The 71,428-nt window shown below is 42.9% G+C and overlaps 2 protein-coding genes across 11 annotated transcripts; one reads left to right on the forward strand and one right to left on the reverse strand.

Moving 5' to 3' along the window:
• Window positions 1-3,207: 3,207 nt before the first annotated feature.
• LOC100470436 (zinc finger protein 709) lies at window positions 3,208-15,590 on the reverse strand. Of its 4 annotated transcripts, none has more exons than XM_034657830.1 (4): window positions 15,427-15,590; window positions 5,847-5,973; window positions 5,579-5,651; window positions 3,208-5,186 (listed from the first exon to the last, which is right to left on the reverse strand). In XM_034657830.1, exons 1-4 carry the CDS (start codon window positions 15,427-15,429, stop codon window positions 3,626-3,628), a joined length of 1,764 nt encoding a protein of 587 aa, XP_034513721.1. In that variant the 5' UTR covers window positions 15,430-15,590; the 3' UTR covers window positions 3,208-3,625. The 4 variants fall into 4 exon arrangements, with proteins under 4 accessions (XP_034513721.1, XP_019657100.2, XP_034513722.1 ...); XM_019801541.2 differs by having other exon boundaries at window positions 3,208-5,189; XM_034657831.1 differs by lacking the exon at window positions 5,847-5,973.
• A 5,355-nt stretch (window positions 15,591-20,945) lies between these two features.
• Window positions 20,946-57,949, forward strand: LOC100470690 (zinc finger protein 791). Of its 7 annotated transcripts, none has more exons than XM_034657834.1 (5): window positions 20,946-21,430; window positions 23,792-23,836; window positions 53,600-53,726; window positions 53,909-53,969; window positions 54,571-57,949. In XM_034657834.1, exons 2-5 carry the CDS (start codon window positions 23,819-23,821, stop codon window positions 56,222-56,224), a joined length of 1,860 nt encoding a protein of 619 aa, XP_034513725.1. In that variant the 5' UTR covers window positions 20,946-21,430; window positions 23,792-23,818; the 3' UTR covers window positions 56,225-57,949. The 7 variants fall into 7 exon arrangements, with proteins under 7 accessions (XP_034513725.1, XP_034513728.1, XP_034513726.1 ...); XM_034657837.1 differs by having other exon boundaries at window positions 20,947-21,430; window positions 53,547-53,726; XM_034657835.1 differs by lacking the exons at window positions 20,946-21,430; window positions 23,792-23,836 and adding exons at window positions 35,188-35,361; window positions 36,909-36,989.
• The last annotated feature ends 13,479 nt before the right edge of the window (window positions 57,950-71,428 follow it).

The raw sequence follows: 71,428 nt of genomic DNA on the forward strand, positions 1-71,428 counted from the left end.
CTAAACAATCTGGAAGAGATGGAGGCCTTCCTGGAAACCTATAAACTACCAAGACTGAAACAGGAAGAAATAGATTTCTTAAATAGGCCAATTAACTATGAAGAAATTGAGTCAGTGATAAACAACCTTCCAAATAATAAAACTCCAGGCCCAGACGGTTTTCCTGGGGAATTCTACCAAACATTCAAAGAAGAAATAATACCTATTCTCCTAAAGCTATTTCAAAAAATAGAAACAGAAGGAAAGCTACCAAACTCATTCTATGAGGCTAATATTACCTTGATCCCCAAACCAGGCAAAGACCCCCTCAAAAAGGAGAATTACAGACCGATTTCTCTAATGAATATGGATGCCAAAATCCTCAACAAGATCCTTGCTAATAGAATCCAACAGTACATTAAAAGGATTATCCATCATGACCAAGTGGGATTCATACCTGGGATGCAAGCATGGTTCAACACTCGCAAATCAATCAATGTGATACATCATATCAACAAGAAAAGACTCAAGAACCATATGATCCTCTCAATTGATGCAGAAAAAGCATTTGACAAAATACAGCATCCTTTCCTGATTAAAACCCTTCAGAGTGTAGGAATAGAGGGTACATTTCTCAATCTCATAAAAGCCATCTATGAAAAGCCTACTGCAAGCATTATTCTCAATGGGGAAAAGCTGGAAGCCTTTCCCTTAAGATCAGGAACACGACAAGGATGCCCACTCTCGCCACTATTATTCAACATAGTACTAGAAGTCCTTGCAACAGCAATCAGAAGACAAAAAGGGATCAAAGGTATCCAAATCGGCAAAGAAGAAGTCAAACTGTCTCTCTTTGCAGATGACATGATACTCTATATGGAAAACCCAAAGGAATCCACTCCCAAACTATTAGAAGTTATAGAACAATTCAGTAAGGTGGCAGGATACAAAATCAATGCCCAGAAATCAGTTGCATTTCTATACACGAATAACGAGACTGAAGAAAGAGAAATTAGGGAATCCATCCCATTTACAATAACACCAAAAACCATGCGTTACCTTGGAATTAACTTAACCAGAGACGTAAAGGACCTATATCCTAGAAACTATAGATCACTTTTGAAAGATATTGAGGAAGACATAAAAAGATGGAAAAATATTCCATGCTCATGGATTGGAAGAATTAACATAGTTAAAATGTCCATACTACCCAGAGCAATCTACACTTTCAATGCTATCCCGATCAAAATACCGAGGACATTTTTCAAAGAACTGGAACAAATAGTCCTTAAATTTGTATGGAACCAGAAAAGGCCCCGAATCTCCAAGGAACTGTTGAAAAGGAAAAACAAAGCTGGGGGCATCACAATGCCGGATTTCGAGCTGTACTACAAAGCTGTGATCACAAAGACAGCATGGTACTGGCACAAAAACAGACACATCGACCAATGGAACAGAATAGAGAACCCAGAAATGGACCCTCGGCTCTTTGGGCAACTAATCTTTGATAAAGCAGGAAAAAACATCCGGTGGAAAAAAGACAGTCTCTTCAATAAATGGTGCTGGGAAAATTGGACAGCTACATGCAAAAGAATGAAACTTGACCACTCTCTCACACCATACACAAAAATAAACTCCAAATGGATGAAAGACCTCAATGTGAGACAGGAATCCATCAAAATTCTAGAGGAGAACATAGGCAACAACTTCTATGACATCGGCCAGAGCAACCTTTTTCACGACACATCGCCAAAGGCAAGAGAAATAAAAGATAAAATGAACTTATGGGACTTTATCAGGATAAAGAGCTTCTGCACAGCCAAGGAAACAGTCAAAAAAACTAAGAGACAGCCCACGGAATGGGAGAATATATTTGCAAAGGACACCACAGATAAAGGACTGGTATCCAAGATCTACAAAGAACTTCTCAAACTCAATACACGAGAAACAAATAAACAAATCATAAAATGGGCAGAAGATATGAACAGACACTTTTCCAATGAAGACATACAAATGGCTAACAGACACATGAAAAAATGTTCAAAATCATTAGCCATCAGGGAAATTCAAATCAAAACCACACTGAGATACCACCTTACGCCAGTTAGAATGGCAAAGATAGACAAGGCAAGAAACAACAATTGTTGGAGAGGATGTGGAGAAAGGGGATCCCTCCTACATTGTTGGTGGGAATGCAAGTTGGTACAGCCACTCTGGAAAACAGTGTGGAGGTCCCTTAAAAAGTTAAAAATTGAACTACCCTATGACCCAGCCATTGCACTACTGGGTGTTTACCCCAAAGATACAGACGTAGTAAAGAGAAGGGCCATATGCACCCCAATGTTCATAGCTGCATTGTCCACAATAGCCAAATCATGGAAGGAGCCGAGATGCCCTTCAACAGATGACTGGATTAAGAAGCTGTGGTCCATATATACAATGGAATATTACTCAGCTATCAGAAAGAACGAATTCTCAACATTTGCTGCAACATGGACGGCACTGGAGGAGATAATGCTAAGTGAAATAAGTCAAGCAGAGAAAGACAATTATCATATGATTTCTCTCATCTATGGAACATAAGAACTAGGATGATCGGTAGGGGAAGAAAGGGATAAAGAAAGGGGGGGTAATCAGAAGGGGGAATGAAACATGAGAGACTATGGACTATGAGAAACAAACTGAGGGTCAGAGGGGAGGGGGGTGGGGGATTGGGATAGACTGGTGATGGGTAGTAAGGAGGGCACGTATTCCATGATGCACTGGGTGTTATACGCAACTAATGAAGCATCGAACTTTACATCGGAATCCGGGGATGTACTGTATGGTGACTAACATAATATAATAAAAAAAAATCATTAAAAAAATAAAAAAATAGGGGCGCCTGGGTGGCACAGCGGTTAAGCCTCTGCCTTCAGCTCAGGGCGTGATCCCGGCGTTATGGGATCGAGCCCCACATCAGGCTCTTCTGCTATGAGCCTGCTTCTTCCTCTCCCACTCCCTCTGCTTGTGTTCCCTCTCTCGCTGGCTGTCTCTCTCTCTGTCGAATAAATAAAAATAAAATCTTTAAAAAAATAAATTAAAAAATTAAAAAATAAAAAAATAAAAATAAACCAAAATGAAAAAAAAAGTACCTACAGAATTATCTCACTTCAGTATCTGCTTGCAAAAGTAGAATTCCATAGTACAGAGAATCACTTTAAGAATGAATACCTGATAAAGACCATATAGCACTTCTAACATTTCTTTAATGTTGTGAATTTTCAGAAGTATTCTACATGAATTCATGTTCACAAAGCTTACCCATATTACTTGAGTATGATTTCTTTCCCATATAATTTTCACACTACCTTGAAAGTATCTGTAAAAATTATAAAGTTTTTATTTTTTAGCTCTATAGTATGAATCCAGTGAATAATCTAACATGGTTTTTCAGTGATGTGGGGCAAGTGAAGATTTCCTATATTGTTTACCAGCAATGGAATTCTTTCCACTGACTTTTTTTGGTAAGTTCTGAAGGAAACAGGAAAACTGAAGGCTTTCCTACATTCTGTACATTTCTACAATTTCTCTCCAGCATGCATTCTTACATTCCCATGTAACAAATGACAGCCTTCTTACATTCCTTATTTTCACAGACTTTCTCTCACATGTGAGTTCTTTCATGATTTCGTAAAGAATTAATAAGACTGAAGGCTTTACAACAAGTTTTACATTGATAAGGTTTCTCTCCAGTGTGAGTTCTTTCATGTGCTTGTAATGAACTGGGAGAAATAAATGCTTTCTTACATTTCTTACATTTATAAGGTCCATCTCCAGTGTGGATTACCATGTGTGATCGAACACCTGAGCGAAAAATGAAGCCTTTCCCGCATTCCTTACATTCATAAGGTTTTTCTCCAGTGTGAGTTCTTTCATGTTTTTGAACATAATAGTGACTGCTGAAGGCCTTACCACATAGTTTACATTCATAGCGTTTATCATCAGTATGAGATCTTTCATGTTTGCGTAAGTTACTTGAATATCTGAAGACCTTACCACATTTTATACATTCATAGGGTTTTTCCGCACTATGTGTCTTTTCATGTATTCGAAAGGACTGGGGACAACTGAAAGCTTTTCCACATTGCTTACATTCATATGGTTTGACTCCTGTGTGAGCTCTTTCATGAATTCGAAAGTAATTGGGACAACTGAAAGCTTTCCCACATTCCTTACACTTATAAGGTTTCTCCCCAGTATGAGTTCTTTCATGATTTCGAAGGGAACTGGGATAACGGAAAGCTTTACCACATTCCTTACATTCATGAGGCTTCCTTGCAGTATGAATTCTTCTATGTTTTCCAAGGGACCTGGGAGAACTGAAAGCTTTACCACATTCCTTACATTCATAGGGCTTTACTCCACTGTGTGTCATTTCATGACTACGACAGTTTTTGGGACACCTGAAGGCCTTCCCACACTCCTTACATTTATAAATTCCATCTCCATTTTGCTTGATCACGTATCTTTGAAATTTGGTAAGAGAATGCAAGGCTTTCCCACCTTCCTTACATTCATAGGGTTTCTCCCCATTATGACTTCTCTCATGTTTATGTAAATTACTTGAATAACTGAAGGTTTTCCCACATTTTGTACATTCCTTAGGCTTTTTTGCACTGTGTATCCTTTCATGTATTCGAAAGGACCTGAGACAACTGAAAGCTTTACCACATTGCTTACATTCACTAGGTTTCTCTCCAATATGAGTCCGTTCATGTTTACGTAAGTTACTTGAATAACTGAAGGTTTTACCACATTTTGTACACTTGTAGGGCTTTTCCCCACTGTGTGCCCTTTCATGAATTTGAAAGTAATTGCGACAAATGAAAGCTTTCCCACAGTGTTTACATTCATAGGGCCTTTGTCCAGTGTGTGTCCTTTCATGCATTCGAATGGATTGGCGATGCTTGAAGGATTTCCCACATTCCATACATTTATAAGGCTTCTCTTCATATTCCTGATACTCATATGGTTTGTGTCCAGTGTGAGATCTCATGTGCTTATTAAAGGATGAATGATACATGAACACTTGTCCACACAAAGTGCATTTACGTAGTTTTATTCCAGTAGGACTTTTCTTCTTCTGATTATGATATGGAATCTGGCTGAAGATTTCTTCATACTGACTATATTCTTTACTTTTACAGAGTCTTTCTACCATTTGACTGCTGTAAAAAATGAGAACCACATCATTAATAGCTGTTATTAATGATTTTATATTAATTATGACAGTGACTTTTTTACCATCTTCAAGGAAAATGTAGGTTTTCTGCATATTTTGATTGTTTGAAAGTGAACATACTGAGAGCTTTGCAACAGGGGTCCATCTTAGCTATTAACAAAACAGTAATATTCATAATTTCTACGTGCAGTTTCTAGGTGTACCATTTTTCAGAAAGTGTACATCTCAGTCACATGTGAGAAAAAACTTTTGATGAAAATATCCTAAGGATCAATGAATTTAAAGCTGACCTGATTTATTTGCTTGTTTTTGAAATTTCATGACATCTCTAGATTCTCTAATGAAACCTTGTTTTCTCATGCAAATGCTACTCACCTTAGATTGGCCCCATGATTTTCATCCTGATCTTCCCTGTCATGGATTTCCCATTTTTCTTCTGAAATACACTCTAGGAAAAAGCAGTATAAATTATAAAAATTTATAGAAAAATTGTTAGGATTCTAGATCCATGATGAGTTGTGACCATGGCAGGTTTATTAATGAAAATATTCTCTTTCCATTTTTTTCCCTTAAAATAGCACTGATAAGCAAGTGACACTGGATCTCTAATTGATTTAGCAAGTAAGAATGTCATCATCCCTACCTATCGAGGCCAGGTTCCTGAAGGTTTCCTGCATCACGTCTCTGTAGAGTTTCTTCTGGGATGGATCCAGGAGAGCCCACTCCTCCATGGTGAACTTCACAGTCACATCCTCAAAGGCCACTGAGTCCTAAATAATCCCATATATGTATATAGGATGGGTGAGATGGACCACTGAAGACCTATAGTCAATTTATAAGTGTTCACATATGACTTCCAGAGCCTAAGTGACCTGGGGGGACAAAGGTATTTCTTTCCTTCCTGTTCCAAAGGTGGGGCATTGTGAGGATGATAGGGTTTTCTCACTCCTGACACCAAATACATGGTATTTGTTCCAAAACTACTTCTCCAATTCTGTATCACCAAATAGGTGTCCAACAGTTCAGTTCTATCATAAACTACCCAAAATTTAAGTCAGATTCATAGTTTAAGAAGTCAGTCCCACACACTGCCGCTATTTGTGATACCAGCTACAAATGGGGAGACAAGTTTACTATTTCAACTACAAATTCACAGATTCCCTCCACACTGTCTTGTTTATTAATTTACTGAAATGATTTTGAGAAACTTCGCAAAATGCTTTATTTACCATTACCAGTTTACTGTAAAGCATACAACTCAGGAACAGAGAAAAGTTGCAATGCATAGGACAAGTTAAAGCGGTGGTATGGGTGAGAATGGAGAAGGGGGTGTGCAGAGCTCCCACCTCCTTATGAACACACCAACGTCCCAACACCTGTATAGATTCACCAATGCACCGTCAGAATCCTGTCTTTAAGAATTTTGATGGAGGTTTCATTACGTGGACGTAATTTATTAAATCACTGGCCACTGATGATCAATCTCCAGCCCCTGTCCTATACCCAGAAGCTGGGCGCTGCAGCTCAACATTCTAAATTTTAATCAAAGCTTGCTATTTCAGGGGTGCCTGGGTGGCTCAGTCAGTTAATCGTCTGCCTTCGGCTCAGGTCATGATCCCAGGGTCCTGGGATCAAGCCCCACTTGGGTTCCCTGCTCAGTGGGGAGTCTGCTTCTCCTTCTCCCTCTGCCTCTGCCCCTCCTCCTGCTCCTTCTCTCTTTCTCTCTCTCTCAAATAAATAAATTAATAAATCTTTAAAAAAAAAAAAGGGCTGCTATTTCAGCTATCCAAAATCCCATCATAAAAGCTACCTAGTAAGTGGCCAAGAGTTGCCTCATTAGGCAATACATACTCTTTCACCATTAACACTCAAGTAATCTCAAGGGATTCAAGAGGATTTTGCTAGGAACTGAGGACACTTACCATATATCTTTCTCATTATATCACAGTAGGTCAAGCCCAGGGATAAGGGGTCACTAAAAGACTGAGAGCAAATCACTGAGGTAAGAGAATACTTCCCCACTGATCATATGTACCTCTACATCAACTGCGATCTTGTTTAATATAAGTGCACTATTCTGAAAAAACTATGTGCTTTTTGGTAACCTCAGAACAAAGGCAAGAATGTCCCCTCTCACTACACTTAGATGACACTGTACTAGAATTCTTAGCTAATACATTCAGACAAGGGGAATAAAAGGTAAATAACAAAAAATGAAAGGTATACATTTGGGGAAGCAAGAAATAAAACTGTATCATGACAAGATTGTCAATTGAAAAAATGTCAAAAAATCCCAAATAACAGAAAAATCCCATGAACCAAGAGCTCACGATCTCTGGGTCCTGGGATCAAGCACTGCATGAGGACCCCTGCTCAGCAGAAGTCCGCTTCTCCCTTTCCCTCTGCCCCTCCCCCCACTTGCGCTCTCTCACATGTGCATGCTCTCAAATAAATAAAATCTTTAAAAAAAAGTTAATATTGGGGTGCCTGGCTGGGTCAGTAGAGTGTGCAACACTTGATTTTTAGGGTCGTGAGTTTAAGCCCCATATGGGGCATGGGGCCTACTTTAAAAAATTAAAAATAAGTATGTAAAAAGCTGGGGCACCTGGGTGGCTCAGTTGGTTAAATGTCTGCCTTTGGCTCAGGTCATGATCCCAGCGTCCTGGGATCAAGCCCCGTATCAGGGAGCCTGCTCAGGGAGCCTGCTTCTCCCTCTCCCTCTGTCTGCCGTTCCCCCTGCTGGTATATGCGTGCTCTCTCTCTGTCAAATGGATGAATAAAATCTTTAAAAATATATGTAAAGTTAATATAGAAGAGGCAATTGCTTTGACAAAGAACCAAAGGTAACTCAATGGAACAGTCTTTTCAACAAATAATGTCAAAAAAACTGGATATCCACATGCAAAAAAATTTTTTTAAATATACAGACTTTACACCTCTCACAAAAATTAACTCAAATTTGATCATAGATCTTAGTGTAGATTGTATAATTTTAACACTCCTAAAAGATAAAATAGGAGAAAATACTGGTGATGTGGTGTTTGGTGATTAATTTTTTTTTTTAAACAACAGAAGTTTTCATTAAAACGAAAAACTACTCAGTGAAACAGAAGTTAACAGAATGAAAACAAGCCTTAGTCTGGCAGAAAATCTTTCAAAATCACTCATCTGATAAAGGACTGGTATCAAACACAAGCAAAATATTCTTGAAATGCAACAAAAAGAAACAATCCAAACCAAGATGGGAAAATATCTGAACACATACCTCATCAGTGATATACAGACAGTAAATAAGCACATGAAAACAATTTCAAAATTGTATCTCATCAGGAAATTGCACATAAAAAAAAATGAGATATCACCAGTTGCTTATTATAATGGATAAACATCATGAGAACATCAAACCTTCACTGCTGATGGAAACAGAAAATGGTATACCTATTTTGGAAGAAAGGCAGTTTCTTAACACTAAGGCTACATTTACCATACCATGCAGCAATTATGTGTTTCAAATGTACATAAGTGAGTTTAAAACTTCTGTTCATAAAAATCCTACATCTGAATGTTTATAGGAGCTTTATGCACACTTGTCATGACTTACATGGAACTAAGATAATTTCAATAGGTGAACTGATAAAAAAATCACTGGATGAAATATTCTACAGTTATGAAAGAAATGAGGTTATCAAGCAAAAAGATATTAGGACATTTTCAAATCACATTTTAAGTGAAAGAAGACAGTATGACAAGGCTACACACTAAGACTCCAAGCGTACGGCATTTCAGAAAAGAGAAAATTAAAAAGTACCAAAAGATCTTTGGTTACCAGGGCTTTGGGGCGGGAGGGAGGGGTGAATGACTAGGTAGAGAACAGGAGACTTTCAGGAGAGTGAAAGTATTCTATAGGATACAAAAATGATGGCAACACATCATTTCATGTTAGCTGAAGACCTGAGATTCTATAACACAGTCAACCTTACAGACTTTCATGCATCAAAGTTGGTTCAACAAATGTAACAAATGTATTACAACAATACGAGATATAAAATATAGGACAAACTGTGTCCAGGCAGAGGGGTTATGTGGGAAGTCTCCGTACTTTCTAAGTTTCCAGGAAACCTAACTGCTCTTAAAAATAAAAATAAAAATAAAAAATAAAAGTCTACTAGGAGGGGCGCCTGGGTGGCTCAGTCGTTAAGCGTCTGCCTTCGGCTCAGGGCGTGATCCTGGCGTTATGGGATCAAGCCCCGCATTGGGTCCTCTGCTGGGAGCCTGCTTCTCCCTCTTACACTCCCCCTGCTTGTGTTCCCTCTCTCGCTGGCTGTCTCTCTCTCTGTGTCAAATAAATAAATAAAATCTTAAAAAAAAAAGTCTACTAGGAAAAAAAGACAGACACATTAATATTCATACCTGATAACTGATCCATGGCATAGACCATTGATGATTCAAGGTATTTTAACTTATTTCAAGTAGCCCATTACGGTGCTTCATGTAGTCTGCACCGAGACTCGGAAGAGAAGAGAAACTTCCATTGAATCCTGTGTTAGAGTGCCCAGCACAGTATATTTTGAGAAGTGAAATGAGTGTCTTTGTTACTATCAGTGACATCTGGACTCAGTCATCGATTATATGTGTCCTGGCAAGGCCTTGTATTCTGGCCTTAGTATATATACAGAGAAGTGTTACTTTGATTTATATTGGGGGTAATAGAGGCATAGGATTCCTAGAGTTCTTTCACCCCAGTAGGGCAACTCAGAGAATCACTCAAGACTAGTAAACAGGTGAAGATGGTGTCAATTGTCACCTAATGCTAAGATGACTGATTGATGTACGGTAAATTGTGATGACTCTGTGGTCTGATCCCAATTCAGACATAAGAAGCAGCACTTCTGCCTAAACTCCATTATGTACGAATGTGGTGATGTCATACCTAAAGTCTATGAACTCCCATTGCTTTTCACTCAGGTACTCCTATGGAGCTCCCCAGGGAGCCCAGGGGTCGGGAAAGGGGGGACTTCCTCCAGTACCATGACATCTTGCAAGAGCCTGAGGAGAGGGTGGGCCATGCCTTCCTGTATGTGGCTATCCCAAAGGTCCAAGGTTTGCCCCATGTCTCAAGCTGGCCAAAGAGCAGCCTTTTTCACGGTCATCATGAGTAACTCCAAGGGGCATGAAAGGAGGTCAATGAAGCATCCAAGTGAAGAAGTCTGTGGGCACTACTAGTCCCAGTTCAATGGCAGTTTCAAGAATCTCCAGCCTTTTGAGGTATGGGTACCCATTTGTAACTAACAGCATAAATGGGCTCAAGTAAAATTTGTAAACAAGAAATATGTTACCTCTGGAATATAGTAGATGTTGTGGGTGCTGATAGGGAGAACAGCTATTTCCTCGTGATGTTAGAGAGGGAGTGGGTGTCAGATTATCAAACAATTTCCAGTAAAATAACAAGGTTGACCAGGCCTCACATCTTATGCATGACAATGCCCCATCCACATTTTGCTAGCTCCTTTTCTCAATGTTTGCTTCTCTAGCATGTCCTCAGAGATTATTAATGTAATGTGACACCTGTGTTCTTGGAGAAACCAGCATGCAGTTCAGATCTTTGCCTTCAGTGACCGTGTGGGAGGGCAAAACTATAGAAGATCTATGAGGATAACCCAGGAAAGGTGTGTCGTGTCCCTTCAAGATGAAGGCCACTGCAGCTGTGAGGCTGTTGAGATAAGCAGTGAACGGAACAGACCCCACCCAATCTATGACAGCAGGGTATTTACCCAGTTGTTGATTGGCTGAATCAATAATTTCCATAAAGTTGGGGACTGGGTATAGAGGTCCACTAGGTGTGACCACAATTATAGTTACACAGTTGCGGCAATCCACTGTGAGGTATCATTCATTCGTTCCAGGTAAGAATAAGTCAAATTTGGCGGTTCGAAGGAGAAGCACTGGGAATAATCAATCCTTCACTAAACAGATTTTGTATATGGTTTCAACACTTCAAGGGCCTATGCAATTTACATTGGGCCTTATGAACTACTCTACTTAAAGAGTACAGTCCAAGAGGTCTCATTTTGTGAAGACAATTTGTAAGTGGCAAGGGCCTTATTTAATTTTAATTTATGAAACATTGGTTCAGAGCTTCCTAGATCACTCTGGGTTAACTTAGGACAACCAGTGCTGTGACCATGGAGAATTTCAGCAGGACCATAGTTCTGAGAGTCAAGAAGAAACAGCTGTGCTGTTTGTCTCCTATGTCCTATTCAGTGACCTCCATGAGACCAACAAGGGTACGCTGGTTAAATGTAGTGGGATCCCAGGTATAACTATAATTTGAGACCTAGTACTGATTGTTTAATGTTTTCCGAGTTAGTGAATTACATCAGATAGCAAAGTTAATCCAGAACATATGTTGTAGAGGCTAAAAAGCCGAGCAGTGCATTCTTAACCTGTTTTGTTGTATAAATTCTTTTTGTACATTTTGGACTTCCAATTCAGTTAAATTGTGGTCCTTTGTTTCAGTATTTTATCCATCAGTCCCATCCTTGAGTATCCCTCTTTTCTTTGTCCCTGGACATACTTTGGTAGGGGGTGCCTCTCTATCCTGGTATTTATAAATGGTTTCCTCCTGAGAGTCTCTAATAAATGCCATTGGGGTTAGGAGCCTTCCCCATGGTAACTGGTTGCTTTAATGGATTTAAGGACGAGGAGCTTAAGTCAGCTTTGAACTAATCCCTTTGCTGTGCCACAGAGAGCCATGGATGTTGTCCCCGCAAATCCACAGAGTCAGGATACTTCTTTTTTTTTTTTTAAGATTTTATTTATTTATGAGACAGAGACACAGCCAGCGAGAGAGGGAACACAGCAGGGGAGTGGGAGAGGAAGAAGCAGGCTCCCAGCGGAGGAGCCCAATGTGGGACTCGATCCCGGAACGCCGGGATCACGCCCTGAGCTGAAGGCAGATGCTTAACGACTGCGCTACCCAGGCGCCCCCAGGATACTTCTTGCAGAAGAGGCAGGGGAAGGAGAAGCAGAGGTACTCAAAGGTGCCATTCAACTATCTGGTGCTCTGAGTGTGGACTCAGCCCACCACTTATTGGCTGCCTTTCACTCTTTCACTCTTTCTTCTTTCTCTTTTCAAATGTCTGCTCTCCCAGGAGTGACCTTTGAATGAGGCCACCTGTTTCCACAGGGTGAACAGGGGCCAACCCAGCCTCTGTCACAGCTTCACTCTAACACAGGGAGAGAAACCAGCAAAGACATCGAAGCAGGACCACCTTAAGGAGGGCCCCGATCCAACAGTCCTTCTCTCAAAAGCCTAGAAATTCTCACAACTGCCAACTTTGGTTTGCTCAATCTAAAATTGAGGTTTGCTGCGTCACCAATGCAACACAGGGCAGCACAGGGCACAGCACGAGCTCCCTAGCATCCAGTAGTCCATGCCACCATCAGGCAGCAGAGCAGGTGAGCAACTTAAAGCAAGAGAAAACAGATCCATGGAATGGTGATCATATGTGTACATGCTGCTCATGGCGTCAACTCTTATGGCCAGCTGCTGAGAAGTGGTTGAGAAGTTAAGGGGAATGGTTATGTAGCCCCTAACAACACACACAGACACCCAGACAGTAGCAAAAGGCTTAAGAGTCACATAACAGAGGTCTCAGGGCAAGGCTGCCTCTCAAGCAGCTCTGAAATGGCTTCAAAAGAATGAAGACGAGCCTGGCTGGGTAAGGAGTTCACTGGGGTTGGGGAGTGGGGCAGGGGCAAGAGTTCTGCACACAGGCAGGGGATTTTCTGTTTGGAATCTCCTGCCTGCTCTAGAGGGGAGACCACCCTGGCTTTCTCATTGGCTTACCTAGCTGGGAGCACAAGAGGTGGGGGGGGGGCAGAAGGGGGAGGTGAGGCTTAAGCTGTGCATTCAAACATCCAAAAATACAAAGTCTGACTGCCCATTACGAGGACAAACATCAGTAAGAATATGTAATTGCAATTGCTTTTTGGATATAGGAGGCTCAAGAAATTATCAAAACTGTGTATTTGGGGGTGGCTGGGCTTAACAGTGTTGGAAAGAATTAGGTTATGTTCATGGTGATTTTCTTAAGTTACACTCCCTATCTTACAAATATATTTAAAAATATATATAAATTTGGGGTGCCTGGGTGGCTCAGTCAGTTAAGCGTCTGACTCTTGGTTTTGGCTCAGGTGGTGACCTCAGGGTCCTGGGATCCAGCCCCACATCAGGCTCTGTACTCAGCGTGGAGTTGGCTTGTCCCTCTCCCTCTGCTCCTTCCCTCTCTGGAATAAATAAAATCTTTAAATATATATATAAATTTATGTATATTATAGTATTTAACACTCCTGATTTCATTTTAACTTTGTACACAGGAAACCATTTTAAGATACAATTCCTTTAAACACTAAAGGTTACAAAAGTGTAAACCATTTGTATGGTTTATGAAATTTTTCAAATGTCTAACTAGCAGGACATGGGGCATCACAGTTTGTCCTTCCCTCATATCACATACAGGGTATTTTCCAGGAATAAGTAGTGTATTACTTACATTAGGGGTTTGAGTTTAGCTCCTTACATCCACTCGATTTTCAAATATTTATATAGGCTTTGGGCAATTTTCCTCACATCAATTAAAATAGGAATTCAATTGCTTTAGCCTGTTGAATGTCAGCATTCTCTAGGAACATGGACATATGCTAACTGATCCAAAAATGAAAAATGACCTTAAGAAAACTTAAATTGAGTGGCTCGCATGTCTTGAGGTTCTCCTGCCTAAGGGAACACAAATTTTACTTAATTCCACAATTTTCTTGCTTTCCTCCCATTGTATCTCTCAGTCAACTCACAATTTCAGAGCCCAAGTGCTGAAAGAAACTAGAGCCAAAGGGCTGGACTATTCAATCCGTAAATGAACCCAAAGTAAAGAAATACTAAAATCATCACATATGAGCAGCCTGCCACCCATAGGACAGAAGGAAAGCCACATTCAGGAAGTTCCACATTCTAGGGGCACCTGGCTGGCTCAGTGGGGAGAGCATGTAACTCCTGATCTCGGGAGTCATAAGCTCAAGCCCCACCTTGGGCGTAGAGCTTACTTTAAAAAAAAAAAAATTCAAATTCTAGACTCTCCTGATGGAGACAGAAGCCCTGGAGTGGGTCAATACGTGGAAAGAACGATAGGGACACCTGAGCAGCCACAGGAATGAATTCTGGGAGCTCCATACACGTGCAGGGGAAGCTATTAGGGAAGAAAAACTGGGCATTACTTACTTCCCTTTGAAGGCTCAAGGGGGCCAGAACTTAGAGACACCGTCCTGAGGCCTCTGCCTGCCACCGACATTGCTTTGCACCACCAGTGATATTTTAAATGACATAAACCCAATGTTTGAACAATCCAGCCAAAGGACTTCCCATAGGATGTCCGTGCCCAGGAAAGATCCTGGGAGAAGGGGCACAAAGATTTCATACAACGTTGTTCCAGGTAGTTATTCGCTACTTTTCTCTTCCATAAAATATCCAGGAACAAAAACAACCCTTTTAAAAGCGCCATCCCCATTTAAAAGTGCCGTCCACTGACAGCGGGAAAAAAATGATGAATAATTGAAATATTGGGGCTGTTTGAAATGCATCATAAAGGACGAATAGTTCCTAGTGACGCTGTGAACTGGAGATGGGAAGTGGGCCAGGAGGGATCTAGAAATTTACGCGACTGCCAGTCCTGGGGAGAGCTGGGCACGGGGTGGAGGGTGGCGAGGGTGCCGCGACCGGACCGTGGATTTCACTCTACTTCCCACAATTTTGGAAAACTCAGGAGAAAACGGGTCCCCTCCGAAGAGAAAGGAGGGGCTAGAGACCCCACAGACCACAGTACCTCCCGCGCACGAACTCCAGAGAGCCAGTCACGATCGTCCCCTGTCACCGGGGGTCACGGCACAATCTGGGGAGACGCGCAGCTGCGGGCGCAGAGCTGTCCACAGACTCGCGGGCCGGAAGTTGCCGTGCGCAGGGACGGGACAGAACACCGGGGTCCCGGCTGCCGGCCCAGCCCCCACGCCGCGCGCCGGAGGGGACTGAGGTCCGAGCGGCGCAACCGATGGACTCGAGTCACAGACTTCAGAGTTGTCGGCGGGGAGGCCAGCTCGCGCCACCGCCGTCTCCGGCCGGTTCCAACCAGCACTCCGACCCCCTCTCCGGAAGCCCGGGCCTGCACACTCACCATTTCTAGCTTTCCTAGGTCTCCCGGCGTTCTACCTACGATTTCGGGGAAGGTACAGGTCTAAGCAAGACAGAATCCCGGCACAGCGACGTGGAAGTTTCAAGCCCAAGGAACCCGCGATCCCAACAATGGCGTGAGCCAGAAGCCTCCTGCGGAGTGCCTGCTGAGCGTCGCCCCACCCACCTGCCCTGACGTCTCCCCTGATTGGACAGGTTGCGAGGCCCGCCCCCTCCTCCTCGGGAGTGACAGCTGGCCGGAGGTGCGGTGTCTGTGGAACACCGGCTGAAGCTCGTTCTCTCCAGGGATTTTTACATTGGAGGGTAATGCTGAGGGGCCACTAGTGGAACTGTGACCCTTCTTTACAAAATACAGACCCTTAAGAGTCACCTGGCTCCATTTTGATCTTTGACTATTAACAGCGTTGGGTCTTGCACCCAACGCTTCCCCATCCTTACTTCACAGGTTAAAAATCTGTTGCCTTCCAAGCACTTGGCTGTAGTGGAAAGCTGGAACCCCAGTGCTAGCCGGGTGCCCGGACTATTTTCTAAGACCAATCCCAAGTTGTAAAATGTATTGACTAAATTCTCAAGTATACGTTTTACACTGAAAGGAAATTTATTTTAGATTATTGTTTGAACGTATCCTTAGAGAACCCTGCTAGATAAAAGATTATAAAGTCTGTAAGGTAATTTGATTACTCTGTGGACTGACTTAACAAGAAACAAGAAAAGGTTATGTAAATATGGGATGTTCTTGGAAAGTATTAATATGCCTAAGAGATTGGAGTGCAAAACTCTTAATACATTTATCCACTTATTTGAACAACTTTGGGGGACAGCATTCTTTTTTTTAAATCATGTTACTTTATGTTATTTTTCATCATGATAAATGTACTCTTTTATCCCCATCCCCTATTTCCCCCATGCCCCCACCCATCTCCCCTCTGGTAACCATCAATTTGTTCTTAATACTGAAGAGTCTGTTTCTTGGTTTGTCTTTCTCTCTGTTTTTCCTTTGCTTGCTTGTTTTTTTCCTTAAATTCCACATATACATAAAATCATATGATATTTGTCTTTCTCTGACTGACTTATTGCACTTAGCATTATACTCTCTAGCTCCATCTGTGTTGTTGCAAATGGTAAGATTTCATTCTTTTTTATGGCTGAGTAATATTCCATTATAGATACCACTTCTTTTTTATCAATTCATTTATTGATGGACACTTGACTGCTTCCATAGTTTCACTATTTTAAATAATGCTGCATAAACATAGAGGTGCATGTACTCCTTTGAATTAGTGTTTTTGTATTTTGGGGTAAAAACCCAGTAGTGTGATTTCTGGATTGTAGGGTAATTCTCTTTTTAATTTCTAAGGAACCTCCATACTGTTTTCCAGAGTGTGTGTGAGTGGGGCTGGAGGGGGCAGAGGGAGAAAGAAAGAGAGAATCCCAAGCAATCTCTGTGCCAAGTGTGGAGCCTGACACTGGGCTGGATCTCATGACCCTGAGATTATGACCTGAGCTGTAATCAAGAGGTAAATGCTCAACTAACTGAGTCACCCATGTGCCCCTTTATATTCTTGATGCAAGAACTTTTCAGTTATATTTGAGAGAGAGAGAGAGCATGAGCAGGGGGAGAGAGGGAGAAGCAGTCTCCCTGCTGAGGAGGGAGCCCAGTGTGGAGCTCGATCCCAGGACCCTGGGATCACAACTAGAGCTGAAGGCAGATGCTTAACTGACTGAGCCACCCAGGCGCCCCTGGAATTTCACTTCATTTTAAAACTGAATAATATTTTGCTGTATGTGTATGCCATATTTTGTTGATCCATTTATCTGTTGATGGACACGTGGTGACCTTCCACCTAATGGCTACTATAAATAATGCTCTTGCAAACACAGGTGGACAGATACCTATTTGGGTCCATGTTTTGATTTCTTCTGGATATACACTCAGAAGTAGAATTGCTGGATCATATGATAACACTGTAAATTAAAAAAACAAAACAAAACCTGCCATACCATTTTCCACAATGGCAGCATGAGGTTACATTCCTACCAGAAGTGTATAAGTAGAAACAAATGAGAATGGGGAGAACACTTCACACACATGTTTTGAACCCACAAACCTGATCCAGCAATACATAAAATTCTACACCATGACTAAGTAGGATATATTCCAGGGATGAATGCTTGGGTTAATATCTCAAAATCCATTAACGTAATAGTGAAGGATATCGATAGAGTAAAAAACAAAATGGCAAGATCTCAGTAGCCTCAGAGAAAATAAGTGACAAAATTCAATATGCTTTTGTGATTAAAGCATTCAGCATACCAGGAATAGAAGGAAATTAACTAACCTCATTAAGAACATCTATGGAGGGGCTGCTGGGTGGCTCAGCCATTAAGCGTCTGCCTTCGGCTCAGGTCATGATCCCAGGGTCCTGGGATCAAGGCCTGCATCGAGCCCCGCATCGGGCTCCCTGCTCGTTGGGAAGCCTGCTTCTCCCTCTCACACTCTCCTTGCTTGTGTTCCCTCTCTCGCTGTCTCTCTCTGTCAAATAAATAAATAAAATCTTAAAAAAAAACATCTATAGAAAGCCCAAACTAATATTATTTTTAGTGGTGAAAGACTGGATGCATTCCCCCGAAGTAAGGAACAAGCAAGGATATCTGCTCTTGCCATTTATATTCCAGATGTACTGGCTATTTTAGCCAAAACTATTATGCAGGAAAAGGAAACATAATGCATTAAGATTGGTTAGGATGTAAAAGTATACCTACTCCCCACTGAGGGATCTTGTTTCTAGAAAACTCTAAAAAATCCACTTTAAAAACCCTCTTAAAACTGATAATTGAGGGATGCTTGGCTGGCTCAGTTGGTAGAGAGTGGGACTCTTGATCTTGGAGTTGTAAGTTCAAACCCCATATTGGGTGTAGAGATTACTTAAAAATAAAGTCTTTTTAAAAACCCTGATAATTAAGTTCAGCAAATTGGTTGGATCTGAGATCAATATATAAAAATCAATTGTATTTTTTTTGAGAGAGAGAAAGAGAGGGAGAAGAGGGGAGGGGCAGAGGGAGAGGGAGAGAGAGAATCCCACGCAGGCTCCATGCCCAGTGCAGCCCAACTCCGGGCTTGATCCCAGGACCCTGAGATCATGACCTGAGTGGAAATCAAGAGTCAGACTCCTAACTGACTGAGCCACCCAGGCACTCTCAATTGTATTTTTAAACACTTGTTAAGGAATAGTCTGGGGACGCATGGTGGCTCAGTCGGTTAAGCATCTGCTTTCAGCTCAGGTCATGATCCTGGGTCCTGGGATTGAGTCCCGAATCGTGCTACCTGCTCACCAGGGAGTCTGCTTCTCCCTCTGACTCTGCCCCTGCTCGTGCTCTCTCGCTCACTCTCTTTTTTTTTTTTTAAAGATTTTATTTATTTATTTGACAGAGATAGAGACAGCTAGCGAGAGAGGGAACACAAGCAGGGGGAGTGGGAGAGGAAGAAGCAGGCTCATAGCAGAGGAGCCTGATGTGGGGCTCGATCCCATAACGCCGGGATCACGCACGCCCTGAGCCGAAGGCAGACGCTTAACCGCTGTGCCACCCAGGCGCCCCTCTCGCTCACTCTCTTAAATAAATAAATAAATAAATAAATAAATAAATAAATAAAAATAAATAAATAAAATATTAAAAAAAGATTTGAGAAATAAACCCATACATCTATAATCAAACCGATTTTTGAGAGAAAAAAAAAAGCCAAGAATAGGATAAGAATATTCTTTTTTTTTTTTTTAAGATTTTATTTATTTATTTGACAGAGATAGAGACAGCCAGCGAGAGAGGGAACACAAGCAGAGGGACTGGGAGAGGAAGAAGCAGGCTCATAGTGGAGGAGCCTGATGTGGGGCTCGATCCCATAACGCCGAGATCACGCCCTGAGCCAAAGGCAGATGCTTAACTGCTGTGCCACCCAGGCGCCCCTGGATAAGAATATTCTTTTCAGGGGTGCCTGATGTCTCAGTCAATTTAGCATCTGACTTTTGATTTCAGATCACGTCATGATCTCAGGGTTCTGAGATTCGCCCTGTGTTGGGCTTTGTGTTGGGCATGGAGCCTGATTATGATTCTCTCTCTCCTTCCACCTCTGCACCTCCTCCCTGCCTCTCCCTCTCTAAAACAGGAAAAAAAAATTATTCTTTTCATAAATTTGTGCTAGGTCAACTGGATAGCTATATGCAAAGGAAAGAGTTTTAATCCTTACAGGACACCAATACAATGATTTAACAGAAAGGATAAAGACCTAAACATAAGAGTAAATTATAACACACTTACATAAAACATAGGAAACAATTCTTGACTTGTATTAGTAAAGAATTGGTAGCTAAGACACCAAGAGCAAGAATGGGAAAGAAATAGCCTTCATCATCATCAAATTAATGACTTTTGTTCTTAAAGGACATGATCAGGAAAGTGAAAATACTCTTTGGAACCCTTGTTGCACTATTGCTGAGAATATAAAATCATGTTGATGGTATGAAAAACAACATGACCATTCCCCAAAAACTACAAACTGAGTTATCCTCTAAGCTAGCAATTCTCTCTTGGGAATTGAAAGCAGTGATTCAAACAACATTATTCGGATCATTGACCACAGGAGTCTATGCCCCACTGGAGTTGCTTGGGACCACCACTATATTTTAAACAATACAAACCAAGTGTTTGAACAAAATCACTCAAACTCAGTGTTTATTTGGAAAGGAGGAAAGAAACTGCAATGCACATTTACCAGATCAACCAGAAAACCCTAAAGATCTACTCCTTTGGGGGAAAGAAAGATATCAATTAATTATTTTTTATGGCAAGACATTGTTTTGCAAATAATTAGCCCTGCTTGAGTACTTCCACTCTGCAAGTCTAAGTAGATTTGAAATCACCCCGAATTAAAGAACAGGCCTCAGAAACTTACAACACACTCTCAGGAGAAGAAAAAGTGAAATCAAAATCCTTAACAAATGGAATGTAATATTAGAATATCTTTTTTTTTCTGAAATTCTCCACTTTCTTACCTCTTTGGAAATATCTCATACTTTCTTTTTAAGCTCTGTTAATTAAATAAATTTTATCCTTATTGGAAAAAGAGAAATAAATTAGTACATCTTTTCAAGGTGATGAAGCCGGGCTGGGGCAGTACTAACAGGACAGATCACCCAGAAAAGTTTCAAAGAGGAAACTCTACCAAAAGACTTCGCATAGGATGTTTGTGCCCAGGAAATACAGTTAGGGAAGAGTCAGATAGATTTCATTCATATAGGATATTAAATGTTGTCCTGTGCAATTAAAACATTGAGTCTGTTTGAAATACACCATAGAGGACAAATAGTTGATAATATTGTGAATCACAGAAGAAAGTGACATTTGTAACAGAGAAGGGAACTCAAAATTTAGGCATTTATTCCAGTTCTGACATTGATTTCTCAGCCTCATGACAACCCCAGAACACCCTCTAGTTCCCGTCTGGCATGGCCCGGCCTGGTCTGGTCAGGCGCCCCTCTTTCTGTTGAACAAGGGCGTCGCTCCACTGGAACGGACTCTGGAACTCCCTGCGCACACCTGTGTCCCCACGTTTAGAAGGAGCTGCAGGAAGACGCCACTGTCCCTCCAGGGCCTGGACCCAGTTTTGTCTAAAAGCAAACGTCGGAGGAGGGGACGGGTTCCCCACCACCTGCAGAGACTGGTGCGCCTAAGCCATCGGACCTCCTGCCCTGCTGTCACTCAGGACCGGAGGGGCGGGTCCTTGAGAGCTGTCCAATCAGGGGCGCATCAGGGGCAGGTGGGTGTGGCGACGCTCCGCAGACGCGTGGACGCTGATGGTCTTCCTCGCGGTCAAGTCTCACCTGCGCTTAACCGTTGCAGGTGGCTCTGCTGCCGCGTCAATCGCGCGGTGACTTTCGCGGGCTGCGGGAACCGTAGGGGCAATGCCGGCGGACCGAGAAGCACTGGAAATGGTGAGTGTGCGGGGCCGGGTGTGCCAGGACGGGGCGGAAGGGTTGGCAACCGGCCGCGGCGAGACCCGACCTCCCGCGGGAGCCCCCGAGTCTGCGGAGCCGAGTCCCAGTGGCGCCGCTCGGACCTCAGTCCCCTCCGGCGCGCGGCGTGCGGGCTGGGCGGGCAGCCGGGACCCGGGCGTCCTGTCCCGTCCCTGCGCGCGTGTCTCCCCTGATGGTGCGGTGACCACGGGAAAGGTCGTCAGGGAACCGTGGTGACTCGGTCTCCGGAGCTTGTGCGCGGGAGGTGCTGTGGTCTGTGGGGTCCTCAGTCTCTCCTTTCTCGCGAAGGGCACCCGTTTTCTTCTGAGTGTTCCCGATATTTGGAAAGCAGAGGGTCAAATCCACGTTCCTCTCAGCCTATCCTTTCCTTGGACTGGCAATAAATAGTTTCCAAATCCCGCCCCGCCTCCCCTGAAGCCAACTTCCCCTCTTCAGTTCACAGCATCAACTATTTGTCCTGCGTGGTGCAATTCAAACAGACGCAGTATTTTAATTTTTTATCGTTTTCACACAATGGGTGGCTCATTTTAAACGTTTATAATTTTTGTCTGGATATTTTACATGAGAGGCAAGTAGAGAATAACCACCTGGAATTACGTTTTTATGAAATCCTGTGCCTCTCCTCCCAGGATCTTTTCCTGGGCACAGACATCCAGTGGGAAGTCTTAAGAGGAGATTCCTTTTTTGAAAATTTCCTGGGTGATCTGTCCTACCAGCACTGCCTATGCCTAGGTTTGTCACCCTGATAAAATTTATTCACTTTTAGTTTCCAGCTTTCAGTTAAATGTAAAATGTATTTCATCGATAGATTGAGATAGACAGTATTAAGTATTTCTAAAGAAGGAAGAGAAAGGTGAATTTCAGAAAAAAATAAAATATTCTAATATCACATTGCACGTGTTAAAATTTGTCATTTTTCTTCCCCTGAGAAGGTGTAGTAATATTCTGAGGTCTGTTCTTTTTGTGAGTGTGAGTGTGTGTGTGTGTGTGAGGGGGAAAGGGAGCAATTTCCAATATAATTCCAGCAATTAGAGTATTCAGGTATGATTGATTATAGGACAGTTTCTTTCCATGGAAATAATTATTTACTATCATTGTTTCTGAAAGTAATAATACTTGTGGACTTTCTTGTTGAACTAGAAAAAGGCCCTACAATTTTCTTCCATCTTTTCTAGATAAACATTGGGTTTGTGTGATTTTACTAGATTCTTCATATACTGGGTTTGTGTCATTAAAAATATCAATATAGTCCAAAGCTATGTGAGTAGGATCAGAAGGCTATGACTAATGACCCAAGCTAGGCTCCCCACCCTCTTCCTCACTGAGCCTGCAACTAGGAAATACCTTCAAGATCCCAGGCATTCTTCCTGAGGAGCCTCTGCAGGTGTCCTACCTGCTCATACCCACCACAGAAGGAGCCTTTATATGAAGACAAACTACAGAGCCTGGAAAGCTGGGGATGCATGTGAACAAGGTGGGAGGGAGGTGATGCCCTTCCGAGGTAACTGTGGTACCCTTGTGCCTGTGTCCAGACATAGTTGGAGTTTTGCATCCCCGTGCAGGTGCGCTCAGTGTAATTTGTTTGTATTGAGAAAGTCTGTGAAAGTCAGGAGTTCTGTGTCTGGTTAGGGTTCATGAATTTGGGAGTTCATTTAGGTAACAACCTAAAACTGAATCCAGCTGAGGGTTTCCTCACCTGTGAGAATGGAAGGATTAGGGAGAGAGGGGTTCCATTATGCCCCAGGGCTCCCAGGGTTCATTCCTGTGGCTGCTCCGGTGTCCCTTTCTCCCCCCAACCTCCCACTTTCCCAGGGATCTACCAACTCCAGGGCTTTTGTCTCCACTGGGAGAGTGCAGAGTGTTTAACTTTCTGTGGCTTTCCTAATGTCCTATGAGAAGCAGGCTGCTCATCTGTGCTGAATCCAATATTTATGTTTCTTTTCTTTGGATTCCTTGTGGATTGAGTATTGCAGCCTTTGGTTCTAGTTTCCCTTAGTACTTTGTAATTTCTTTTTTTTTTTTTTCAAGGTGGGGGGAGGAGGGGGAAGGTGCAGAGGGAGAGAGAGAATCCCAAGCAGGCTCCATGCCCAATGCGGAGCCTGACACAGGGCTCCATCTCACAACCCTGAGATCATGACCTGAGCTGAAATCAAGAGTCAGATGCTTAACAAACTGAGCCCTAGTTCTTTGAAATTCTATTCCCTGTGGGAGAAATAACATTTTTTGTTTCTTGGGCTTGAAAATGTAAGTTGATTGAGAGAGATGATGGCAGTAAGGCAAGAAAACTATGGAACTAAATAGAATTTTTTTTCCTTTTAGGCAAAAGAACTTCAAGATTTGAGATGAATGTGCTTAAGTTTTCAGGTACATGTTTTCATTTTTACATCAGTGCTGTAAGCGCATGTCTCTAGAGGACTCTGACATTTTAAAGGGTAAAGAAAGTGAATTCTTATTTTAATTGATGCGAGGAAAGCTACTCGTAGCTTATTAATTAAGTCCTTGAAAATCCAGTACATTTAAGGAGCTAAACTCAAACTCCTATTGCATTAGAAGATGCTACTTATTTCTGAAAATACCCCCAGTGTTGAACTGAGGAAGGACAAACTATGATGCCACACGTCCTTCTAGTTAGAAAATGATTTGAAAATATTCGTTTTCTATGGTTCTCACTTTTGTAACTGTTAGTGTTTAAAGAAATTAAATCTGAGACACTTGGCTGGCTTGATCCGTGGAACGTGTGACTCCTAATCTCAAGGTTGTGGGTCTGAGCCCCACACTGGGTGTAGAAATTACTTAAAAATAAAATCTTTTTTAAAAAAAAGGAATTAAATCTGCGAATGGTTTCCTATGTACAAAAGTTAAAATTAAATAAAGATTGCTATATAGTAAAACGTGGGATATACAAACTTCTGTTGATTTGAAGTAAATCCGTGAGATATAAAGTCTAATTTAAGAAAACTCACTGCCGTCACATCCCGTTCCCCACCAGTGCCGTAACTCCAGCCATCTTCAGATACACAGTGTTGATTGTTGCATGAGCTTCCTGCCAGCGTTCATGGTTCTTTATATAGAAACCAAGCCATTCAAATGCATATTTTTCTTACCCATGTGTGTCCTTGTAATGAGCAGCCAGACTCCACATCTTTTGATGTTTGCTGACAGTTTACTCCTCACCCCTCCCTCTTTCCCTTATCTCCACACTTGGACAAACAGACAAGAAAGTGTGGAGACTCCCTTATATGGCACTGGCTTCAGATTCCAAGCACACAAGCCCCTGTGTGCGGAATTCTTGCTTTGGCCCCACCCCTGACAAAGATTCTTTACTTGACCAAACTTGAGTCAGGCTTCTGAACCTTCTCATAAGTCTGTCAGAGTAGCTCCTTGTTAAATCCAGTTTTAGTGCGAACTCTGCTAAGTCAGTTGAACCGGAATCATCCCCATCCCCTCTATATCTGATCACCCTTGATAGTTGATCAAGTTCCTCCCCCCCCATCATCCCCCAGATGAATGTGATCACCCTAGCCTGTCTTCAGTAAGAATCCTGTTAGATCATTTTAGCTAGAACCCGCATACCCCTGATTTTTCTCTTAGTAATTTTCCATCCACTGACCTCCACCCTGTTCTCTGGCCGTAAACTCCCACTTGCCTATGCTGTATCCAGAGTTGAGTCCCAACTCATTTCTCACCCATTGTGAAATCCCATTGCCATTGTCTCTATACCTGGCACAGTGGCTCTGAGTAAAATCTGCTCTACTACCTACAAGTGTCATTGAATATTTTTTTCTTTAACCCTCAGCCACAGTAAAGACCCATGCTGGGCTCCTTTCCTTGCTTTCTGAAGCCATTTTCAGACATGCTTGAGAAGCTGGCTTCCCCTCCTCTGGATCTCACTTATGTGAGTCCTAAGCCTTCTCCGACCCTCTTGGTGTGTGTGTGTGGGGGGGGGCATCAGTCTTAATATGGAAACCACACATCTGCAGGTGACTGTAACACTTGGCCATGAACAGCATGTCCAGACAAAGCCATCACCCATGGGTCTGTCTTCTCTTACTCCGACTTGCTCACCTGCTCTACCTGATGGTGGCATGCCCTGTGTGCTGCTAAGCCCTGGGAGCTCATGTTGTGTGCTGTGCTGCCCTGTTTTGGTGACCCTACTGAGCCTAAATTCTAGAATCAACTGGCCACAGGTGGTAGTTCTCGGATTCCTAGGCCTTTCGGAGCAGGAGTATGGGATTAGGGCCCTCTTAGAGTGGTCCTGGGTTGATGTGTTTGAGGGGATGCATCTGTATGTTAGAATGAAGCTATGATAAAGGCTGGGTTGGCCCTGAGATATCCCAGGGGTGGGGCTGGGAGAGAGGACTATACAAGAGGAGGGCATATCCAGGGGTCACCCCTGAAACAGCTGTCATTTAAAAAGAGGAAGAGAAGAGAGGAGAAAGGCTGTCATTAGAATGCAGGGTGAGTCTCGACCCCAAATACCAAAGGACTCATCTGGATGCTTCAGTACCTCTGCGGCTGCTGCCCTGCCTTTCCTGAAGCAATGACCCTGACCCTCAGGGTTATAGAGGCCAACACACATGGCCTTCCTGGGGCACCGCAAAGGTACTAGTTTAAACTGACTTAAGTCCGGGATCTGCAAATCCTATAAAGCAACCAGTTGTCACAGGGGGGTCTCCTGGCCCTGATGGCACTGCTTTGAGGCTCTCTAGAGGAAAAAATACATAAATATCAAGGTAGAGAGGACACTCCCTTCCATGAAGTTCATCCAATGACAAAAATAAATAAATCAATCAAATAAGGAAGGACAGGTGGGAGAGAAGAGAAAAACACTGGAGGAAAGGTTCACGATTTCACCCAATTGGAAATCCAAACTATATTAAATATAAATGTAAATATAATATATTAATATTTATATTTAATATGTTAATATAATTGTATAATTAATATATTAATATAATGTATCACTATAATTGTATAATTAATATATTAATATAATTATATAATTGATATATTAATATGATTATATAATTAATATATTAATTTAATATATTATAAATATAATATATTAAAGGAATCTACACAACAAAAAAAGATTACAGGGCAGTGTGTAAACCCTTGAAAAAACAGGGGCACCTGGGTTGGTCAGTCAGTTAAGTCTCTGCCTTTGGCTCAGTTCATGATCCCAGGGTCCTGAGATCTGGCTCCTTGCTTAGCGGGGAGCCTGCTTCTCCCTCTCCCTCTGCCTACCGCTCCCCCTGATTGTGCACCCTCTCTCTGTCTCAAATGAATAAATAACATCTTTGAAGGACAAAGGGTTTGGGGGCCTCTACCACAGAGATTCTGAACTAATTTTGCCATCTGCTTCAATGCACTGATTCAGAAACCTTCATGCAATAATACTAGGGTTCAAATTATAGTTATATTGGGATTCCAGAAAATTTCAGCAAGTTACCCCTGATAATGTAGGGAGCTACCGAATATAAAATAGGGTACAAATAGGTATGTCTCACCTTAATGCTCTCCTCAGTTTCTTGCCGGGTGCCGTCGTTCTGGAAGAATGATGCACTTTTCTGCATTCAGTATGATGTTAGCTGTTCATTTGTTATATATGGCTTTTATTGTATTGAGGTACATTCTTTCTATACCCAATTTGTTTCATTTCATCATTAAAGGATGTTGGATTTTGTGAAATGCCTCTTCTGCACCTGTCGAAATGATCATATGACTTTTACCTTTCATTTTGTTAATTTGGTGTAGCACATTTATTGGTTTGCATATGTTGAACCATCCTTGCATCCCAGGGGTGAAGCTAACTTGATTGTGTTGTATAAGCCTTCTAATGTGCTATTAAATTTGATGTCCTAGCATTTTGTAAAGGATTTTTGCAGCTATGTTTCCCAGGGATATTGGCATGTAATTTTCTTTTCTTGGCGTGTCCTTGTCCGACTTTGTTATCTGTGTAATGCTGGCTTTGTAAAATGATTTTGCAAGTGTTTCTCCCTAATTTGTTGCATGAGTTTGAGAAGGATCGGTATGAATTTTTTTTTAAGTGTTTGGTGGAATTCACCAATAAAGCCACCTGATCCTGGACTTTTCTTTGTTGGGAGTTTTTTGATTACTGATTCAATTTCCTTACTCATTACTGAGCTTTTGATTTCCTATTTCATGATTCAGTCTTGGCATGTTATGTGTTTATAAGAAGTTACCCAATACTTGTAGGCTATCAAATTTGTTGACATATACTTATTCATAGTAATCTCTTATGAGCCTTTGTATTTCTGTGCAATTAGTTATAATTTTTCCTTTTTAATTTCTGGTTTTATTAATTTAATCTTTTCTCTTTTTTAAAAAAGATTTTATGGGGCGCCTGGGTGGCACAGCGGTTAAGCGTCTGCCTTCGGCTCAGGGCGTGATCCTGGCGTTATGGGATCGAGCCCCCGCATCAGGCTCCTCTGCTGTAAGCCTGCTTCTTCCTCTCCCACTCCCCCTGCTTGTGTTCCCTCTCTCGCTGGCTGTCTCTATCTCTGTCGAATAAATAAATAAAATCTTAAAAAAAAAAAAAGATTTTATTTATTTATTTGCCAGAGAGAGAGCAAGAGTACAAGCAGGGAGAGTGGCAGGTAGAGGGAGAAGAAGGCTCCCTGCTGAGCAAGGAGCCCAATGCAGGACTTGATCCCAGGACCCAGGGATCATGACCTGAGCTGAAGACAGATACTTAACCAACCTGAGCCACCAAGGCATCCCTAATCTTTTCTCTTTTTTCTTAGTCTAGCTAAAGGTTTGCCAGTTTTGTTTATCTTTTCAAACAACCAACTCTGGTTTCTTTGACCAGATAGTTTATGCTTTCATATGTTTTCATGTTACTTATTAGTATCCTTTCATTTCAGCTTAATGAAATTCCTATTGCATTTCTTTCTCTTTTTTTAAGATTTTATTTATTTGAGAGAGAGAGTGCATGATGTGGGAGGGGCAGAGAGAGAGGGAGAAGCAGACTCCCCACCGAGAGGATAGCAGACATGGGGCTCCACCCCAGTATCCTGGGATCATGACCTGAGCCGAAGGCAGACGCTTAACTGACTGAGCCACCCAGGTACCCCCCATAGCATTTCTTGTAAGGCAGATCTAGTGGTGATAAAATTCCCTCGGTTTTGTTTATCAGGGAAAGTCTTTCTCTTTCCCTTCTTTCTGAAGGAAAGCTTTGTCAAGTAAAGCATTCTCGGTTCGCAGTTTCCTTCTTTCATCACCTAGCATAAATCATTTCACTCTCTCATGTACTCAAGGTTTCTGTCGAGAAATTGGCTAATAGTCTACTTGGGATTTCCTTGTATGTGACGTTTTGCTTTCCTCTTGTTACTTTCAAAATTCTCTCTTTGATTTTTGATAAATTGATTTTTTAAAAAGATTTTATTTATTTATTCGACAGAGATAGAGACAGCCAGCGAGAAAGGGAACACAAGCAGGGGGAGTGGGAGAGGAAGAAGCAGGCTCATAGCGGAGGAGCCTGATGTGGGGCTCCATCCCAGAACGCCAGGACCACGCCCTGAGCTGAAGGCAGATGCTTAACTGCTGTGCCACCCAGGCGCCCCTGATAAATTGATTTTAATGCATCTTCGTGAGGTCTTTAGGTTCAACCTATTTAGGGATCTTTGAGTTTCATGTATCTGGGTGTCTGTATCTCTCCCAAGATTTGGGAAGTTTCCAGCCATTCTTTGTTATTTTTTTTAAAGATTTAATTTATTTATTCGTCAGAGAGAGAGAGAGAGTGAGAGCAAGAGAAAGAGCATTAGCAGGGGGAGTGGCAGGCAGAGGGAGAAGCAGGCTCTCCGCTGAGCAAAGAGCCCAATATGGGACTCGATCCCAGGACCTTGGGATCATGACCTGAGCAGAAGGCAGATGCTTAACTGACTGAGCCACCCAGATGTCTCTGTTTATTTTTTTTAAGATTTATTAATTTATTTTAGAGAGAGAGGGGCAGAGGGAGAGGAAGAGAGAATCTCAAGCAGACACCATGCTGAGCATGGAGCACGATGGGGGGCTCAATCCCACAACTCCAAGATTGGAGAAGAAATCAAGAGTCAGATGCTTTACCAACTGCACACTCAGGCACCCCTAGCCATTATTTCTTTAAGCTTTCTACCTTTCTCTCTTCTTTTGGAATTTCTGTACTGTGCATATTATTTATTTTACTGGTGTCCTCCAAATCTCACAAGGTTTCTTCATTCCTTTTTCTTTTTTCCTCCTTCATCTGTATAATTTCATCTGTATAATTTCAGATGATTGGTCTTCAGGTTCACAGATTCTTTCATTGTGAGGAATTTCACAAGTCCTTCCTCTCTGTCCCTTGTAACATTGCGGTCATTCATTTTGTTTATCTGTAAGCTATAATTACTAAAAACATTGCTATTATGACTCTGAACAAAGTGTTGTCTGATTAAATAACAATAGCAACAACAGATCATTGTATTTTACCTTCATTGATTCCTCCTCTGACATTCTCCCTTTCTTTATTATTACCTTCTTCCTGATGAGTTTCTTTTAACATTTCTTGGGAAGCAGGTTTTACTGGTGACAAATTCCCTCAAGTTTTGTTTGTTTCAGAAAGTCTTTTTTTTCTCTCTTACTTTTGAAGGATTGCTTTGTTTGACACAAAATTGTAGTTGGCTTTTTTTCTTTCAACACTTTAACATTTAACAAAACTCTCTTCCTGTTCGCATGGTTTCTGAAAAGAAGTCTGACTTAATTCTCTTCTTTCTTTCTATATAATTAAGTTTTCTCCCCCTAGTTTCTTTCAAGATTTTCTCTTTGTCTTTTTTCCTCAACTTTGAATATGACATTTCTAGGTGTGCATTTGTAGGCTTTTATCTTCTTTGGTGATCTCTGAGCTTCCTGGATCTGTAATTTGGTGTCTAACATTAATTTGAGAATATCTCAGTCATTATTGTTTCACTTACACCTCCTGTTCCTTTCTGTTTTTCTTCTCCTTCATGTAGTCCAATTGTGTTATGTTATATTTTGTGTAATTGTCCCAAATTTCTTAGATTTGTTTTGTGTTTTTTGTTTATTCTCTTTGCATTTCAGTTTTGGAAGTTTCTATTGACATTTCCTCAAGCTCACTGAATCATTTGCCACATATTTTCACTGTATTGATGAGGCCCCCAAAGGAATTCTTCATTTTTCTTCTATTGTTTTGGTTTTTTTTTTTAAATTTCTTGCATATTTCTTGTGGTTCTTTCTTAATTTCCATCTCTGAGTAAATTACCTACCTGTTTTTGCACATTATCCACTATTTCCATTAAAGTGTTTAGCATGTTAATCATGGTTGCTTTACATCTCTTGTCTAATAATTGCAGCATATCTGCTACATCTAAATCAAGTGCTTTACTTGTATTATTTCTTCAAACTGTGTATTTTAACATTTTTGTTGTTGGTGTTGAATGCCAGTAATGATGTACTATTAAAAAAGAACTGCCGTAAATAGGGCCTTAGCTTGAGGGTTCTTGCTTATCTGACTAGAGTTTAGTCTATGTTTACTATCTGTAGCTGTCAAAGGCTAAAATACCCTCAGGTGTCCTTGGCTTTTGTCATCCATGTCATTTTTGGGGGTACTGTAGAGACTTCTTAAAATAAGTTCTAAAATGTATATTTCTTTCAGTTTAGTCCACTGTTATTAAATGGGGGTCATCCTGATGTAATGGAATGTTGTGGATGGAGAGGAAGTGTTGTATAGTCTTGATTTGGTCTCAGTATTTTAATGAGCATGTGTCTCTGGGCTATGACCTTTGGTATAATAAGAAAAATATCTTTTTTTAAAGATTTTATTTATTTATTTGAGAGAGAGACAGCCAGCGAGAGAAGGAACACAAGCAGGGGGAGTGGGAGAGGAAGAAGCAGGCTCCCAGCATATGAGCCTGATGTGGGGCTCAATCCCAGGACCCCGGGATCACGCCCTGAGCCGAAGGCAGACGCTTAACGACTGAGCCACCCAGGCACCCCAAAAAAGTCTGGTTTTTTAAAAAAAATTTTAAGTAGTCTCCATATCCAACATGGGGCTTGAACTCATGACCCCGAGATCAAGAGTCATGTGCTCCACGAACTGAGCCAGCCAGGCATTCCCCAAAAATGTCTGGTTTTTGTCCATAGTTCCTAGTAAAGGCCATCTAAGCCCTTGGACTTTTTGAATGAGAAAGGTGATAGGAGCATCTTCTGTTCAAAGAGGTGACTTTTTGTAAGTCCCTAGATAGCTTCAGGATTGGGGTTGGTCACCAGGAAGACCAAGATTTGATTAGAGGCTTAGAGCTTTCAGCCCAGTCCCCAACCTTTGGGGAGTGGGAAGGAGCTAGAGATGAGTTATTCACCAACTACCAATGATTTCATCAGTCATGCCTATCTCTGTAAGGAAACACGATCAAAACTCCTGAACCTCAGGATTCAAAGAGATTCTAAGTTGGGGAAGATCTCAGGGTGGCAGGAGGGTGTTGTATCTGGTGAAGGCATGGAAGTTCCCTACCTCCCCCACCTACTTTATTTTATACACCCCTTCCATTTGGCTGTTCCTGACTTGTGCCTTTTATAATACATCAGTAATAATAATTAAAGAGCTTTTATTAGTTCTAATAGTGTTTCTACTGAATTAACAAACATGGAAGTGTGTCTAGGGAACTTCCAAGGCCTGGGCTTCCCATTTGCAGCTGGCATCTGATGGGGCCATTTTGTGAAATTGTGCCCTTAAATTGTAGAGTCTGATGTTAACTCTGGTTAGTGTTGGAATTGAATTGAATTGTAGGCCACCCAGTTGGTGTTGGAGAGTAGGAAAAATGGTTTTGGAAAACACAACACATTGACTGTGAGCAGTGAAAAATGACCTGTGAATCTCACAAGCGTATCTAAGTTCCCCCACTCCCTCAACTTAGGTCAGGCAGAAAGGCTGGAGGGGGACTCAAATTGGCTGTTTCCCTCCCTGCCCCCATGCAATTCTTGAGAAACAATCTTTTGAGGACAGGTCTTCTCAAGAAGGGCAGGATATTGTAGGAATATTTCAAAATGGCTATTATTCTATGTCTCCAATTTTGGAGACAGGAGTTTGTACTGTAACCTCAATTCTTTGATAGATCTAAGAAGAATCATTGATTTTAAGTTTGCTTACTTTTTTTGGTAAGGATAGAAATGTCACCTTCTAAACTCCTTCCATGACAGAGAAGAAATCAGAAGTCTCCGACTCCATTTTTAAATATTTGACTGTTGATATGTTGAGAAAATCCAATATTATTCCCGAGTAGAGAAAACCTAGTTCTTTTCTCCTATATATCTCCTTTATATTCACCCAGAACACTTTACTTCTGACAGTTCTGGTCACCAAATGTATGAGGGTTTTTCCCCCACAGCTGTGACACGAGCAGGGTGTCCTACAATTTAACTCAGTCCTAACACTATCGCACAGGTTAAGGGCTCAGTCCCACAAGACCTCTCCTGCTGCACTTCAGATGCCAATCACGTGTAGTAGGTGCCAACAAGACACTCACAACTTCTGTCTGACTTGCTACAAATCAAGTTTCCCACAATCCCTTCCTTAGGTTCGGTTAATTTGTTAGAAAAGTTTCCAGAACTCAGGGAAACACTTACTTACAGTTACCAGTTTATTGAAGGATATGATAAGGGACACAGATGAACAGCCAGATGAAAACATATGTAGAGTGAGTTCTTGGAGGGCCCCTATGGAGTTGGGTATGCCACCCTCCTAGTACATGGATGTGCTTCCCAGCCTGCAAAGTCTCCAAACCCCATACTATCGGGATTTTATGGAGGCTTACTAATGTAGACATGATTATTTTTTTTAACAGATTGACTTATTTATTTTAGAGAGAAGTGGGGAAGGGGCAGAGGGAGAGAGAATCCTCAAGCAGACTCCCTGCTGAGCATAGAGCCCAATGCAGGGCTTGATCCCAGGACCCTGAGATTATGACCTGAGCTGAAATCAAGAGTCAGGTGTTTAACAGACTGAGCCACCCAGGCACCCTTCCCTAGACATGATCAATTATTAACTCCATTTCTAGCTCCTCCCCGGTCTCTGGAGGATGGGCAGCTGAGCTAAAAATTCCAAGCTTCTAAGCATGGCTTAGACTTTCTGATGACCAGCCCCCACCCAGGATCCCACCCAGAGTCACCTCATTAGAACAAAAGATGCTTCTAATGCTTTCATCACTTAGGAATTTACATGATTTCAGGAGCCATGTGTCAGGGACAGAGTCAAAGACCAAATATTAGAACAAGACGAGTTCCTAGTGCTCTTATCTCTAGGAATTTACAAGTGCCAGGAATTTGGGATAGAGAGCAATACATATATATTTTCTATTATCTGACAGCTGACTAATTTAAAGTCTTATCTCTCCCTCTTCCCTTGGTGCTCCACATCTGTACAAGATGATAAGAAAGCCTAGGTGCTCAGCTTTGGCCATGGCAAGAGAGTCAATCACAGAAGTCCCTACCCATGTGCACAAACTCTCACCCTAACCACCCTCTAACCAACCTCAATAAAAATACACACCAGTCTCCTTTCCTTGCTTTGTCAAGGCATTCCCACCTGCTTGAGAGGACTGCCTTGTCCTCCCCAGAAACTTCCATTATGAAAGTAATAAACCCTTCATATATTCCTAGTAGGTGTGTTTTAGTTTCCACTACTCAACCAAACCTTGGGGGGAGGGATGGTGGGGAACCACCTATCTCTACAGGTTACAGAAAAGGTAACGCGGTATATATATTGCAATATACTTATTTGGTCTATTGATAAATCCTCTGGATCTTTTCATATCAATACCTTTGGTTTTTTTAAGTACATACGATGATGAGTTTATGTAACTCATTCTTTCTAAATAGACAGTTGGCTTGTTACCAGTTTTTTCTGCCAAAGCTGAAAATGAAAGCTCACATTACAGAAGAAACAAACATAAGAATTATGTTCTTTTTCAACCTTAATTACTTCTTAATGATAAACTTCTTTATCATTAAATATATTGAGGAAAGAATTACAAAATGTTTTGAGGTAGGATTTGCTAATATAAACATCCTTGAAGTCATCATCAAGATTCCTAACTGTGGGCAGTAGTGAGAGTCTCCTCATGTTCCCTTGCCTGGCTCACCTCTGTCCTGCCCCATAGATGACCACTGTCCTGATGCTTTGTTTATCCTTGACACCTTTACCAGCTATTATTTTCTCCTAAGCAGTGTTCTTTGAGTTTTCCTCCTTCAACCTTTGAACAGATAAATATGAACGGAATTACACTGAAAGGTTTTCCAGTGGTTTTTTGCCTCAGTATGTGTCTCACATGCGAGCACCTGAGGCTTCGGGCCTGGTCTAGGACTGCGGGGTTCAAGGCTCCCACCCAGCTAAGTGGCCTAATGCTTTGAGATTCTTCAAATATAAAGGGGGGGGGGCGTGGTGGGCAGACGACTCCCTGCCGGACGATGGTCAAAGATCAAAATGGAACCAGACCTATGGTGAGGTCACTTTTGTCCATGTTTGTGAAGGGTCACGGCTCCGTGAGTGGCCTGGCGGCCTTGCGGTTCAAAGCAATGTCTTCGGAGAGAACAGGTTGCAGCCCACTGCCCATGCAAGGTCGGCTCAAAGACGTGACCTCCGGCCCGCTGTCACTCAGGCGGGCGGGGGCGGGGCCTTGCGAACGGTCCAATCAGGAGAGTCGCCGGAACCGTACGTGCGGGCGGCGCTGTGGACGGCGGGGACTGTGTGCCGTAGCTGCTGTCCGTCTGAGGCTCGCATCACCTCTCGCTGTCCTGAAAGGCTTCGGGAGCTTCCGCCACATCCTCTGTGGCCGTGACCTCCGCTGGCCGCGGCAATCGTGTGGTGGTCGACCCGGTACCCCAGAAAGCCAGCAATGGTGAGTGTGCGGGGCCGGGAGTCGGGCAAGGGGGGTGGTGGGACCGGCTGGAACTGGCCATGGCGGGACCTGGCCTCCCCGCGGTGAACTCCGGAGTCTGGGGACCCGAGGCCGCCGGTGGCGCGGCACGCGGCGCGGGGCCGGGGTGGCTGCCGGGACCCCCACGTCCTTTCCCGTCACTGCGCGGCCGCGTCTCCCTTAGACTGGGCGATGACCACGGGGAGGGTCATCAGGAGACAGTCATGCCTCGGTCTCCCGGGTTCGTGTGCGGGAGGTGCTGTGGTCTGTGGGGTCCCCAACCTTCTCTCCCGGGGGGGGGGACCCGGTTTCCCCTCACTTTTCCAAACGTCTAGGGAGTAGGATCTCAAAGCCACGACCCTGTGCCCAGCCTAGCTCTTTATAGGACTGGCAATAAATGCCTAAATTTCCAGATCTTTCCCTGCATTTGGAAACGCCATCTTTCCTCTCCAGTTCATAGCATCATTATTAACTATTTGTTCTCCATGATGCATTTCAAATTACGCAGTATTTTATCATTTATCCACAGAGCCATGAAGGGCTCTTTTTAAAGATTTATTCTTTTGGCCTGTGGATATTTTACATAAGAGGAGAGCCAAGAATAACCGCCTGGAATGTGTCGCATGAAATCCCTTGCCTCTCCTTCCAGGATCTTCCCTGAGCACCGGCATTCTATAGGAAGTCCTTTGGGTGGCGGTTCCTCTTTGGAGACTTCCCTGAGTGTTGTCTCCTGTCAGTATTGCCCCTGCCTGAGTTTGTGACTTTATTCAACTTCTTTAAGTCTGCGTTTTTCAGTGAAGTTAAAATGTATTTAACCAGTAGATCTCCAAAGTATAAAATTTTGTAAAGAGGCAAGAAAAGGGTGAATTTCAGGAAAAAAACATTCCATTATTACATTTATTAAAAATTTTGTTTCCTTTTTTCCTACTATGAGCGGGTATAGTAACGCCCAGAGGTTTGGCCTTTTAGGTGATTTGAAATGCAGTATCAGGACTTAGACTTGCAGTACCTAGAAGTGTGTTCAATTATGATTGTTTCCAAACAATTTCTCACCATGTAACTAATAATTAACTGACATTTATATTTTTTGAAAGGAATAGATATTTGTGTGTTGTTTTGTTGAACTAGAAGAATCCTTACAATTTTCTTCCCTTCCTTACACATAAACACTGGATTTGAGTGATTTTGTCCAAACACTGGGCTTATCACTTTTAAAATATTAGTGGTGGTTCAGAGCAACTTGGTAGGAAGCAGAAGCCTGAGGTCAGTGTTTCTAAGGTAAGCCCCCCCACCCTGCCGTTGAGCCTGCGAAGGGAAGCACTTGAAGGCCCAGTTGGTTCTTCCTGGAGAGCCTCCCCCTGCAGGTGTCCTACGTGCTCAGACACCACAGAAGAAGCTGAGAGAAGCTACAGAGCCAAGGAAAGCTGGGAATGCCTGTGTACTTGTGTACTTGGAGGATGGGGTTAGAGAACGGGGCAGTGTTGCTCTTTCTGAGGTGGTAATTGTGGTTTCCTTGGGCCTGTTTCTAGACATAGCCTTGAGCTTCGCGTCTGCAGTGTACGTTCACTCAGAGTAACTTCATACATTGAAAAGTCTGTGAAGGTCTGGAGGTAGGTCTTCTGGACAAAGAGCTTGTGAATTGGGGAGTTCTTTTGAGTCAGATCCTTAAATTGAATCTGGCCAGTAGTTTCCTAACTTGTGAGAATTGAACCATTATGCCCTGAGAGGTGTGTACGTAGCTCCCAGACTTCATTCCTATGGCTGCTTAAGCGTCGTCCCCCCCCAACCCCGCCCAAACCTCCGCCCTGACTCTAGGGGTTGTTATCCCAGCAGGTGCAGCCTGGACCACAAGCTGGGAATATGAGTTTGCCTTCTGAACTGTGGGGAAGCATGCTGCTTATCTTACCTGATTCACGTATTTGCATTCCGTTCCTTGTGTTTGCATATTGCAGCTCTTAACTTCAGGCAGCTTCCCTTATCCATTTGTGATACTGTTTTCTTGGTGAGAGCATGACGTTTTTAGTTCTTGGACTTTGAAAATATAGGTCGATTTAAAGATACAATGGAAGTAATGCAGAGAATCCTGGAACCAAACCGTTATTTGTTCCCTTTAGGCAAAAGAGTCTCAAGATGTGAGATGGGGGTATTTGAGGTTCTCAGGTAGACTTTGCATTTTAGATTGTTTTTTTGTGTGTGTAGAGAGCTTTGGAAATTTGAATACTGTAATACTGTTAATGTTGAAGGCAAATTAATTCCTCTTTTAATTGACATGAAGAAAACTCAAAACTTGCATAAATCTTTGATAATTCTGATACATTTAATGGATGAAGGCCAGCTCCCTAGTGCATTGTAATAAGCTACTTAATAATCTTAACCCCTCAGTAAGAGTTGAAAGGAGAAACTACAGTGCCTTTTTTTTTTTTTAAAGATTTTATTTATTTATTTGACAGAGACAGCCAGCGAGAGAGGGAACACAAGCAGGGAGGAGTGGGAGAGGAAGAAGCAGGTTTCCCAGCAGGGCAGGGAGCCCGATGTGGGGCTTGGTCCCACAGCCCTGGGATCATGAACTGAGCTGAAGGCAGATGCTTAACGACTAAGCCACCCAGGTGCCCCACTCTGGTGCCCTTTGTTATGCAAAGAGACTTGAAATTTTTTCTTATGGGTTAAACTTTTATAAGTGTTCATGTTTTGTTTTGTTTTGTTTTTAGTATTTAGAGAGAGCACACACACGAGCAGGAGGAAGGGGCAGAGGGAGAGAGAGAGAGGGAGAGAGAGAGAAAATCTCAGACTCCCTGCTGAGCATGGAGCCCAACGCGGGGCTCAGTCCCACTACCTGGAGATCATGACCTGAGCAGAAATCCAGAGCTGGACACTCAGCAGAGCGAGCCACCATCTAAGGATGAAATCTTAGAATGGTTTTCTATGTAGAAAAAAATTTTTCATTAAATTTTAAAAAGCAAAAGAAGGTCATTCAAAATAAAGGGTATTAAAAAGAAAAAGTATGGTTTATATATATATTACTGTTTACCTTAAATAATAATGTATGCAGGGGTTAGCAAAACTCTGTAAAATACCGTCTCAAGAGACCCACTGCCAGAACACGGTGGTCCACTCCAGAGCTCTCGCTTCAGGCACCCCCCAAAATGAGTGTTGATCATTTCTTGAGCACCCTATTAGTGTTTCTTTAAATGAAAACAAGCACTTGCAAATGCATGTTTTTCTTAACCATGATTTTCTTCTTGTATGAGCAATCAGGTTCCATATTTTGGGTGTTTGCTCACAGTTTAAGCCTCCTCCCTCCTTCTTTCTCTTATGCCTCCCACTTGGTCAAGCTGATGAGAAAATCTGAGTGATATCTCCTCTAGAGATGGCAAGAGATTCAAATCACACAGACCCCTGCTCCTGGGCAAGAATTCTTGCCCCAGCCACAATGAACCCCATACCAGGCTCTTTTCATTGCTTTCTGAAGCCATTTCAGAGCTGCTTGAGGGGCCAGTCCTGCCTTCCCCGGAGACCTTTATTATGTGATTTGAAAACCTTTTCCTACCGTCTTGATATGTGCATGTGTGTCCCCATGCCACACTGACCTCAGTCTCAACATGGGAACCACGTCTGCAGGTGACCATAATTGCTGGAACTGTGAGCTGTGTCCAGGCATGACTGCTATGCTGTGGGTCTGCTTCTCTCGCTCTGACTTGCTCACCTAATCTGATGTCTGATGGCACATGCTCTGCGGGCGCTCGGGCTGGGGAGCTTGTGCTGTGACATGTGCTGCCCCGTGTTGCATGGGTGACCCTCCCAAGCCCCAGCTGTGTTCAGCCTACCGAGTCAGCAGTTTACAGAATCCCTAGGCCTGTGGGAGCAGGAGTGTAAGATCGAGGCCCTCCTTAAAGTGGTCCTGGGTCAATGTGTTTGCTGGTTTATATCTGTGTTGGGGTGAAGCTGTGACAGAGGCTGGGTTGGCCCCACATACCTGAGGGTGGGGTGGCAGAAGGGACTCTATCCTGTGCAAGATAGGAGGCCCCCTGGGTGGTCACTCCTGAAATAGCAGTCATTGAGTTAGAGAAAGAGAAGAGAGGGTGAATGGCAGCCAGTAGCTGGTGGGCTGAGTCCACACCCCTAAACATAGGGACCCTTCAGTCCCTCTGCTGCCACCCCTGCCTCTACTGCAGCAAAGATCCGGAGCCTCGAGTTTAGGGGACGACACTCATGGTCCCCCTGTGGCTCAGCAAAGAGATTAGTTCAAACTTGAATTAAGGCCAGGGTCCTCAAACCATGTAAAGCAACCAGTTGTCATGCGGGAGGCTCCTAACCCTCGCAGCACTGCTTTGAGGCTCTCTGGTGGAGCAAAATGTATAAATACCAGAGTAGAGGGGACACCCGCTTCCCTGAAGTATATCCAGTGATGGAAAACAAAACTGGAGAGGAAGCAAAAGAAAAAAGTGTTGAAACTGATGCAGAGAGGCTGGCTCTGAAGACCCAGAGGGGGTCCCACAGGACCAGCCAAGAGGATCCTTGGCTATGCACAGGCAAGGAAATCAAATGTAACTAGCAGGAAGTGAGAGCAGAGTTTATTGAAGATACAGAGAGACCAGATTCAGATGGAGCATATGGGAGACTGAGAAAGGAAAAGGGGAATGAGTCTCGTCTTTGTTTGGGGTCTGGAGGTTTTAAAGAGCATTTTTTAAAAGATTTTATTTGACAGAGAGAGTGAGCTTGTGCACACACAGCAGGGGGAGCAGCGGGCAGAGGAAGAAGCATGCTCCCTGCTGAGCGGGGAGCCCATGCAGGACTCCATTCCAGAACCCTGGGATCATGACCTGAGCCAAAGGCAGATGCTTAACCAACTGAGCCACTAGGCGCCCCTTGGGTCTGGATTTTTATTGAGAATGGTGGTTTGTGTATATGTCCTCTCAGGCATCTGGGAACTGGTCCAATGAGCACAAGTACTCTGCTGTCTTCCATATGTCACTTATGCCCTGGAGCCCGGTGTCCTGGTGGCACAGTATCTGGAAGAGGTATATGACGAACCCTCCAGGTCACTCCTTAGATGTTATCTGTTGTGCTGCAAAATTCCAAAGAAATCATTAACTCCTTGATCTTTACAAGGAGGACATACATTAAGGCATGTGTAAGGGGGCGCCTGGGTGCCTAAGTGGATAGGCTAAGCCACTGACTTTTGATCTCAGCTCAGATCTTGATCTCAGGGTCATGAGTTCAGGCCCTGTGTTGGAGCCTACTTTAAAAAAAAAAAAAAGAGGCATGTGTAAGGCAGGGGTGCAGGTTCTAGCAAGAACAGAAGCAGGGAAAGAAGCAAAGAAAAATAAACAGCATTTTTTTCGTGAGGTCCCTTCAGTTTTCCTGTCTTAAACCCGAGGTCTGCAATTTGACCAATTGAAAATTCAACATATACTAAAAGAATTTCCACAACCAAAAAGATAAAAGTACACTCCTTGGTGCTTTGGGCCTTTACAGCATGGTTGCTGAATTAATTTTGCTGTCTGCTATAATGCACTAATTTAGGAACCTTTATGCAGATAATCAGTACTACGGTTCAACTTGCAGTTAAAGTTGGGGACCCCACTATGCTTAAGCAGGGTACCCCTGATAATCTAAAGGGAGTTGCTGAATATAATACAGAGGACAAATAAGCATGTCTCACTTGAACCATGAAAACCGTGGTCTTACCTAAAAACCTCTCATGGTCTTAGTGCCCATTGTCTTTATTTTTTTTTATTTCTTTATTGTACAGATTTTATTTAGGGGCGCCTGGGTGGCACAGCGGTTAAGCGTCTGCCTTTGGCTCAGGGCGTGATCCCGGCGTTATGGGATCGAGCCCCACATCAGGCTCCTCTGCTATGAACCTGCTTCTTCCTCTCCCACTCCCCCTGCTTGTGTTCCCTCTCTCGCTGGCTGTCTCTCTCTCTGTCGAATAAATAAATAAAATCTTTAAAAAAAAAAGATTTTATTTATTATTTGAGAGAGAGGGTGCACGGAGAGGGAGAGGGAGAAGCAGACTCCCCGCTGAGCAGAGAGCCCCATGCAGCACTCGGTCCCAGGACGCTGGGATCGTGGCCTGAGCCGAAGACAGACGCTTAACCGACTGAGCCACCCAGGCGCCCCACACCCATTTTCTTCAAGTGTCCCATACTGAACAGAGAAAGGATGAACCTGATGTGTCATAAATTTCTCCCTCTCCTCCCCTCTCATGCTGTCTGTCACTATCTCTGTCCCTCTCACAAATAAATAAAATCTTAAAAAAAAGAAAAACCTTTAACAAATTTTTAAATTTTGTTTTTGCCACTTCCAAATTATACTAACACAGTGGGACCCCACCGACCTTACTGGACCACCTCCAGTTAAATTACTTAATCTGACCCAATGTAAATTAAACGGGGCCTTCAAGGAATCAAAACCACTGGTTGAAAACCACCTTTTTAATGAAGAAGTGGTGATTCCCTCTGGTTCTCCTTTTAATAGCCTTGTTTGGCCTTTTCTTTAAATCTGGGAAGAATGAATGACACCTCAGAGTGGATTACTGCAACCTTGAGGCTGTGTTTGCACCAAAATAAATCCCGACTCCCAGTCCCCACCAGTATGCGAAATTACTGACTCCATCCATTCAACAGCAGATAAGTATCCTGCCGTCACAGATTTGACCAAGTCTGTTTTGTTCAGTGCCTATTTCACCAGCCTATCAGGTGCAGTTGGCCTTTACCTCTGAAGTGACATGATCCACCTTTTCCTGGTGACCTGCAGGGAGCGTCCACACCACAGCCAGTGCACACAGTCTCTGCAGGTAGGATCTGAACTGCATCCACCTTGCTCCAGGAGCACAGGTATGACGTTGCACTGATGACATTCTCCGTTGAGGATATTTGGGACATAAAAATTTTGGTAAAAAGAGCTCATGGGGCGCCTGGGTCGCTCAGTCAATTAAGCGACTGCCTTCGGCTTAGGTCATGATCCCAGGTCCTGGGATCAAGTCCCACATTGGGCTCCTTGCTCAGCAGGGAGCCTGGTTCTCCCTCTCCTGCTCCCCCTGCTTGTGCTCGCTCTCTCTTACAAATAAATAAATAAATAAATAAATAAATAAATAAACAAATAAATAAATAAATAAAATCTTTAAAAAAAATTTTTTTTAAATAAAAAGAGCTCATAAAGGGGCACCTGGGTGGCTCAGCTGGTTGGGTGTCTGCCTTCAGCTCAGGTCGTGATCTCCAGGTCCTGGGATCAAGCCCTGCATTGGGCTCCCAGCTCAACAGGGAGTCTGCTTCTCCCTCTCCCTCTGCCTCTTCCCCTGTTTGTGCTGTCTCTGTTTCTCTCTCTTAAATGAATTTAAAAAAATTTTTTTAAAGAGCCCATAAAAAGGGGATAGGCCATTACCGTATATATGATGTGAGGCCCTGGCACCTTGTTTAAATTCTTAAAAATTGGGGCACCTGGGTGGCTCAGTGAAGTATCTGACTTTGGCTCAGGTCATGATCTCTGGGTCCTGGAATCAAGCCCTGCACTGGGCTCCCTGCTCAGGGGAAGGTCTGCTTGTCCCTCTTCCTCTGCCTTTGCCCATCTTCCTGCTTGTACTCTGTCTCTCAAAGAAATAAAATCTTTTTTAAAAAATTCTTAAAAATTATTTGGTAATCTGGAGCCCATTCCCTCCTTGACATGGTGAAGAAGTAACTATTTTCCCTCTCAGCAGCCACAGCACTGTCTAGATTCTTTTGGTGTTGGAGGCAACACATTCCTTGCTTAAAATTTTACTTGAGCCCATTGATGCTGTTACTTGGAAAATGGCCCACCCTGAATAGGAACCCCTGCAACAAAATGGGAAGGCTCTGGACTCTGGTCAAACTGCCACACAGCAGGCACACCTGTAAGTGTCCTCTGACACTGTTTCACAATAGAAGCTTCATTGACCTCTTCTCATGCCTCCTGGGGTTGCCTGTGATGGCCTTAAGTTGTCCATAGGCTTCTGATGAAAGAATTGGCCCTAGGCCCCAAACTGTATGCTGTCAGTCAGTTGTCTGAGCACTGACCAGCAATGGCTTCAGCTATGTTTATAGACTCTTGGATGATTGTCTAAGAGACGCTCCATCATGGTTAAAGAATTCTGGGACTCTCTCCCCTCACAGATATCTCCAGCATATAAATCAAGGTAAGGTTTGTCTCCACGTATACTGCGGTCTCAATGTAAGTCCTTGCTTGGACACCCCTTTCCACATCAGAGTTCCAGACACTACTGAGAGCGATGAAGGCACTCATTTCACTTCTCAGAACATACAGTGCTGGGCCCTCAAGAAGGCATTCAGTGGAAATTTCTGTTCTCCCACGTCTCAGGTTTAGGCCTCATAGGGTACCATAATAGGTTATTGAAATACATTCAAATCAATCGAATGAACAATGGCTCTTTCAGTCGTCAGTCATCAGGGATGATTATTAATGCGTCTGTCTTCATCTTTTTTTTTTTTCCTGATAGACTTCTTCACAGCAGTTTTAGGTTTACAGAAAACTTAATCAGAAACTACAGAGAGGGGCGCCTGGGTGGCACAGCAGTTAAGCGTCTGCCTTCGGCTCAGGGCGTGATCCCGGCGTTGTGGGATCGAGCCACACATCAGGCTCCTCCTCTATGAGCCTGCTTCTTCCTCTCCCACTCCCCCTGCTTGTGTTCCCTCTCTCGCTGGCTGTCTCTATCTCTGTCAAATAAATAAATAAAATCTTTAAAAAGAAAAAAAAAAAAAACTACAGAGAGCAGGCACCTGGGTGGCTCAGTCAGTTAAGTGTCTGCCTTCAGCTCAGGTCATGATCCCGGGGTCCTGGGATTGAGCCCCTCATGGGCCTCCCTGCTCATCCGAGTTTCTGCTTCTCTCTCTGCCTCTGCCCCTCCCCCACTTGTGTGTACACACGCTCTCCCCCTCTCTCAAATGAATAAATAAAATTTTAAAAAGAAAAAGTACAGAGAGTTCCCACATAACCCCCCTGCCTTCGTATAGTTTGCCCTGTTGTTTGTATTTTGCATCACTGTGCTACCGTTGTTATATTCAATGAGCCAATATTGATGTAGTAAAGTTCTTGGTTTATAATAGCTAGATTTTGTGTGATACAGTCTCTGGGCTTTGGCCACATAAAATGATGTGTGTCTATCATTTCTGTATCATGTAGTATACTTTCACTTCCCTAAACATTCCCCGTCGTCCCATCCCCAAATCCCTGGCAACTGTAGCTTGTTTACTGTCTCATAGCTTTGTGCTTTCTGGAGCTATGCTTGGAGTCATAGAGTATGTAGCCTTGTCGTCTCTGCGTTCACTTAGCAATATGATTTTGAGGTTATTCCATGTCTTTTTGGCTTGATACCTCATTTCCTGTTGTCACTGAATAATATTCCATCATATGGAGGTTCCACTGATTATTTTTCCACTCACCTGTTGGAAGATAGTTACCTGTAAGTCTTGGCAATCATGAATAAAGCTCCTGTAAACATTCATGTGTAGATTTCTTTATGAAGTTTTTTTTATGAGTTTACAACTCATTTGAGGTAATAGGAAGGATGGTGATTGCTGGATAGTATGGTTAAAAACCAGTTAAGAACTGCCCATCTTCCAAGGTCAGCAATGAATGAAGACTCCTGTTGCCCCACAGCTTCACTATTATTTGGTATTTTTTTCTCAATGTCTTGAATTTTAGCTATTGTAATAAATGTCTGGCTGTACCTCATTCTGTTATCGCAATTTCTAATGACATGGTGTTGAGCATGTTTTGCTTAATTATCGTCTATCTTCTTGGGTGAGGTGTGTGTTAGGATCTTTTGGCCATTTTTAATTGTGTTGCTTGTCTTATTGTTGAATTTTAAGAGTTCTTTGGACATTTCAGATACTAGCCCTTTATCAGAGAAGTGTTTCAGAAAGATTTTCTCCCAGTCTGTGGCTTCTGTTTTCCATCTCTTAACTTTCACAGAGCAGGTTTTCATTTTAATGAATCCAAACTCACTATTTTTTTTCTTTCATAGATCCTGATTTTGGTGTTCTATCTAAAAAATAATTACCAAACCCCAGATCACCTAGATTTTCTCCTATGTTATCTCCTGGGAGTTTTTTTAATAAGATCTGTGAGTCCGTTTTGAGTTAATTTTTGTAAAAGGTGTAAGCTCTGTGTCTAGATTTTTTTTAACGTGGATTCTACTTTTCCTGGCACTTTTAGTTGAAAAGACTGTTTTCCGTATTGCATTGCCTTTGCCTTTTGTCAAAGATCAGTTGACTATATTTGTTTGGATATATAGGAAAGCATAATTTTTGCTTTTGCTATATTAACCATTTATCCTTCAGTCTCACTCTACTCTTTTACTAGTTCAAAGGACTTTCCTTGTTATTGTGGATTATTTGACATTTGCTCCTTAGTTAGTCATTTCATATGTGACAAAGAGAGTTTTATTTTCTGCTTCCCATTCTGTATGCCTTTTATTTCTTTTTCTTGTCTCCTTATATTAGCTTTGATTCCTAGAGATAGCATCAGATTCCAAAGGTTGAGGTCTCAGTCCTACAAGACTCACTTCAGGTGCCAGCTACAAGCCCAGGCTGTTACCTGTGCCTCTGACCTACAAATTAGAATTTCTGTCAACCCCCTTCAACTCAGCATGGCAGTCACAAGTCCAGGTTGTTACCTATTCTTCTGACTGGTGATAAATCAGAGGTGCCCACAATCTCCTCCTTGGCTCTAGTTTGATTAATACTAATTTGCTGGAGCAGCTCACAAACTCAGTGAAACATTGTGCTTATGAGGTTGCCACTTATTATAAAAAGATATAACTCAGGAACGGCCAGATGGAAGAGGGGTAAGGTGAGGCATGGCGAAAGGGCTCAGAGCTTCCATGTCCCCTGGATGCACCACTATCCCAGCACCTCCCTGTACCCTCCAACCTGGAAGCTCTCCAACCCCACTCTTTTAGGTTTCTATGGAGATTGCGTTACATAGGTATGATTGGCCATTGATTCAACCTCCGGCCCCTGGATTACCTCCCCTCCCTGGAGATCAGGGGGTAGGACTGAAAGTTATAACTTTCTGATCACATGGTTGGCTCCTTTGGCAACCAGACCCCTTCCTTAGGTGCTTTCCAAAAGTCATCGCAATAACATAGCACCAGCCATTTTATCACTTCCAACACTTAGAAAACTCCAAGGTTTTGGGTAGTTTGTGAGGCAGGAACTATGGAAAAAGACCAAATATGTATGCAAAATATATTTGGTCATCTGAATGATCAAATGTATATTTCTTATAAATCACACGGTTGTAGTCTTCATGAATTTTCCATGTGAACTTGAGAAGAATATATATTCTCTTTGATAAAGTATCCCACAGTTTTCAATTAAATCCAGTGATGGCACTGTTCAATTAAACTGTGACTTTTCTGATTTTCTTCCTGCTGGATCTAATTACTAATAGAGGGATGTTGAAGTGTTCAACTGTAATAGTGGATTCATCTGTTTCTCCTTGTCCTGTTCTATCCATTTTCCCTCATGTATTTTGCCACATTATTCACATAAGCAGCATGGTTTGCTATGTCTCCTTGGAGACTTTTTTTTTTAAGAGAGAGCCAGAGTTGGGGGAGGGGGTTGGGGGAAGAACAGAGGGAGAGAGAGAAAGAATCCCAAGCAGGCTCCACGCCCAGCACGGAGCCCAGCACAGGGCTCAATCTCACAACCCTGAGACCATGACCTGAGCTGAAATCAAGAGTTGGGTGCTTAACCAACTGAGCCATCCAGGGGAAATACAAGGAAGACATTTGGTCTTTGAGTGTGCTTCCTAGCAAAGATCTCCTAAAGCCCTTGGAATTTCCTGATAAGGGTGATAGAGCGTGTTTTATTCTAATGAGGCGTTTCTTGGTGGGCTCCTACATAGCTTCAGGATGGGGATTGGACACCAGAAACACCAGGCCTTGATGGGAGGTTTAGAACTTTCAGCCCCAATTTCCAGCCTCTGGAGAGGGAAGAGTGGTTGGAGATTAAGTTAATCACCAAATGCCTTGAGTTAATCACTTCTGCCTACATAATGAAACTTCTTTCAAAACCCTTACAAATGGTATTTCGAGAACTTCCAGGTTTGTGAACACATGAAGATGCTGGAGGTGGGGGGAGGTGAGAGACAGCTTGTGCGGAGAGAACATGGAAGCTCCAAATGTTCCTGCCCCCTCACCCCTGCTCCCATTCTTTTCCCTATGTATCTCTTCCATTGGACTGTTCCTAAGTTGTATCTCTTGTCATAAACCAATAACTGTAAGTCAGTTGCTTTCTTGAGTTCTCAGAATTGTTTTAACAAATTACCATACCTCAGGGGGTTTCAAAGGCATCTCTGGATTTGTAGGCAGCTGGCTGGAAATGTCAGTAGACAAGGCACCCTGTTAATGGCTGGCATCTGAAGTGGGGCAGCTTTGTTGTAGGGAGTGCTCCATCTGCAAATCTGACGCTAAGTCTGGGTAGTGTTAATATTGACTTGAACGACTGGACACATAATGGGTGAATCAGAGTTGGATCAGTGGTGTTAGAGGAAACACCACATACTTAGGAAGGAAAAATCCTGTCACTGTCACAAGTGTTTTTCTGTCCTCCACCTCCTCAGGTCAGTCAGGCTCCAAGAAAATCCCAATCGTGCTCTCGTAAAATAGATTTTGAGAGAACAGGCCTTCTTACAAACAGAATATTCTGGACATATTTTTAAATGGCTACTTTTCTGTCTCTCTGATTTTGGAAACAGTAGTTTCCCTGTGACCTCAGTTCTCTGATGGATCTAAGAAGAGTTGTTGATTTCAGTGGGGTTTTTTTCTTATGAGTACAGGAATGCCAGCATCTAAACTCCTTATATGTCTGACCAGAAACCAGGAGTCTCTGATGTTTTTTGATGTTTGTCTGCTGAGCTTTAAATCTTCATCCCTCCTTTCCTCCCGTTGCACTCCACCTCTGCACCAGGGGATGAGACAGCCTGGCTATTCACTGCTTCGGCACTGGCAAGGTATTCAGTTCACTGAAGGCCCTGCCCCTGTACCCGAGGTCTCACCCTAACCCACTCCCAAACCTCAGTTAAAAAACCCAACCAGCCCTTTCCTTGCTCTCTCAAGGCATTTCCCACCTGCTTGAGAGGCCTGCCCTTTCCTGCCCTCCCTGGACACTTGCATTATGGAAGAAACCTTTTCATGCCCTCTTTACGTGTGTGTTTTCCGTCAGGACATCGGACTCACATCTTGGATGGGAGTCCACCTTCCTGTGCAGGTAACTGTGAGAGTTACAGAAAAGGTAACCTGGTGTATATATTGCAGTGCATTTTACTTAATTATTCAATTGATAAATCCTTCACATCTTTCCATACCAGTACATGTCACCCTTTGTTTTTCAGAGGTACGTAACCAATTCTCTCAAAATAAACACTTGTTACAAGTTTTTGTGCCGAAATCTGTGTACTAGAATTCAGATTTCCACATTACAGGACAAAAAATAAAAATTGCATACTTCCTCAAACTTAGTTCCTTAAATTTGTATCATCAAATACATTCAGAAACTGATATACATATGCTTTATAAGAAGATTTTATGGTGATAACAGTATAAACATCTTTGTAATCATCGAGATTTGTAAGTGGGCATTGGGCAGTTGTCTGTCTCCTGAGGTTCCTGACCTGGCTTGTCTCCATCCTGCACCATGTATGACCTCTGACTGAGTCTTTTTTTTTTTTTTAAGATTTTATTTATTTATTCGACAGAGATAGAGACAGCCAGCGAGAGAGGGAACACACACAAGCAGGGGGAGTGGGAGAGGAAGAAGCAGGCTTCATAGCGGAGGAGCCTGATGTGGGGCTATCCCATAACGCTGGGATCACGCCCTGAGCCGAAGGCAGACGCTTAACCGCTGTGCCACCCAGGCGCCCCTCTGACTGAGTCTTTATTCATAACCCTTACCATCTTTTTTTTCCCCCACTAAATGGTATTCTTTTAGTTTTACCTTTAAATAAATGAGTATAGGGGCACCTGGGTAGCTCAGATAGTTGGATGTCTGCCTTCGGCTTAGGTCATGGTCCCTGGGGTCTTGGGATCGAGCCCCTTGTCAGGCTTCCTGCTTGGCAGAGAGCCTGCTTCTTCCTCTTCCTCTACTGTTTACCCTGCTTGTGCTCTCTCGCTCTCTTTGTCATATAAATAAAAATCCGAATGAATGAATGAATAATAATGAAATTACATTTAAAATGTGTTTTGGTTGGTTCTTTGCAACAGTGTGTTTCATAAATGCTTGTATCTTGAGGCTGCGGGCCATCCAAGTTATTCATCCATTGCTATGGTTACTGTATTTGGGCTTTTTCAAATTTAATTTTTACTCTCGTTAAAAATACAGCCTCTGGGGCACCTGGGTGGCTCAGTTGGTTAAGCGTCTGCCTTCAGCTCAGGTCATGATCCCCGGGCTCCTGGGATCGAGCCCCACAGGTCAGGCTCCCTGCTCAGTGGGGAGCCTGCTTTTCCCTCTCCTGCTCCCTCTACTTGTGCTTTCTCTGTGTATCAAATAAATAATAAAAATTTTTAAAAATACAGCTTTCATTCTTGTATCAGACTCCCAGTGCAAATACACAATAAATTCTCTGGACATTGGAGAAAAATTGTAGATCGTGATTGAGTTCAAATTGACAAGAAATGGCAATGGAGCATATCAGTTGGTGGTTTCCTCCATTCATGCATATTTATGTATTTGTTGACTGGTCATCAACACATGGCATTATTAAATTGACTAATTTTTGTCCTAATCAGTATGAAATATAATATGCTTGGTCTTTTTTTATTATTATTACTTAGCAGATGGACTTTTTTTTTTTAAGATTTATTTAGAGAGAGATGGCACAAGCTGGAGGGAGAATCCCAAGCAAACTCTGCACTGTACAGGGCTCAATCCCACGACCCCGAGATCTCTACCTGAGCCAAAACCAAGAGTCAGACACTTAGCCCACTGTACCACCGAGGTGCCCCCAGATGGACATTTATTTCATATGTGGTCTTTCATCTTCTGTTAAATATGTTTTGATTATTTTCTAATTTTTAAACTGTATGTTCAGTCTTACTCTGCACACTTTTTTTAAGGTGGTTTTTTTTTTTTTAAGATTTTATCCATTTGACAGAGCATGAGCAGGGGGAGCAGCAGGCAGAGGGAAAAGCAGAGTCCCCACTGAGCAAGGAGCCTGACATGGGGCTTGATCCCAGGATCCTGGGATCATGACCTGAGCCGAAGGCAGACAGCCAACCAACTGAGCTGCCCAGGCGCCCCCTAAGTCTTTAATATTACGTGTTATTACAGATATTTTCTTCTACCTTGTTTTTTAATTTCCTCAGTTTGATTATGAATTGCTCAGTTTCTTGTTTCAGGTCACTCTTTCCCTCATATGAGAAAATTCCCCCTATTTTTGGATCAATGAAGCATTTATGTATGCCTTCCACAGGTGTCCTGGTTTTATCTTTCACATTTAAATCTACAACGAACTGGCTATTTTCCATGGAATAAAAGTGCATACAATGCATTTTTCCAGTTTGCCTTTGCCCCATGTGTTGAAAGGATTTCTGATGTCTGCCACTCCTCTACAATGCCTGATCTGTCCTTGGCCAACTTTGGTATTTAATGCTGGCCCATGGAAGACACTTTTCCCTTCCCATGGTCTTTCTCTCTGCTAATACTATGCTGTCTGGAATGCTATAGTTTGAAAATCTTTGATGTAGATTAGGCAAGCCGCCCCTTTGTTCTCTGGAAGACCTTGACCAGTTTGGTTGGGTTTTTTGTTTTGTTTTGTTTTTTGGCATTTGTTCCTCATATTAGGTTTGGAGGAATAGTTTTTGTTGACCCCTGAAAAGTCTGTTTTGGGGATTGATGGGATTTTATAAAAATACAATTTGGGAAAGGAAACATTTGGGAAATGGAGTTATTTCTAAGAACGTGTACCATATTTTCACTTTTTTCATTCTCCTTTGAAACTCAATAAAAATTTAAATCTTTTTGGGTGCCTAGGTGGCTCAGTTGGTTAAGCATCTGCCTTCGGCTCAGGCCATGATCCCAGGACCTCCCAGGGTCCTGGGATCAAGACCCACATCAGGCTCCCTGCTCAGCGGGGAGCCTGCTTCTCCCTCTCCCTTTGCCTGCTGTTCCCCTGCTTGTGCATGCACTCTCCACACCCCCCGTCAAATAAATAAATAAATAAAATATTTTTTAAGATTTAAATCTTTTTTCTATTAGAATCATTAATATCAGTCATTAGTCTTATTTAGTATTTAATTACATTTCTTCTGGAGTGGGGGGCGGCTGGCTGGCTCAGTTGGAAGAGCATGTGCCTCTTAATCCCAGGTCATGAGTTTGAGTCCCACATTGGGTGTAGAGATTACTTAAAAATAAAAAAGTTTAAAAATATATATAAGTGAATTTGTTCTGGAGGAAACCAGATACAAGCTTCAAGGAGATATTATTTCCTATTATAATCCATAGGATGGGTTCAGTTCCCCAAGTAACAAGTTGTGACAACACATGTAAAATATTGCCTTCCTGGGAAGCCCATGTAGAGACTCAGTGCCTAGGTCACATAGGCACCCTCTGCTGTGCATAACGAAAGTTCAGACTCTCAGAACGAAAACTAGAGTTTGAGGTATACCCTATTCTTTGCATATACAGTTTAGGCACACTGAGTCGCTCTCATCGGGTTGGTGGGGTCCCTCCTACATCTTGGCTCCCAGATACCAGCGAAGGACAAATACTGTGAGCAGGCATTCGTAAGGATCAGCAGTCTCGAGCCTGCTAGTAGCGTTTACCCTCTTCTGCACACTAGGTAGTAGGACACCGTTAGGAGCAGGGGCTGCAGGCCCGCCGTAGAAAAAGGCATTAGAGCCAACGCAGGGAGCTCATTTTACTCCGTGGATCTACCAAGAAGTCTGGGTTTCCTATTCTGTTTTCTTAACCAAATGGGCAAATCCTGCCATCCAAATGACTCTGTGGGAGCCTTTTCTCTATCAGCTGCATGTGGACATCAGTGGGGTAATGATCTTTTTCAGAGGCCAGCATTTAGGAGAATGAATTAGCTGAGGGATATCTATGCCCAGAGGTTAGGCAGTCGTACTCCGGTGCCCCACGTGAGGGCAAAGAAGTGAGAGAAATGGAAGGGCAGCCTCTAGGCCGCTGGTTGAAAATCACTGCCTCCTGAAACTGGAGAAGGGAAGTTTTATGTTCTTTTAGAGGAAAACATGCTGAACCCTTTGTGTGCTTTATGACAGTGGGTGCATTCATCACCAAACCCTTGTGGCTCTCAAATGAACTTCCTTGAAAATTGCAATTTTTATCCAGTTCCTCAAGCTCAGCAAGGCCTAAGGTACACTGTTATGGTTCTGCCACGAAAAGCTCTTCTAGCATCTTATCATCCCAGTAGATGTGCGTATGTATGCTAAAAACTGTTGAGAAGCAGCTCTGAGGCCCATGAGTATAGGGATTTTGTGTAGTTCTAAGTTGTGGTGCCGCCTTTTTTATACCTGAGCTGTAATTTCTGAATAACTCCCTAGCCCCATGAAATGGGACAGATAGAAAGGAGTAACTGAATTTCTGACAAATTTTTTATAGAGAGGTTACAATTAATACTGTCTACCAGATGTTTTCATTCAGCCGGCTGCATATGACTACTACTAATGGCCTGGAGCACTTCAGGACAATATGGATGGCTAGCTGGTCCTGATTATAAAATGGATTCCTTTGGGCCTTCTGGCCTTACGTGTTTGGCAATGGAAATAGAAGGAAAAGCTCCCAATGTTTCACTGTGTTTTTATTCATTAAAACTTCATGTGGATGTGATCCTGTGCTTCATGGAGTGCTGCCTGATATGGTGGAAGGTAATAAGGAAGGAGCTGAGTTTTTTCCTCACAAGGATTTGATGGTCTTAAAATGGAAATGTTTCTTTCGTTTGCGTATCATTTCTCTCATTCTCTAACGCGCTTGGGACTCTACCATTAGAGAGCAATGAGACTTGAAGTGAACATAGTAAAAAAGTAGAAATAATTTTCTTGTGTTCATGATACTCCTAAATTTATGAGGAAATGATTACGTATAGAGAGTGAGAATTCTGATGACCAAGTCATAGAACATTTTGAGTTTACAGAATCATGTGAACTTCATATGAATTGACTATAGATTCCTAGTGCCGTCTCATCCATCCTCCTCTGCACATATGTGGGATGTTTTAGGACCCAGTGGCCTTTGAGGATGTGGCTGTAAACTTTACCCTGGAGGAATGGGCTCTGCTGGATCCTTCACAGAAGAAACTCTACAGAGATGTGATGCAGGAAACCTTGAGGAACCTGGCCTCAATAGGTAAGGATGACACCTTACCTTCACCTTGTCAGAGGACAAGTATTTCTTGACCATCAGTGTTCCTTGATTTGGAATGGGGAAAAGGAATACTTTGGTAAATCAGGCATGGTCAGAGCTCATCATGGACTTGTAATGTAATAATTCTTCTATAATTTATTGCTTTTTTCTGGGTTTCATTGTAGGGAAAAAATGGAAAGACCATAGCATTGAAGATCAGTACAAAAACCAGGGAAGAAAACTAAGGTGAGTTGCATTCACAGTGGAAAGCAATGTCCGAGGAAATCTTTGTATGTTATGAAAATTGAAAAGCAAGCAGACACAAGACAGCCCAGCTTCAGATGTATTTTCTTCTAGAAAATTTTCACCAAAAGTGTTTTCTTAAATGTGACAAATCTTCACTGTTTGCAAAATAGTTCATTTGGAAATATTGTTCAGAAACTATATGACTATCACTGTTTTCATATAATAGTTACAAGGTTGAGCCCTCTCGCAGAATATTCATTTTTTTTTTAAAGATTTTATTTATTTATTCGACAGAGACAGAGACAGCCAGTGAGAGAGGGAACACAAGCAGGGGAGTGGGAGAGGAAGAAGCAGGCTCATAGCAGAGGAGCCTGATGTGGGGCTCGATCCCATAATGCCGGGATCACGCCCTGAGCCGAAGGCAGACGCTTAACCGCTGTGCCACCCAGGCGCCCCGAGAATATTCATTTTCAAACAATTCAGACAGGACAGAAAAACATACTCTTTACCTATATGTAAATGATAACAATGTAATTCTAGTATTTACTAATAGATAGGAAATCACAAATTAATATGCTTCTGGTTTGTTTTTTTTTTTTAGAAGTCATGTGGTAGAAGCGCTCTGTCAAAGTAAAGAAGGTAGTCAATGTGGAGGAAACTTCAGTCCTATTCCAAATCTTAATCTGAACAAGAAAACTCCCGCTGAAGTAAAACCATGGGAATGCAGTGTGTGTGGAAAAGTCTTCATGCGCCATTCATCCCTTAATAGGCATAAGAGATCTCACACTTCACCTAAACCATGCAAGTATCAGGAATATGGAAAAAAGCCTTATAAATGTAAAGAATGTGGAAAAGCTTTCAGTTATCTCCAACCTTTTCAAAAACATGAAAGAAATCACAGTGTAGAGAAATCTTATAAATGTAAGGAATGTGGGAAATCCTTTAGATATCGCCAGTCTGTTCGAAAACATGAAAGGACTCACACTGGAGAGAAACCCTATCAGTGTAAACAATGTGGTAAAGCCTTTAGATATCATCAAACCTTTCAGACACATGAAAGGACTCACACTGGAGAGAAGCCCTATCAATGTAAGCAATGTGGTAAAGCCCTCAGTTGTCCCAGTTCCTTTCGAAGTCATGAAAGAACTCATACAGGGGAGAAACCCTATGAGTGTAAAAAGTGTGGTAAAGCCTTCAGTTGTCCCAGTTCTCTTCGAAAACATGAAAGAACTCACACTGGAGAGAAACCCTATGACTGTAAGGAATGTGGGAAAGCCTTCATCTCTCTTGGAAGCTTTCAAAGACATATGATAACACATACTGGAGTTGGACCATACAAATGTAAGGAATGTGGGAAAGCATTCAGTTGTCCCAGTTCATATCGAATACATGAAAGATCTCACACTGGAGAAAAACCCTATGAATGTAAGCAATGTGGTAGAGCCTTTAGTTGTTCTAGTTCCTTTCGAACACATGAAAGGACTCACACTGGAGAGAAACCCTATCAATGTAAAGAATGTGGAAAAGCCTTCCATTGGCTGACCACTTTCCAAGTGCATGTGAGAACTCACACTGGAGAAAAACCCTATATATGTAAGCAATGTGGTAAAGCCCTCAGTTGTCCCACTTCCTTTCGAAGACATGAAAGGACTCACACTGCAGAGAAACCCTATGAATGTAAACAGTGTGGGAAGACCTTTAGTTCTCCTCTAGGTTTGCAGATACATGGAAGAACTCACACTGGAGAGAAACCCTATAAATGTGAGGAATGTGGGAAAGCATTTGTTTCTCTCACAAGTTTTCGAAGACACATGATGACACACACTGGAGATGGACCTTACAAATGTAAGGAGTGTGGGAAAGCCTTCAATTGTCCCAGTTCATTTCGAATACATGAAAGGACTCACACAGGAGAGAAACCCTATGAATGTAAGATCTGTGGTAAAGCCTTCAGTTGTTCAAGTTATGTTCAAGTACATGAAAGAACTCACACTGGAGAGAAGCCCTATGAATGTAAGGAATGTGGGAAAGCTTTTATTTATCGTACAACCTTCCGAGGACACATGAGAGTGCACACTGGAGAGAAACCGTACAAATGTAAAGAATGTGGGAAAGCTTTCAGTCGACCCAGTTCGTTTAGAAGCCATGAAAGAATTCACACTGGAGAGAAACTTCTTGAATGTAAACATTGTGGGAAAGCCTTCAATTGGCCTACATCCTTACATAAACATGTGATGAGAATGCACAGTAGATAGGTAAATTATAACTGAAAAACACAGGAGAGTTTTCAGTCTTGACAAATACAAAGTCACGTAAAAACACCACTGGAGAGAGATGCTATAAATGTAAGTAATAGGGGGAAAGTCTGATACAAATTAAATCAAGCATAATAACTCCAGAGAATTCATTACATGAAAGAAATGCTTCAATTGTTAAAAATAATGAATTTCATTCTGGAACTCAGTCTCTGGACTATGGCTTCCAGTTGCTTTTTAGCTGAACATTGAGTTGAGACAAGTCTGTAAGCACTGTTTAAGCAATAGTACATAAGCTTAGTAGGTTAGCGTTTTTCCTTGAATCAGCTTATAAAATTTTTGTCTTTCCATTTTGAAGTCTGTTGTATCTATGGGTGAGTTAAAGTGTATTTCTAATATGTAAGAAGGGTTACATTTTATATAATTTTTTAATTGTTCAGTAAGTGAAGGGGCCATGGAAAAATGACATTTTGGTATTTGTTGGGATTTTCTTATTGACCTCATGTCACAGGTACTGGATATTCCCTACCCATTATAAATATTCCTCCTTTCATATGAGAAAAGGTTTCTTTCTTTTTCTTTCATCAAAGAGCCTTATTTTCCTAGCTAATATAGTTAGCATAAATTTGTAAGTATGCAGAGTTTATCATAGAGTATTATCTTATTAGAACTGCTATTTACATATTTTCCCTTTACTCTTTCTCATCTCTTCTGTGATTTGGATATTAAACTTTAAGAGACCTGTGATCAGACACAAAAATGTAGAATTGGATATGGCTCTCCTGAAATGTGTTAGGTCAACATGGGTAATGTTTTGGCCTAATTTTCTAGAGTCTGTTCTCTTTATAGTCCCATGTTAGAATTCACTAATAGCCTCACTTGCATGAGATTTGGAAGGCAGAAGGGAAGAAGTTCTTAGTTTTTGGAGTCACAGTACAGGCAGTGATAGAGACCATAGGAGTTTTGCATACATCTTCCAGCCCATTTTGCTGATTCTTTGCCCTGCCAGTCAAGAGTATCTTTGAATACCACCACCAACTGCTTGACTTCCATTTTCTCAGAGCTGTAGGTTTCCACAGATGCCTCCACAAGTTCCACAGCAAAGATCAATGCCATTTGGATTTCCCTGCAAGCCATCATGTGTCCACCAGGCAGCAAATTTAGGCTATCATGGTTGAGAATGTTCTTTAAAGCGCTGACTTCCCTCTTCTCTGGATTGTATTTGTTTAAGGTCTAATACATGTAGTAAGCATCTTGTTCTATTAACACTAATGACTGTGGACTCCTCATTCCACCAACACAGCTACAGTGATACAGTCAAAAGAAACCATGTGGTACTTTGTTCCTCTACTGCATTGTACGGTGACTTCTGTGACCCAGTCCTTTCTTGTGAGACTAAGTACCTTCCTCTTACACAGTGAGATTGTGGGTATTTCTAATTACAACTGAACCTAATTCTTCAGTACATTTTCAATTATGTTTTTATGTGATTTACAATTTTTTTTAACCAAACAAGTGTTTCTGTACATGTTCCTTTAAAGTGTTTTATTAACTTATATACTAACAAATATTATTTTCTCCCATTTCCTGATTGCAGTTGTGGATTTTTCGACTTATAATTTCATCTCATTTTACATTCTGAGTCAATATCATCATGTGCATACAAGTTTAAGTATTTATTCCTCAATTTTTTTAATTCTGTACTTATAATTTTTATTATTAAACAAATTTCTCATCATTATTTTTTTAAATATTTATTTATTTATTCAACAGAGATAGAGAAGCCAGCGAGAGAGGGAACACAAGCAGGGGGAGTGGGAGAGGAAGAAGCAGGCTCATAGCGGAGGAGCCTGATGTGGGGCTCGATCCCATAACGCCGGGATCATGCCCTGAGCCGAAGGCAGACGCTTAACTGCTGTGCCACCCAGGCGCCCCTCTCATCATTCTTAATTCCAAAAACTTACATCATGGTTTTGTCGGTGCCTTCTTGCCAAAGACTTCCAGAATGACATCTGTAGTCAAGAGAGAGGTGGAATGAATTGTGGTAATAAAGATGACCACAAACCATAAATAACAATGGATATCAGACACCTGGCTGGCTCAGTCAGTGGACCATGTTATTCTTGATCTCGGGATTGTGAGCTTGAGCCCCACATCGGGTGCAGAGATTACTTTTAAAAAATAAGTAAAGGGGGCTCCTGGGTGGCTCAGTCAGTTAAGCGTCTGCCTTCGGCTCAGGTCATGGTCTCAGGGTCCTGGGATCGAGGCCCACATCAGGCTCCCTGCTCAGCGGAGAGTCTGCTTCTCCCTCTCCATCTGCCCTCCTCCCCACTTGTGCCCGTGTGCACTCTCTCTCTGTCTCAAATAAAATCTTAAAACCTTTTTTTAAAGATTTATTTATTTTATTTTAGAGAGCATATGAGTGGGGAAGGGGCAGATGGAGAGAATCTTCAGCCAGACTCTCAGCTGAGTGCAGACCCCAACCCAGGGTTTGAGTCCATGACCCATAAGATCATGACCTGAGCCAAAACCAAGTCAGATGCTTAACCGACTGAGTCACCCAGGTGCCCCCAAAATAAGTAAATTTAAAAAAAAAAAGGATTGTATCAGTGTGAAGTTGCACAAAAGGTTGAGGATTTGGACTTGTGAGACTCCTACAGAAATTAATACATTTAAAAGCAGACATGTAAAAATAATTTTTAAAAAAAAAATTAAAAGCAGATATGTATACAGGCGAATTGCAGGGGGAGGGGAGGAAGCACATCCACAGACCCAGGAAAGACCCATGCCCAGAAAAGGGCTGAGAATACCTTAAGTCTTCATGCTAGGCTGGTAGTGGAAGACTTTCTGTGCATGGAGCCAGTCTGCAAAGAGTAGGCGACACGTGGCTGTTTTTTTCAAATGCCCAAGTTTCAAGAAAAGATCACAAGGCATACAAAGATACTTGAAAACATGGCCCAGTCAACCAAATTAAATCATAAATCTCCAGAAAACAATTTTAACAAAACACAGGATTCAGATTTAGTAAACAAAGAATTTTAAATAATACTCTTGGGGCACCTGAGTGGCTCAGTTAGTTAAGCATCCAACTCTTGATTTTGGCTCAGGTCATGATTTCAGGGTTGTGAGACCAAGCCCCAGGTCGGACTCCATGCTGCGCATGGAGCCTGCTTCATATTCTCTCTCTCCCTCTGCCCCTCCCCCAACTCAAGCATTGCATGCTCTCTAGATAATAAATAATACTCTTAAAGGGCTTAAGAGGGAAATAAAGTCAGGAGAAGAGTAGATGAAGAAATTGAGAACATCAAAGAAAATATTTTTAAGATAAACAATTGAAAAAAGTCACTAGAGGGATCAAAAGCAGATTTGAATATGCAGAAGAAACAATCTGTGAACTTGAAAACAGGTCATTTGAAATGATAAATCTGAGGAGCAGAGAAAAAAAAACAAGGAAAGTAAGCGAAGGAACTTCTGGAATACAATTAAACCAACCAATATGAACATTATGGGAGTCCCAGAAGGAGAAAAGGGAGAAGAAGGGGCAGAGAATTGATTTGAAGCAACAATGGTGGAATATCCTCCTTTCTCTGTCTTCTCGGTCTGATGTTCCCATCACGCATATGTTTTTGTACTTAGTGTTCCATATTTTCCAAAGGTTCTTCTCATATTTCTTCACTCTTTCTTTAGATGGCATAATCTCTGTCCATCTACAAGTTCTTGTTGATAATGTGACATCATTATCATACCCTCCTTTACTTCTTTAAATATGGTTTCCCTTAGTTCTTTGAGCATATTTATAATGACTGCCCTGAAGTCTTTGTTAAGTCTATCATCTAGACCATCTCACAGGCAGGTGTCTGCCTTTTTTCTGTTTGTAAGTCAATCCTTTCCATTTATTTGCATGTATTATGCATTTTCAGTTGAAAATTTGACGTTCTAGATCATATACTTTTCAGGGCTGCTTGTTTGTTTTGTTTTGTGATTAGCTGACTGACATTTTGGTGAAATCTGTTTTTTTCCACATGTGAGCCTCCGATGTTGCTCTCCAGAGAGCACAGCCTTGGGCTTGCTTACAGTCACAGTGGGGTGACTGGTTTTGACAGGCTCTCTCATTGACTGTCTCTTTCCCTGATCACACTGTTAGGGCAGACTGGTTGCTTTATTAACAGTAGCCTGGGACATCAACTGCTCCAGAACCTGATCCAATTTCATTCCTGCTCCTTTGTTTAAGTAGTTTTCAAGGTCAGGGTTTGAGGTTTGTTCTAATCCCAAGATGGCTTTCCTTATCTGTCTCTTTCCCTGGTTCTCTAGTAAACTAGCTGGCCTACTGGTTTCATATTGATCTCATGAAGCTACTCACCTCCTCTAAGTGGCTTGCCATCAAAACCTCCACTGTCTTGAAGAGGACCTTTAGTCTTGAACCTCCACCCATTTGTTTCACATAGTTAACCCTTTTGGAGAGAGCTTTGGAGCTGTCTGCTCTTAGGAACTGCCTCTGCTTGTGAACAAAATCCTTGCACCACAGCTCTGGAATGATGGGTGGGCTCATTGGCCTGCCTTTCTCTGAATAACCCACCCTCCCCCCTTTTTTTGGAAAGCTTATATTTATCTGAGAGAGAGCACGAGTAGGGGGAGGGTCAGAGGGACAAGCTGACTCCACGCTGAGTGCAGGAGCCCAGCTCAGGGCTGGATCCCAGGACCCTGAGATCAAAACCTGAGCCAAGTCAGACGCATAACCGGCTGAGCTCCTGAATAACCCCCTTTTAGGAGAAAGACACTAGGTGTGGGTGGCAGCCTCTTCTTGGCTGGCCTCTTGGCATAGAACTTCTGCCCTATAAATGAGCTAGGGAGAGGGCAGTCGGGGCTCCAGTGTTCTTAACATGCCATGTCTGAAGTGGGGTCTCCACTCCTCTCAGTGGCAGCCAGATGGAAATAAGCCTCTGCAATATGTAGCTGGGAGGGAATGACACATGCTGGTGCCTGCCCCCCCCCAGGAAGATACATCCCTGGACTGAGAACAGGGTTAGGGGAAGTCTTGTGGTCTTGGCTGCCCCTGCCTGGAGTGGTGTTTGCATCATTGACGTGAGAAGGGCAGAAAGCACGTTGTGGTTTCAGTGCCACAGACTCTCACTCTCACTCCCCTTGCTCTTACTTAGGTGTTTATTTGTTATATGCCATCATGACACTTTCCAGAGCCTTAAAATAATTGGATTTTTAAAGTGACTTCTACCATTTATATTTGTTTCGCTGGGGAGGGGGTCCACAGAGCTAGCTCCTCGTGCTGCCATTCCAGAATACTGTTTTTTCTTTTGATGCTGTGGTGAATGGAATTTTCTTAATTTCAGCTTTGGATTTTTCATTACTGGCATATAGTAATACAGTTGATTCTGTGATCTTTGATCCTATGACCTTGCTACTCTAAGTCTTCTTCCCCTTAAATTCAATAGCTAGTTTTACAAACAAAATTATGTCATCTCCAAATAGAGTTTGGCTTCTTTCTCTCTAATCTCTGTTCCTTTAAGTTTTCTTCCTTGCCTTGCATCAGCTAGGTGTTCCAGAACAATTCTGAATAGAAGTAGCGGAAGAGGGCACTTGTTTTGTTTCCAGTCTGTGGGGAAATGCATTCAGTCTACACCTCTAAGTAGGATGTTACCTGTAGGCTTTTCATACGTTTCATCAGATTGACATTTCCTTCTAGATAGCATTTGATGAGAATTAAATCCACTCTTGCCTTCTTGGACAAACTCCACTTCATCAGTGTATAAACGTTTATATGTCTCGCCATATTTCCTTTGCCAATATTTTGTTAAGCGGTTTTATGTTTGTGAAGGTCATTCTTCTGATTCTTGGTTTTTTTCCTCTCCTTTTTCCAGTCTACCCAAACCCACTTCTGTTTCAGTGTTCTTTTTTTCCCTCCAGCTTTATTGAGGTGTAATTGACAAGTAAAAATATATTTAAAATACTCATCATAGTGATTTGACAGAAGTATGCAGTGTGAAAGGATTCCTGCCATTTTTTTTCTTATAATATCTTTGTCTAGATTTGATAAAATGATTTACAATGCAGTTCCTCCTTTTTTGTTAGTGCGGTACTGGTATCATTAAAGTATGTTAGAATTCCAGTGGTGAGGCTGTCTGGCCCATGGCTCTTTGTGTGAAGATTTTTAACTACCACTGCAACTTCTTAACTTGATAGAGACCTATTCAGATTTTCTATCTCAATTTCTTCCTGAGTTGATGTAGTAGGTGTGAATATGGCTGGGAATTGTCCATTTCAAATAAATTTTCCAATCTTTTGACATAAAATAGTTCATATGATTCCTTTATAGCTTTAAAAATCTCAGGTATGTTTGTAGGGCTTGTGGTTTTTGTGGGTTTGGGGGGTTGGAGGGGGTATACTTGTTTCCTTGTTTCTCTATTTTTGTAATTCGTGTTGTCTTTTTTTCTTGGTGCTGCTTTGATTTTACCAATTTTCTTGATCTCGTCAGAGAACCAATTTTTTGTTTTATTGATTTGCCCTATTGGTATTCTGGTGTTGTGTTTCATTGATTTCTGCTTCTGTTTTTTTCTGCTTTTTAATATTTCCTTTTTTAAGTTTTACTTTTGATGTGCTTTTTCTAGTTTACTAAAGTTGAAACTTAGATTGTTGATTTTATAGCTTTCTTCCTTTCTAATGTATTTAAAACTATAATTTTGACCCTAAAATTTTTGTATGTGTTCCATAAATTTTTATATTCTATTTTCCTACTCATTTACTTCAAGGTGTTTTTTTTTTTCAATTTTTTTATTATTTGATTTTTAATTCCTTTTTTGTGGTTTGAATTATTTGATTTCTTCGAGGATCCAAAGCAATTTTTTAAGGTTAAATTCTTTTATTTCCATATAGTTAACATCTTTTCCATGAAAATGACTTAGTATTTTAGCAGAAACTTATATCTTGCCCTCATTAATGCTGCGCAGCCAGAAATTACCAGGAACACAGTTATAGTAGAACATAGTTGAGTTATTGATTTATTATAATGGTGGAGACCATGATTCATCTCACTAGAGGGTAATAGAAAGGATGGACTTATTCTGCAATTTGGGCTTACATTAGTTGGTTGACAGGGGGAGGGACTTCAAGAAATCAGGACATTGAGTAATGATATCAGGAAGTAAATGTAATTCTGTGGTTGGGTATCTTGATCGTTGGATCTAGAAATGGGTCTAAAACAAATGATGAAGAAGTAATTGTCAATCATGTCTGCCAGAATAGTGAGACACTTAGTAATTTCTGTGGCTTGGACAATTTTGTTGTATAATCCAGTTACAGACAAGATAGTGGCCTCATGTTGGTCTTGTTCCATCACAGTCAGAGAATGAACCTGTGTGATTTTGGTTGTGTGTAAGATAGTTTATGTTCAACATCAGAACAACATAGCCTTGTTATAGCAACTAGCAACACCAATGCTTATCTAGTACTATCTGTCCAGCTCCCGCCTTGCCAAGTGTGCTCTCAGACACCATTTCCATTGTTTTATGGAAATTACTCAGTACCCAGAGATTAATACAGTACTACTTGAGCAAATTCTACAAAGTAGCTATATTCCCTTTTTTAAAAAAAAGCAAGCAATTGCAATAAATTTTAGTAACAAAAGTGAGTCACAAAAGCTAGTAAATGATAAAAGATTGAATTCAAATCCATACCATTTGGCTCAGAGATTGTGCTCTTAGTGAAGTTCTGATTTTGATGTATCTCCTCTGTGCCAGGAGTTCTAAATCAGAAGTAGGAAAACTTTCTGCAAAAGAGCCAGATACTAGATTTGCTCACCTGAGCAATCTCTGTGATCTCTGTCACAACTACTCAGTTCTGCCATTGTCCTGTCTCTGTGAATGGGACAGAGGACTAAGAGAGAGTTGCAAAATGGTAGCTAGGAAGTTTGAAGCCCTTGTTCCCCCCACAGAAGCATTGAGGGGGGAAAGCAGAAGCTGAACCAACTTTGCAGAACTCTGGAAAATAGTCAAAGGTTTACAGTAACCAAATAAATACCCAATCAAGAAAAAGCCATTTTCTGGGGTGCCTGGGTGGCACAGCGGTTAAGCGTCTGCCTTCGGCTCAGGGCGTGATCCCGGCGTTATGGGATCGAGGCCCCACATCAGGCTCCTCTGCTGTGAGCCTGCTTCTTCCTCTCCCACTCCCCCTGCTTGTGTTCCCTCTCTCGCTGGCTGTCTCTATCTCTGTCAAATAAATAAATAAAAATCTTTAAAAAAAAAAAAGAAAGAAAGAAAAAGCCATCTTCAAATGGGAGGAAAGTTTTGTGGCTTTTTTACTTAACACTGCTTGACCCTCTTCCCAGCATGTAAGTGGCCTTGGTCTTAAAGCAGTGGCAGCTTGGTTCCCAGTCCTTCCGTTGAACCCAAGGGAGCAGAGCGGACCTTATCTGCAAGTTATTGTGTATATCTGTTCTGACCTGCCTGGAGGATCCTGAAGGATTGACACAAGGGGCTTGTCTCTTTCACCTGACTAGAAACTCAGGTGGGAAAAGTGTCCTGAATGGTTCATTAAAGCTGCAAGGTGAATACAGTCCTGCAGATGCCTGGTGCGAGAGAATATATCATCTGAGGCCTGAGGAGAAGATGGGCTGAAATTCTTTGGGAAGTTAGGGCATTTAAAAACAGCTGTTTAAAGGGGAAGTTAGAAGGCCACATTCACGCCAAGGCGAGGTACATGCCCAGAAGAAAGCTAAAACATTAAGCTTTCACCTCAGGCTTAGAGCAAGCCTAGCTAAGTGTTGAAAGTGTGACAGAGCCGAGCCAGTCTGCAGGCTGGAAGTCCTCCTGATATTCAAGAAACTGTCTGTCAAAACATAAGCTAGGGGCACCTGGCTGGCTCAGTCGGTAGAGCATGTGACTCTTGATCTCCGGGGTCATGAATTCAAGCCCACATTGCGGAGGAGAGATTGCTTAATAATAATAGTAGTAGTAATAATAAAAATAATAATAATAAAACCAGAAACTAAACACAAGCTAAAGGAACAGAGATTTCGGTGATCACACAAGTAATAGGGTTTGCAAAAATAGTTTGGAAAAGCCTCAAAACAGACTACAGCTTTCAACAATTAAAAGAAAAACTCCTGCAAACTCTAGGGAAGGGAAAGAATCTGATTTCCAGAGTTACCTTATTGAGATAGTCAAATACCCAATTTTTAACAAAAACTCACAAAGAAACAGAAAAACACCCATTCAAAGAAACAAATTGATATAAACTGTCCCTAAAAAAGCACAGACCTCAGACTTTACCAGGCAAAGAGATTTTTTAAAAATAAAAAATAGAGGGGCGCCTGGGTGGCTCAGTCGTTAAGTGTCTGCCTTTGGCTCAGGGCGTGATCCCTGTGTTCTGGGATCGAGCCCCACATCAGGCTTCTCTGCTGGGAGCCTGCTTCTTCCTCTCCCACTCCCCCTGCTTGTGTTCTCTGTCTTGCTGGCTGTCTCTCTTTCTGTCAAATAAATAAATAAAATCTTTTTAAAAATAAAATAGAAAAGCAATAGAGAAAATTTAGTGACACAAAAGGTTATTTCTTTGAAAAAATAAAAACAAACATTTAATTAGATTGGCTAAGAAAAAAAGATGCAAATTACAATAAATAAAAAGCAGTTTTACCACCAATATTATAGATAAAAAGGATTATAAGAAAATACCATGATTAATTATACACAAATAACTTGGATATGGACAAATTCCTAGAAGTACACAATACATCAAAACTGAATCATGAAGACATAGAAAATCCAGATAGACTTAATAACTAGTATTGAGGATGAATCATTAATCAAAACCCTTCTGACAAAGAAAAGGCCAGGACTAGATGGCTTCACTGGTGAATTCAAAGTCAACAAAGACAGGACAGACAACTACAGACCAATATCCCTAGTGAATGTCGATGCAAAAATCTTTTTTAAAAAATTAATAAACCAGGGTGCCTGGGTGGCTCACTAGGTTAAGCATCTGTCTTCATTTCTGGTCATGATCCCAGGGTCCTGGGATTGAGCCCTGCATTGGGCTCCCTGCTCTGCCGGGTGTCTGCTTCTCCCTCTCCCTCTGTCCCTCCCCCTCCCCCTACTCGTGCGTGCACTCTAATAAAATCTTTTTGAAAAAGTAAACCAAATTAAGCACATTAAAAGCTTTATACACCATGACCAAGTGGGTCATGAATGCACGTATCCATGAATGCAAGGATGGTTCAACATCTGAAAATCAGTGTAGTATATATACCACATTAGAAGAACGAAGGAGGAAAAACCAGGATCATCTCGATGCAGAAATGATAGTTGACATGATTTTTTAAAAAAGGTCACAGTCTTACATGTAAGAAACTAAAGATTTCACATACAAAAAAATAATCATTTCAGCAAATTTGTAAGAATCAAAACAGGCAAAAATCCATTATGTTTCTGTACACTAACAACACTTCGAAAGGGAAATTAAAACAATTCCATTTACAAACATCAAGAAGAATAAAATATAGGAATAAACTTAACCAAGCAGACAAAAGACTTGTACACTAAAAACAACAAATGTTGCTGAAAGAAACTAGAAAAGATAGCAATAAATGGAAAGATGTCCTGTTTTCACGAATGGGGAGACTTAATAAGATGTCAGCACTACCCAAATTGAGCTACAGATTCAGTGCAAACCCAACGATGTTTTTTGAGAAACAGAAAAAAATCTGTTCTAAAATTCACATGGAGGAATGCCTCGGTGGCTCAGTCGGTGAAGTGTCTGCCTTCGGCTCAAGTCATGATCCTGGGGTCCTGGGATTGAGCCCTGCATCGGGCTCCCTGCTCAGTGGGGAGCCTGCTTCTCCTTCTGGCTTCTGCTCCCCTTGCTTGTGCTCTCTTGCTCACTCTCAATCTATCTCAAATAAATAAAATCTTTAAAAATTAAAAAGTTCGGGGTGCCTGGGTGGCACAGCGGTTGAGCGTCTGCCTTCGGCTCAGGGCGTGATCCCGGCGTTGTAGGATCGAGCCCCATGTCAGGCTCCTCTGCTGTGAGCCTCCTTCTTCCTCTCCCACTCCCCTTGCTTGTGTTCCCTCTCTCACTGGCTGTCTCTATCTCTGTCAAATAAATAAATAAAATCTTATTAAAAAAATTAAAAACTTCACATGGAAGTTCCAGGTACCAAAACAATCTTCAAAAAGAAAAAAGGTGGAGGTCTCATGCTCCCTGATTTCAAAACTGAAAGCTCCAGTAATTAAAACATTATGGCCCTGGCAGAAGGACAGACATGTAGAGGAGGGGGACTTAGAAAAACCTGCACACAGGGGCGCCTGGGTGGCACAGCGGTTAAGCATCTGCCTTCGGCTCAGGGCGTGATCCTGGTGTTATTGGATCGAGCCCCACATCAGGCTCCTCCGCTATAAGCCTGCTTCTTCCTCTCCCACTCCCCCTTTGTGTTCCCTCTCTCGCTGGCTGTCTCTCTCTCTGTCGAATAAATAAATAAAATCTTTAAAAAAAAAAAAGAAAAACCTGCACACATACCCAGCGACCAGCGGGTTTGGGGGAAGGTGCTGAGAGTTCAGCCATGGCCTCGCGTAGGGCCTGGTGTTTGGATGCACCTCAAAAACACCAGCAGGAGAGCTAGCAACACTGTATGTGGGCAACCTCCTACAGCCAAGCACCAGCCCGTACCATGCATGGTCCTGGGGTACTCTCCCTGGGCCTCCTGCTCTGCCTGGACTGGTCCTCCTTTTCACTGACCAACTCAAAATATTCAGGGAAGTCTCATCCTAACACTGGGACCCCAACTTGTGGGGCAGCCTGAGGGCTTTTCACAAGCCTCCCTATCTTCCCTGAGCGAGTCTCAGCTTGTGGTAGGGGATTCAGGAAACTCTAGGGGGCGCTTCCAAGGCTGGGAACCTGTTACGGGTTGAATTGTGTCACCTAAGGTTCATGTATTGAAGTCCTAACCCCCAGCACCTGCGAACGTGATCTTGTTTGGGAATTGGGTCATTACACACGTAATTAAGATGAATGAGGTCATCTAGTCTCCTAGACTGTCAGACGAATTCTGTTTAAGGGGCCCAGCTTGGAAGAGTGCTTTGTTATGGCAGCCCTAGCGAATTACTACAGAACCCACACTGCGTTGCACCCTGGCTCTGGGTGCCCTCCAGAGGGTACCCAGAAAACATTTGGTGAGATGCTTCAAATGCATGGAAGCCACATGAGACCAGAGCTATGCCCAGAGCCTCTTCCCAGGCTTCCTTGGCCAGACATGGCCCATGCCCAGGACACAAAGGAGATTCAGAAAAATTCCCAAAAAGCCCATCGGACAACCAGGCCTCATGCAGGATTGTGGCTGGGCCCAGTGAACTTTCCCAGGGTGTCTTAGCATGTTCAGGCTGGACACTTAGAAAATTTGGAACATACTAAAGTTGGCCCCATGTGGGACCATGGCTGGTTGGGGTTCTCTTCCTGTCCCTCCTCATCCCAAGCCAGTCCCAGCCTCCAAAGAGGGACTAAGAAGACTTTTGGGAGGCACCCTCTGTGACCATGACCCATTGTGGACTGAGGCCTAGCCTTGGGTGCTCTCTGCAAGCCTGCCAGGCTGACCAGGAATTGGAAATGTCTTTGTGAGTGGAATCAGCTCACCAGGGCTAACATGGGGCCTGGCAACACAGACTGGTGGGGACTTCACACACTGATGGGGACTTCACACACTTCGGAGACCCGCATTCTTGTCCAGGGTACCCTCACGGGCCCAAGACAGTGCCTCCCCTCCAGCAAGGGGAATCAGAAACTCTTTCAGGAAGTGCATGAGACAGCCATGACCTGGCCAGACCTGGATACCTTCCCCCATCATCACTGACTCGAGACAAGCTGATTCTCCACCACTGGTTTAGAAGGCATCTCGTCTCCCCCGTGCAGGATGGAGGACCCAAGCACCCTGAAAACACTTCTACCAACTCCTGGGCCCAATCTGGGCTGTGGACAGGACCAGGGCACCCTCCCTCGGCCTCCCTGGCTGGCTGGCTTGTTACCATGGAGAGATACTTAGGAAAATTTTCAGGAGGTGCAGCCAATGAACCCACACGTGACTGCTCTTCCCTGGTGTAGGGAGTTGGTTCAGGGCCTGCCTTCCCTCAGGAAACATTTTCAGAAGGGATAGGTAGTGACTGGAATCCCACTGAGGACAGCTTCTGCCAGGAGCAACCTCTGTAAGCCTCCCTCACAGCCCCCAAAGGGTTCAGCCTTCTGAGGGAGACTCGGGAAACTTTTTGGAAGGCCCCCAGGACACCCTAGTCACGCCTTCCTGACTGGCCAGAGCCAGTGCCCCACCCCTACCTGGAAACACTTCAGCAAGTGATTTAAGAAAAAATTTTTTTTTAAGATTTTATGTATTTATTTGACAGAGAGCAAGCGAGCACAAGCTGGGGGAGTGGCGGAGGGAGGGGGAGAAGCAGACTCCCCGCTGAGCAGGGAGCTGGAGGCTGGGCTTGATCCCAGGACCCCAGGACCCCAGGATGATGACCTGAGCCAAAGGCTGATGCTTAAGCGACTGAGCCACCCCCGTGCCCCTCCAGCAAGTGATTGAGATTACCAAGTCCCTGCTGGGAACTGCCACCAGGTCCAAGGGGCCAGCCCCGGATGACTGGCCCAGGATGGACCCTACCACCGCAGGGAGACATCCAAAGATTTGGGGGGAGTGTCCCAAGAATGGGCCCCACTGGGACTGCAGTTGGGCACAGGGTGCCCTCCCTGGGCCTCCCTGCCCCCTCTTCAGAAGGGGAAATTTCAGGATGCACATCCAGCGACCCTGCCCCATGCAGGACTGCAGCTGGGTGAAGGGAACGCTCCCAGGCCTTCCCGGCCATGATCCCGGCCTCAGGAGGGAGAACCTAGAAACCAGGCACCAGGTGGGAACACGGCCAAGCTCAGAACTACCCCATTACCCGCAACGTCTCAAGGGAGTCCCCATGTGCGGAGGGGACCGCCGTGTGTCAGCCCATCCGTGCAGTTCCTAGATGTTGCTCTCCTCTATATTTCAGTGGCAGTCTCAGGGGAGAGCCCATCCAGGGGCAACGTGTGTCGCAGCCAGGACAACATTGCCACCAGTCTCCTGGAACTCAGCCTTGCTTTTGACGGTTGGATCCCATCCCGGGCCTGCACAGCCGAGCTCCGGGGACGACATAAAAACAGCCGCCAGGTGGCGCAGTTAAACCAGCATGACCAGGATGAAGCTGGACCCCCAGGTGTCACCTTGCGTGGGTCTCACCCTTGACCCCCAGCAGCCGAGGAGTAGCCTGGTGGGCCCAGGGCACCATCCACAGAACTCCCGGATGGCCCGGGATGCTCTCAGCTTGTGAGTACAATTTAGACTTTTTTGGTAGGTGCTCCCAGTGACCAGACCCTACCTGAGACTGGCCCTCCACGGGCCTCCCTGACCATCTCAGCTCAGTCTCTCCACTCCCAAGAGGGCTTGAAAATATTTTTGAGAAGTACATGTAGCCACGCAGCCCAACACAGGAAGGCTGCTGGGCCCAGGACACCCTCCCCCGTGGCCCATAGCCCAGCTGGCTGAGGTCTTCCTTTAGAGGAGGACTTGGCAACATTTCCCAGTGGCACATGTGATGAATAGGGCCTACATGTGACCGCGGCTGTGCCTGGAACACTCTCCTGGGGCCTCCCTGGATGGCTAGGGCTGCTTGCCTCATCCAGAGGGAGACTGAGAACAAGGAGGATGAGAAGGAGTGCATTCAGCCACTGCATGGTCCTGACCTCCATAAAAGGACATAGAAACTTTGGGAGACGCTCCCAATGACCGCCACCCAAGAGTGACGACACCTGAGCCCACGGCATCCTTCACGAGTTTACTTGTCCAGCGCAGGCCATTCAGTGTCTTCCCTTTGGATGGGGATGTGGATACGTTTTCAGGAGGCACCACCAGGTGGGTCCAATACTAGGGCCCGTGCAGGAGCACAGCCTGGCCCTGGGCAACCCCGAGTCTGGCTAGCGTGTGGTGGTCTCCATCACCAGAGAAGAACTACAGAGGTTTACAGGGGTATATCTAACAATCAGGCACCGGGACCGCACGAGGACCAGGGCAACTGCCATGGGTCTCCTTGGCCAGCCAGGACCGTGCCCGCTTTGGGAGGAGGATGTGCATGTTTTCAGGAGACCCCGTGGACTGCAGGCCAGAGACATCATCCCTAAGGTGCGCTACTGGCC

The sequence above is a fragment of the Ailuropoda melanoleuca genome, chromosome 4 (assembly GCF_002007445.2).
Source record: "Ailuropoda melanoleuca isolate Jingjing chromosome 4, ASM200744v2, whole genome shotgun sequence".
In the NCBI taxonomy this organism is placed as follows: Eukaryota; Metazoa; Chordata; class Mammalia; order Carnivora; family Ursidae; genus Ailuropoda; species Ailuropoda melanoleuca.

What these genes read in the sequence shown, in the direction of transcription:
- LOC100470436 (XM_019801541.2), bottom strand. An exon ending in CAGGAACCTGGCCTCGATAG is followed by an intron (nt 5,652 to 5,846) that starts GTAGGGATGATG and finishes GCTTTTTCCTAG; the next exon opens with AGTGTATTTCAGAAGAAAAA. An exon ending in AATCATGGGGCCAATCTAAG is followed by an intron (nt 5,190 to 5,578) that starts GTGAGTAGCATT and finishes CATTTTTTACAG; the next exon opens with CAGTCAAATGGTAGAAAGAC.
- LOC100470690 (XM_034657834.1), top strand. An exon ending in GAGGAACCTGGCCTCAATAG is followed by an intron (nt 53,727 to 53,908) that starts GTAAGGATGACA and finishes GTTTCATTGTAG; the next exon opens with GGAAAAAATGGAAAGACCAT. An exon ending in AACCAGGGAAGAAAACTAAG is followed by an intron (nt 53,970 to 54,570) that starts GTGAGTTGCATT and finishes TTTTTTTTTTAG; the next exon opens with AAGTCATGTGGTAGAAGCGC.